Genomic DNA, 56,213 nt, shown 5'->3' on the forward strand with positions numbered 1-56,213 from the left:
GCATTCAAGCTAGTCAGTGTGCTTCCGCATTGAGATCAGTAATGAAACAACTGGCTAATCCCACGAAGGCAAGGCTACACCTCTCCAAGCATAGCAAGGCAGCTGTACATCCTTGAGAGATGGTTCAGTGATCTGAGCTCTCACTTCATCCATGCCAATACGGACGTAGTAATTTTCACACGGCAGACTTCTTGAATGAAGATTAACTACAAGGAGACATATGAAGTACCTATCACATAGTAGTATTTAATGAATTTGGCTATCTGCTCATCTATTTTCTGTCCATCTCTATTTACTTGATTTACTTTATGTCTGGAAGAGTGGGGGATTATATCCAGGTATGGCATCTTCAGTGCAGATGTGTTGGCTTTGATTGGCATTATAATTCCGGAGAGAGTCTCTGAAGATGTATATTTAAGACATCTGGTCCCCTTGAGACATAAATAGGCTGGATCTTAATCATACTCTGTGTTTGTATTGAAAGTAGAAAGTCCAGTGAATCACATGCGTTATCAGGCTCCAGATGCTTGGTGTAACTTCTATGTAACTGTTAGCATTTCTGCACCTTCCCTAATGCTTGTATCTGAGCTTCTGCACCAAATGAGCCTTATTATGCTTTGGGCTGTCTTCAACAGCAGACTCATCTGACTTTAGAAGCTCCAAGAGCCACTAGAAAACACTGGGATTCCCGCAACAGCACCTGTGTCTCTCTGGAAACAAAACTCTTCACAGAACTGATTTTAGTTAAACATCACCTTTCCTTAGCCACGTGGGTATTTTTCAAAAAGGCTAAAGGGCTTGGGGACATTTTGAAGGTGTTTGCCTAATCAATACCTTGGTTACTGATTAATCACATGGAATGGGAACTGAGGGACTTCTGACCATTTTAAACATCCGGTAGACATTTTGATCTCCAGCTGGAGATACCTATGGCTTCCAAAGTAGCCCACTCTCTTCTTTTCCATAGATGCTAAGTGGTGACCTCTGGATGAGATGTTTATAGTTGCTTTCTTTGGTTTGTCTCTGATGGCATGGCACTCCGGGGTAACTGCACAAGAGAAGGTGAACCAGTAAGTGGGCTTTGGGTCCTCACAAAACTGGGGTCCTCTGCTGGGGATCTAAGGCAAGGTGAAGTTGGCAGTGGGCTGTGCTGGTATGGAAGATAATAACCTCTTTTCATATTGTTACTAATCCAGTGGAGGAGTGGAACAGAGGAAAAGCCAGTTAATAATAATCTGATCAGGCAGCTACGAATTACCATTTAGCAGTGGGTAATCCAGACTACTTTCTTTAATCTCCCTGATTCTCAGTTTTACTGTCTGTGGACTGAGACTCATAATTCCTCTTCTACAACAGTTGATGCAGATGTAATAAAATCCTGGATTTAAAATTTCCTTTGCATATAGCAGGCACTTGATAAGTAACATTTTTCTCAAGCAATGTGAAACAGTTAGCCTCTACTCTGTTACCTATAAGAGAAAATGGTAAAAAAAAAATCCCACCTTACACTGTTTGGGGGGATTTATTTAGATAATATATGCAAACATTTTTGTGGGTGAAAGCAAGACACTGTAGAGAGACGTGGCCGTGTCATTCTAAATCTTTGCTTTGTGGAGACATCAGAGGTAACCTTTTCCTGTGTCTTGCATTTTGCCTATTCTATTTTTCTGAGATTTCCAACCTGGGTTCATATATTTATATCTCACTATTGAATATTTTATTCTACTTAAGCAGAACCTTAATCCAACCTTTGGGACAGCTTTTAAGCGCTCTCTACCTTTCAAACATTGGAGGTTTAAAATAGAGTTATTTTATTCAAATTCTTATTAGTTGATTTAATTTTGAATCATTATTGCTTAAATCAGTGGTTCTTAACCTGTGAGTCCTGACCTTTTTGCAGGGGTTAAATGACCCTTTCACAGGGGATACATATTAGATATCCTGCATGTCAGAGATTAACAGTATGATTTATAACTGTAGCAAAGTTACAGTTATGAAGGAGAAACAGAAATAATTTTTTTTCAGTGGGGGTCACCACAACATGAGAAATTGTATTAAAGGGGTACAGTGTTAGGAAAGTTGAAAACCACTCGATTAAATGCTGCAGTAAGAGAGATTCCCTTTAAGTAACAGTTCAGAAGGGGAAACATGTTTTACAAGCAGATAATCTGCAGCTTGTATTTAAAACAAATACAGTTTTTAAACATCATAAAATTCCTCGCAGATAGTAATTAGAAGGCCCAGGCAAGAGGTCGGTGGTGAAGAAAATCTCAGCTGAGATACTCTCAATTATAAAAGCTCATCATCGTAATCCGTTCTGAAAACGAACAGTCTTGATGTTTGATGAACTTATGAAACAAGACAGTTCAGTGAAGAGGCAAATTTCATGTTAAGGCAGAAGAGATCCAACTCAGTGCTTTACAAAGTGCCGAGGGAGAAATCATGGTGCCGTTGTGCTCACTGCCAGCGCGTCTGACGTTAGTTTTCAAAATAGAAAGTTACAGGACAAAATCATCCTCCTGGGTTCAAATCCCCGTGCTGGCACTTACTATTAATAGCTATTTGATCTTGAGCAAATTACATAACTGTTCAGGGCTTCATCTCACTCACTTGTGAGATGGGAGGAAAATCAGAGCAGGAATTAGATGCCTGCAAGTTCCTAGAACAATGGAACAATGCCCCCCACTTGGTGATCATCCACCAAGAGCTGCTTGGGGATGGTGCTGGGGCCGTTGTTACTGTTGTTGTTGGTTTTTCCATTTGTTTGGATGGTTGACAGCAATCAGAAAGAAGAGATTTATAATGTGCCAATTGGCAGAGGTTTTCTAGATTTATCCAGATCAACTGGAGGCTTCAACTTTTTGTTGCATTTTTAGCAACAGCACTTGTTTTTTTTCCCCAAATAAAATTCCACAAGAGCCTTAATATGGAAAATGAGTGTGTGTATGCGTGTGTGTGTGTGTGTGTGTGTGTGTGTGTGTGTGTGTGGTGTACCCACACATGTGCATGCAAGTGTTTAACGGTACACATTTACCTTGTAAGCTTACAATTAGCATTTGCTTTTTATATATCTTGATAGAAATAGGGCTGTATAAATATAAAATCTTAAAGCCATGGAAGGCTGTTATAATTAGTGGCAAAATCAATGATTTTCTAGTGCATGTTTTATACAAGTAATTTTTTTGGTGTGTGTTATTTATAAAGCTTATTTAAAATTTGAAATTTCTTCAATTTATTGAGATTTCTTTTGTGGCTAAGAACAGAGCATTAGTGGGTCTTCCATATTGTTCTGTACACATCTAAATCAATCAAGTCCAGTTGGGCAGCCCGTGGCTTAAATGTTCAGCTCCTTCTTCTATCACTAAGAGAGGGGGACTGTATTCAACTGTTCTTGGGGGTTTGCTTATCTCCATTTCAATTCCATCAGTATGTGTCTTTTGAAGCTATCGGTAAACACATGTGCACACTCGGGCACACATACACCACACATGCACATTCACACTCGTTCACACCACACATGCATATACACACTCATTCACACCACACATGCATATACACACTCATTCACCCCACACATGCATATACACACTCATTTACACCACACGTGCACATACACACGCATTCACACATGCACACATGCACTCCTGGGTGGGGATGCGTTTCAGGACATCACAGCAAAGGCTGTCTGATGACGGGGAATAGAATGGTTCACTGCATGGCAGGAGGATGCTGAGATGGGAATGTCTGCTCTTGTCTGCGTCTTTGTTTTATACCTTTAATTCTGCCGGGGCCCTCAGCCCCTGGGATGGTTTCACACACATTCTCGATTGGCCTTTTCTCCTCACTTGTGTTTCCCTGGAAAGATTTTCACAGACATACCCAGAGAGTGAGCTTCAGCAAGCTCTTCAGTGATCCTAAATCCAGTACCACAGACGACTAAGATGGGCCACCTCACGGGACTCTTTCGTTGATAAGCATCCCTTTCAGCATCGAGAAATGCTTTCATTATCTTAGATGATTATTTTTAATTTGTAGTTTATTTTGTTTAATGGTAATGTAGTCATTCTTGTTTGCTTATGGCTTGTGTTTCAATGCAAATGACTATCTAATAATTTATTTTAATTTATATGACCATGGTTTTAAAATGTATCATCATGTAGACAAAGATGACTTTGCTTTATTTATTTAGTCTAATTACGATGTCTGTCTTTCCATCGTCATCATCATCGTCATCATCATCATCATCATCATCATCATCATCAACACTCTATTTTATTTTTATTTTGGTAGTTCTGTCTTGAACTTGGGGTATTATGCATATAGAGGGGCACTGTTTTAAATGAGCTACCACTCCAGTCCCAGTCTGTCTTTTAGTCACAATAATTAGTCTACTTACATTGAATGTAATTGTTGGCGGAGAGTGGCTTTGAGTTCATTATCTTCCTATTTCTTATTTGTCCTACATCTTGCTTCTGAGATCATCTTTTAAATTTAGCAGCTTATAATTTTACATGGATAGAGTAACTAGTCTACTTTCTTTTTGTTGTTTCTCAGTAAGATTTATCATGTATAAGGTGTAACACAAACTTACCACAGCCTATGTTCAAATGATAGCATATCAATTCTAATATTATTTCATCTATAAAACTCTCTTTGACATTTATCATAATGCATTTTTGTCAATACATTTTTTCTTTTGTTTTTTTATTTTCTTTTGTTATTTTTTTTCCGGAGCTGAGGACTGAACCCAGGGACTTGCGCTTGCTAGGCAAGCACTCTACCACTGAGTAAATCCCCAACCCTGTCAATACATTTTTTAATTCTTGTTCTGAAATTGGTGGAATTACCCAAGACTTAACATTTAGTTTAATCAACTCATATTACAGAGAAAAACTGAGTGCCAGGGAGAGAGGAGAGGCTTTTGGCAAAAAGATTTCTCACCAGGCATTTCATGAACTTTGGTGAATTTAATTGTCACTACATTCTTCTAAACTTGCTTCTTTATGATTCTTTGAATTGAAGATCAGGGAAGAACAGAGCAATTTGGCTCATTCCACAGAGATGTATGGTAACACAGGCAGCCTTCTAGCCTCTGTACCAACATTATCTCCAGAACGATCACCAGTCCCTCACATCGAGAAAATAAATTACCTCTTCAAAAATAAGCCCTTGCTTTGATAAGCAAGTCAGAGGTTGAACTTGGAGTTAAGATAACTCAGAGTTCCATCCTACCATTTATACTGGTAAAAACCAGAACTTGTCAGGAGAACTGGAGAAATGTAAATGATCTCAACCCAGAGGGAACGCAAACCTCCCCTAAGCTTCCAGTGGTATCATCACTTCTTTAATAGACCCCTCATGTCGTAGATGCCAAGGAAGTGTCAATCACGCTTCTTCTTTTTATTTTATTGCTGTTATGGGTATCAAAATGTGTTTGCCCAAGTGTCTGGGCCAGAGCCATGTGAATGTTCTCAGCAGTCATCAAGATGACTGGGATTAATATGGTCTTCCAATTAGCATACACAATTGGGTGGCTGGGACTCAAAAGTGAGTCACAGTAATATAGGGATTGATATTCAGAGTAACTAACTCTAAGCGAGGCATCCAACAGCACTGGCATGAATTATGCAGAAAAGCCTGGTACATGCTTGGAACTAAAAGTGAGTGTAGAATTCCGTGACTTGCAGATACTTGTTTGTATCATTCATTTGTTCTTTATTTAGTAAGTAAATATCCTAGATATAGTAGTTGCTAGGTAGTAAAATAACCAAACGATATTCTGATCCTCTTGTAATTTACAGGCTGTGGTGGTTTGAATGAAAATGGTTCTCCTAGGCTCATGTATTTGAATACTTGATCTCCCATTGGTAGACTGCCTAGGAAATATTAGAAGGCATGGCCCTGTCAGAGGAACTGTGTCACTGAGCCCACACCATTCCCATTTGCTTTCTCTGCAACATGTCTGTGGATCATGATGTTAAGCACTGACCTACTGCCCCAGCACTATGCCTGCCTGCCTCCTGCTATGCTCCAGGCCTTTGCCATTATGGTCACGGCTCACCCATTGAAACGGTGAGCCCAATAAACTCTTCTATGAGTTATGTGGATCATGGTGTCTTATCATAGCAATAGAAAAGCAAGTCATGGACTCAGCAAATATGTAAACACAAAGTTTCCTTTAAAATTGTGAAGAATTCTATGAAAGAATCAACAGAATGCACTAGTAGAGAGAAAGAAATCTAAAGATAAATTGGTTGGGTGACAGTCTTTTTAGAGGAAGGATCTACACTGAGATGGGAAGGTTGGGAGAAGTTGGGTGAAGAGAGTGATGTGGAAAGATCAGCAGGTGCCATGTTCCTGTCATGGGAAGTAGTTTGTGATGAACATGAACTGAGGGAGGTAGGCCAGAATGGAGAGAATTGTGCCATGAATAAATGTCAAATGGTGGGAAGAGGCTCTGTCGCAGACAGCCATAGACAAGATGGTGAGGGGCATTAGATACTAGTTTGTGTCTAGTAAAATAAATCTTATAAATGAGAAATATTGCATGGTTTCCCATTTAAAAAAAACTCTTGTGTTTGTTATACAGAAGTTAGAAAAAAATGAAGCCATGAAAGGATCTGTGACATTATGGGGATCTTACATTCACGTGGTGGGTACTGAGGTGGATGGAAGAGGGGAAATGTGAGATATATTTTAATGGCAAAATTGACAGAAATTTCCAAAAGATGGGCTGAGAGAAGGAATGGAATTAAAGGCCCCTGCCAGGAATCTAGTCTGAGAACTTGGATATGTTGGTGGCTCCACTAATTACGGGGTTAAATTGAGAAAGAAGTTGACTAAAAGTCAAAACGAAGAGATAAATAGAGCCACTATGTTCTATGTATTGGGTTAAGGAGTGGGATGTGAAGTCAGGGAGCCTGGTAACAGGGGGTGGAGGGCAGAGGTCAGTCTAGCGTAGAGCTCTAAACTTAGAAAGCACTCTCATGAATGGCATCTGAAGGGGGTGGTGTGAATCTCGGCTCCCCAAGGATAAGAAAAGCAAGGGCAGAAAAGAAAGCCGAGGCTTTGTTCTGAAGAATTCCCATTCTTAGAGACACCGAAAAGACTGGTCATTGAGTGGGAGAACAATTAGAGGTTGCATTGAGAAGGTCAGGAGAAGGAAGCTTCCAGAGGCTAACACAGAGAGTTAGATGAAGTTGGAAAACTGTCTAGCGGGCTTAGCAACGAAGAGCACACTGGTGATGGAGGTGTTTCAAAGCCACATTTAAAACATCTTCATCTCACAATATAATTCCCATGTAATTGAATGGATTAGCTCAAGATTTTGTCATTAGTGACTTTGACTTTAAGCTTTGACTCTAAGCTGTGCATTAGGAAGGCCCCCCTATAATGATCAGATTGGCTTTCTGACCTACTGGCCTATGATAAGTAAGTAGCTAGTTAATTAGTTTGTTTTTTAAGTTGCTGAGGTGTCTACATTCTGGGGTCAAGCATTTGACTTTCCAGTTGTATATTCAACTGAATTTTTAAACCTTTTGTTTAACATACCGACCTGATTTCAGAAGTATGTGAGAGCTGCGGATATGGCTAGTCAGAGAAGTGCCTGCCACACAGCGGGAGGATCTGAATTTGGATCCCCAGGACTGCAGGTGAAAAAAGAGCACAGCAGATATGGCTGCAATCCCTGGGCCCGAAGTGAGAAATCGGTGGATCCCTAGGGCTCGCTGGGCACCCAGTCTAGGTTATCAATGAGTGCCAGCTTCAGTGAGAGATCTTGAACTTGGGTGCAGAGCAATTCAGAAAGACATCTAATATCAACTCTGACTTGTGCGTGTACACACCCACATTCACCACACACACACCCCGCACACACATGCACACACTTACATATACATGTACATACATACACACATGTGTGCATATACACATAGATACACATGTACACACATACACATGTATATACACACAGATACACACGAACCCACACCCACCCACATACAAGCACACTTATATATACTTGCACATACATATACACGCAGACACATACCCCCCCACATATACCCAGACACACAGGCACACACTTATGTACATGTATACATACATACATACATACATACATACATACATACATACATACATACACACATACACATATGCATGTACACACACACACACACACACACACACACACACACACACTCACAGTATCTCAGTGGTCCACAGCCCCGTATAGGGCAAACCTGATGATGGAGAGGTTTATAAATGGCTGGGTTGAGAGGATAGAAGACACTGGCATGTGTCCCAGGCTGCTGCACAGGGTTCCATGCATGCTCTCAGTCCACATTTAGAAGTCCACTGAGTTGCTTTTTCTGTTGTCGGTTGGAGTGGCAGAACCTGAGATCAGATGTATGGATGATGGACTCTACACTTATCTCAGTGTTTCTTTAGTTGTGTTCAATCATCTTAACAGATGTGTGAGAAAATGGTCAGAATTCAAAATAATCGGGGGGGGGGGGACAAGAGAATGAGCAAAGTAAGATGCAGAACCCCAAACACGGTCAGGCATTTTAAATGTGCATGGAGGGCACATGGTAGGCAGTTTATTCAAAAGAATTAGAATAATTTCTTTTCCCTTCACCCCACTCCAATACATAGTTTAAAAACTGGTACACTAGAGAATTAACTTTGGAGAGATGGGCAGCAATGCTCTTTGCCTTGTACCATTTCAATAGATGAGGGAAACTAAGTCCATCAGAGTAACTGGCTAATAAGAGCAGGCAAGTTACAAACACACCCTGACTACACTCACGTGCTCTGGAGTTCTGGGACTCCACATTAAGTTGCCTACTGGTTGAGTAGGTTCTTGCTAGCTGGGAGATATGTTGAAACTATTTGCCAAGATTTTATCGGCCACAGAGTTCTTGGAACCTCCCTAACTGTCACCGATTCAGTTTGTACTGCTGTAGCCAAAGATGTGTGTCTGGGCACTTAATGAAGAGGGTTTCACTTGCAGTTCTGCAGGTTTGAGAGCATACTGCTGGTGTTTCTTGGCTCTGGTGATGGCCTCTGGCTCAGCCACAACAGGGCAGATGGCATCATGGTAGAAACATATTGTGGAAGAGAACACATGTTAAAGCAGAAGACAGGATGTTGGAGAATGAATGGCTAGGCCATTCCTTGCGTAACAACCCACTTTCACAGGACCAGCCACTGACAGACCAACAGTAATTGCTTCATAAGGGTGGTGTTCCATGACCTAACACTGTCCAGTAGGTTCCATCTCATAGAGTCCATCATCTCAATGGTACATTGCTGGAGACTCATTCTCCTCCATAGGAAAACTTTGAGGCATGAACCACACCCAACTATAAGCATTACATCATTTGAAAATGGATGCAACTCCCCGAGAAAGGTATTTGGCAGTATGTGTCCCAAGCTTTAAAGACTCCACTCTGTTCTACTGGACATACCACCAGTAACTAACCTGCAATTCAGAAAAACATGGGGCTCAAGTATCTATTGTTGTGGGGTATTAAAGCAATATACAGTCATAAATACTTTATATCTCTTCCATATTAAGTGCAAAAAAATCAAGATATACAACATGGTATTCAGTATGCCCTCAACTACATTATGAAAATAGAATGGAAAGAAATATAATAAAAAATTAATAGTGGTAAGATTTGAAATAATATTTTTATAATTGTCATTATACTTTCTTTAATGTGACTGCATTGCTTGTATAATCATCAAAGATGAACTGCACTTAAAAATTCATTAAATGATGAAAGAGTCTTGTTCATGTTGGCTGGAGGTGATTTAATGGCGGTCCTGGTGTTCCTGCCGTGTCTGGCCTCTGTGATAGCATTACCGTGTGCCTCTGTCTAGACATCATGTCATGAGCACTGGAAGCAGCAGCAGTGTGCCATTGCTCTCTGGGCTCCTGCTTTCAAGGCTGCCTGCCTTTACTGATTCCATCTATTGTGACATCACAGCTCAGGCTGGGGACTTACAGTGACATTATCTTGACAGTTCTACAGCAAGGCGCATGGCTAATGCAAGCCCCCTTCAACTTCCAAATCTTTGGCCTGTAAATTCTCTCCATGTTTCTCCAAAATGTTCTTTTATTTTAGGAGAGTATATCAGGAAAAAAAAGGGTTCATAGCTCAAACTTTGAGCTGTCACATTTCTAGATGTCAAGATTATTTAATTTAGTTCTAACTAGGAATCAGGTTCAAACAAATCTCTTAAAAATGTCACTGTCCATTACCCAGAAATTGACTTTATTTTTTTCCCCTTCCCTCTCTGCCCTTCCCCCTCCTCCCTCCCTCTCTGCCTCCTCCCTCTATCCCTCTACCCACCTTATCTTCCTTCTTCTCTTTCTTCTTTTTCCCCACTTCAGTACTTTCAGAATATCAACCATGGGTCTACCCATGATTGAAGGTAGCAATAGAGACTGGACCTGAATTCCAAGGGTTTAGACTCATAGAGACAAAAATTCCACCAATATTGCAAATATGCTAATTAAACATTGAGAAGATATATTTAAAAAATCAGCAAAATTCTATGGTCATCAGAAAACTTCCAGAACCGGTAGTTGTGATGATACTGAAAGGTAGCTATGAACTGAGTACAGGGACCACAACCAGGTTCTCTGGGGAGGCACCATGCAGTAAACATTACCTTGGGGAGAGTTCTGAGTTACCTCCGTGGAATAAAGTCTGCATGCAAAGCAAAGTGATGATTGGGAGCTTCTTGTTGAATGGGCAGAAGATTTGGTGTTAAGATGATGAGTCCCCAGCTCGAAAAAAAACCGGATGATGGGAATCATTGAGCTGAAGCTATGGCAGGGGGCATGGGCAGGGGCAGGGGCATGGGCATGGGCAGGGGCAGGGGCAGGGGCAGGGGCATGGGCAGGGGCAGGGCAGGGGGGCAGGGGGCAGGGGGCAGGGGCAGGGGCATGGGCAGGGGCAGGGGGCATGGGCATGGGCAGGGGCAGGGGGCAGGGGCAGGGGGCATGGGTGGGGCAGGGGCAGGGGCAGGGGCAGGGGCATGGGCAGGGGCAGGGGGCATGGGCAGGGGCAGGGGCAGGGGCAGGGGCAGGGGCAGGGCAGGGGCAGGGCAGGGGCAGGGGGCATGGGCATGGGCAGGGGCAGGGGGGCAGGGGCAGGGGCAGGGGCAGGGGCAGGGGCAGGGGGCAGTGGGTTCAGCATAGATGATATGAGCAGATTCTATGAGAAATGGGAAGGGTCACAAAGAACTCACAGTACCAGCATGATGGTCGATCGGTGGATGAGCCATCACCGTGAGTTGGAAATCAAAGATGCCACTCTTTTTAGTTGGTACAAGAATCTCTCCCAAGTTCCCAGATCTGGCGGCTTTTTCTGAGTGCTAGAGGTTGAACATGAGAGGCAAACATTCTACCACTAAACCGTATCCTCAGCCAGGTCCCATGACTTTAAGGCCAAATGTTTTTGTTTTCATGGTTTAGGAGGCTGAGACGTTCAATTTAAGATAGAACTGTAGATCCCGCCTCTAGTGAAATAGAATAGAGAGCTGGTATTTACCCCCTAGAATGATTATAGAGAAGCGATGGAATGGTCTAGGTAATAACGTAGTACACAGTTCTTTAGGTGAGCATTTTATAAATATTTTTATGTACTTTCAGTAACTATGTTGGATAATGCTATTTTTAATGTAGTTTTACCAATAAGACAACAGCTTAGAGATGCTAGTAAGTACCTTAAGTCTTTGAAGCCCGACCCTGGCCTCACTTTGTGTCTAACCACTGAAGTTTCTGCTTCTTTGGCTCATGAAATACAGTTTTTTTCAGTCATCCTGAAGACTCATTCTCTAAAATGATAATCATTTGAGCTATCTGACATCAAGAAGGATGTAAAGGAATCGTGTCGATGGTGCTTGTTGCGTGGACTGGCTGTATCTCAGGCTCTTGGCATCTTGTTCAAAGAACAGAAGTGCACACAAGCTAGCAATGCAGTGAGGGATTTTACTCCTAAGCATGGGGCAGGGTTCCCTGCATGGGAGCAGTAGCCTGGGCATGATTGCTCGAGCCCCACGTTACTTCCCATGGCTTCCTTTTACAAGTTTAAGAAGGTAGTTTGCTGGAGGCAGGATTTGGTGGTTTCTACTCTCATAACTGTTGATTGACAGGTAAAGATTTGGACCTTGTGTGTAGCCATGGGTCTTGCATCCCATAATTTTAACCATGCACATGCATAATCCCCCAAAAGTTCATTCTGAGAATACAGTTTGCTCAACTGTGTCTACAACTAAAACCAAGTTGGCTCATTTCTAGTTCCAGGATGTATTGCTAAAGCAGTTGGTCAACTGCTTTGCTGAGAAAGGGGTGTGTTCAGCTCCAGCCATGCTGGGCTAGCCTATCCTTGTAAACTGCCTACCTAGGTAGTTTATTTAAACCCTCCAGGACCATATCAACCTTTAATTCGAGTATGATACATATTCATTATTCATTTCTGACAAAGCATACTTTAACCAGCAGGAAAGTGTGCACAAGTTTCTCATTTGCTTTTGTTTTGAATCTTAAAATTGATGCAGAGTCTTATATTTCCTTCAAGGCGGGCCACCCGAGCTGTGACCCCAGGAGCAGTTGCCTGTCAGTTGAGTGACTGGTCAGAATGGACAGATTGTTTTCCATGTCAGAACGAAAAGGTAAGCCACCTGGGAACATCTCAGGGTATCACGCATCTGATTCGTGTGTTACGTATCAATGGGAAATAAGCAGTGGGGGTTATAAACCTAGAGCTCCAGGTAGAAATTACATCTGAATATAGGTGTTTGGAAGCCTCAGGTACCTGGGTGGCAGTGAGGCTTGTGTGTCTTGTTCTTGTCCATAAGACATCATGAGACACAGCTAGTGAAAGTGTCCACATTGTGACATGGGAAAATTGCCATTACGATACAGATACTCTGAAGCCCCATGGAATTTTCTGGGTCCTGGCAACATTTGTCCTCTGAGGAGAGTCATCTGGAAGAACTGCTAGATGGCTTAGTAATAAAGAGCCAAGATGTCTCTCTCTTTTCTTTTAATCTTTATTAACTTGAGTATTTCTTATTTACATTTCAATTATTATTCCCCTTTCCGGTTTCCGGGCCAACAATCCCCTAGCCCCTCCCCCTCCCCTTCTATATGGGCTTCACCTTCCCATCCTCCCCCATTACCACCCTCCCCCAATGATCCCATTCACTGGGGTTCAGTCTTAGCAGGACCAAGGGCTTCCCCTTCCACTGGTGCTCTTACTAGGCTATTCATTGCTACCTGAAGAGGTTGGAGCCTGGAGTCAATCCATGTATGGTCTTTGGGTAGTGGCTTAGTCCCTAGAAGCTCTGGTTGGTTGGCATTGTTGTTCATATGAGGTCTTGAGCCCCTTCAAGCTCTTCGAGACCTTTCTGATTCCTTCAGTGGGGGTCCCAATCTCAGTTCAGTGGATTGCTGCTGGCATTCGCCTATGTATTTGCTGTATTCTGGGTGTGTCTATCAGGAGAGATCTATATCCGGTTCCTGTCAGCCTGCACTTCTTTGCTTCATCCATCTTATCTAATTGGGTGGCTGTATATGTATGGGCCACATGTGGGGCAGGCTCTGAAAGGGTGTTCCTTCTGCCTTTGTTCTAAACTTTGCCTCCCTATTTCCTGCCAAGGGTTTTCTTGTTCCCCTTTTAAAGAAGGAGTGAAGCATTCGCATTTGGTCATCCTTCTTGAGTTTCATGTGTTCTGTGCTTCTAGGGTAATTCAAGCATTTGGGCTAATAGCCACTTATCAATGAGTCCATACCATGTGTGTTTTTCTGTGATTGGGTTACCTCACACAGGATGATATTTTCCAGTTTCCTCCATTTGCCTATGAATTTCATAAAGTCATTGTTTTTTTTAGCTGAATAATATTCCATTGTGTAGATGTACCACATTTTCTGTATCCATTCCTCTGTTGAAGGGCATCTGGGTTCTTTCCAGCTTCTGGCTATTATAAATAAGGCTGCTATGAATATAGTGGAGCATGTGTCTTTGTTATATGTTGGGGCATCTTTTGGGTATATGCCCAAGAGAGGTATAGTTGGGTCCTCAGGTAGTCCAATGTCCAATTTTCTGAGGAACCTCCAGACTGATTTCCAGAATGGTTACCAGTTTGCAGTCCCACCAGCAATGGAGGAGTGTTCCTCTTTCTCTATATCCTCGCCAGCATTTGCTGTCACCTGAGTTTTTGAACTTAGCCATTCTCACTGGTGGGAGGTGAAATCTCAGGGTTGTTTTTATTTGCATTTCCCTTATGACTAAAGGTGTTGAACATTTCTTTAGGTGTTTCTCAGCCATATGGCATTCCTCAGCTGTGAATTCTTTGTTTAGCTCTGAACCCAATTTTTTAATAGGTTTCTTTGTCTCCCTGCAGTCTAACTTCTTGAGTTCTTAGTATATTTTGGATATAAGCCCTCTATCTGTTGTAGGATTGGTAAAGATCTTTTCCCAATCTGTTGGTTGTCATTTTGTCCTAACAACAGTGTCCTTTGCCTTACAGAAGCTTTGCAGTTTTATGAGATCACATTTGTCGATTCTTGATCTTAGAGCATAGGCCATTGGTGTTTTGTTCAGGAAATTTTCTCCAGTGCCCATGTGTTCGAGATGCTTCTCCAGTTTTTCTTCTATTAGTTTGAGTGTATCTGGTTTGATGTGGAGGTCCTTGATCCACTTGGACTTAAGCTTTGTACAGGGTGATAAGCATGGATCGATCTGCATTCTTCTACATGTTAACCTCTAGTTGAACCAGTACCATTTGCTGAAAATGCTATCATTTTTCCATTGGATGATTTTGGCTCCTTTGTCAAAAATCAAGTGCCCATAGGTGTGTGGGTTCATTTCTGGGTCTTCGATTCTGTTCCATTGGTCTATCTGTCTGTCTCTGTACCAATACCATGCAATTTTTATCACTATTGCTCTGTAATACTGCTTGAGTTCAGGGATAGTGATTTCTCTTGGAAGTCCTTTTATTGTTGAGGATAGTTTTAGCTATCCTGGGTTTTTTGTTATTCCAGATGAATTTGCAAATTGCTCTGTCTTACTCTCTGAAGAATTGGATTGGTATTTTGATGGGGATTGCATTGAATCTGAAGATATCTCTTGATACAACAATAATACACTTCTACAAACTTGGAAGCTTTGCACAACAGACATTTGTCCTCTGGGTCCTGGAGGCCAGAGGAAAGCAACAGAGGTGTAAGCAGTGTCAGCCTCCTTTTGGAGACTCCGAGGGAGAATGCGTGCTTTGCCTCAGTGGCTAATAGTTCTTGGTCTGTGGCCGCATCTCCCCCTCTGCCTCTCTAGGCACTTTGTTTCCTTCTTTGTATCTTCTTCCCGTGTCTGCCTATGATCTCCCTGCACATATTTCTTTGTTAAAGAGTATGCTAACATTTCGGGCTACTGAAAATACCCAAATCAATCACAAAACCTTTAATATTTTCAGCAAAATGTTTTAAAACTAAGGAGAAATTAAAATCTTTTACAGATTTCGAGTTATATCCTTCAGTGGCTGTTAATCTACTAAGCCTTAGCTTTTCTCATTTGTTTTTGTTTAGGTAGCAGATTGCACAGGGGACCCTCTTACAGTTTATATAAAAATTGAATTACTTCCTTAAATGCTTAGAAAGATACATGTGTCTATGCAGTAATCCTTAAGAAATTACAGCCTGTTAATTATTTAACTAAAAACTATCTTTGTTTCATTTATTAATATGCCTCACCCTCTCAAAAGTCATCCAAACAAAGATGTGAATTTCTGGAAAGAAACATCATCTACTACATAGAACAGGAGGTTATGCCTTCATGACACAGCCACAGGCAACAGCACAGAGAAGTCCCCCAGGGAGTCCTGACACTCACCTTCCTACAACCCACAGCTTCCATTATCCGATGGCAACTTAGTAAACAGGGGACAGACGGAAATGAACCTGGAAGTGTATGCCATTGTTCCAAGTGCAGACACTACAGGAAGGATGGTGATGGCATTAATAGTCACCATTTATCAAGTGCTTTCCATGTCCCAGGCACTGCAGTAATGGCTGCATTACTACAGCAATGCTGTGCATAAACACATTGTCTAGTTTGTCTCTCACAGACAAGTAGAGGGTGGGCGCCATTGTCCACTGTCAGGAGGTTGAACACTGAGAAAGGCAGAGCTGAGACATATATCTGGGGAAACTCAGAGATTCAAGAAGCAAGTCATAGATGCTCAAATCTGCTTTCTGACTTACTAACATTCTTGGAGGAAGGACTTTTGCTGAACCAAGGTCAAGATGATACAGGACTTAGCATTTCACTCCCAATCAGTCCTTGGATGCTTTCCATGCACTGTGCTTTGTACAATTATCTATTTTATCTCAACCGGACTCTAAACTTCTAGAAGGAAGCAATGAGACCTCACATTTCTCTCAATGTCTCAGTGTTTGGCCTTCTGCTTCTACATCACTATCTGACCTCTGTACATTTTCCACAAAGACTTTATTGAGAAACTCTAGACCCCCAAATCGGTATGTATTTAAATCCTTCCTGACCTTCTATCAACAAGTATCTACTCATCTGTAGTCAAGGCTGGAGTCGGGGATTGAAACACAATGTCTCCTCTTTAATCTCCATAATTCCCTACATAGTAGGTATGTAGTTACTTGATGCCCATAATTTTTAGAAATGTCACTTTCCCCAAAGCAGAATCAATAGAGATAACTATTATTGGCTCGGGTTGTCAAGAACAGCCCCTGAAGCAGTTATTGCAAACAGGCAGCTCTATCCATTTTCCTCTGTGAGGAAGGGGGAGGAAGAAGACTACCCCTATCTGGATCATATAGATGTATGCCAAGTAAAGAGGAGATCCCATGGCCAGAAAAATCTCCGCAAAGGCAGAACAGCAATGGCCTCTGAACATGTAAGCCACCTAAGGCTGTCCCTCCTTCATTTCTTATCACTGCTTCATCTCAGTCTGTGAATTCCTCACAGAGATGGTAGGCAAGGTAGGCAAACAGGCAGGTGCTAAGTCATCATCTTATTTGACAAGTGCTAAGGAAGAAGGAGCTAAAGAGTACACGGTCAAGTCATGGAAGACTATCCAGAGGAGGGAAGCCATGGACATGGAATGAGAAACACTTGGGACTCCTAGTTGAATACGGGAAGACATGCGAGGACCTTTAGAATGTGCTTGTCCCAGCCTTTCATTCATTTGCATCCCTATTCAGAATTCCAGCTGATGACGGTGCCACCTTTGTCTGAACACCACGGTGCATGCTCATGTGTCCCCTTGTAAGACAGCCCTGAAGGCAGCTTTCAATCATCAAACAGTTATTCCTTATGTTGAGCTGAGACCTGCCTACACTGCTCTGGCTTGATTGATTGACAAGACTCTGTCTGCTTCACAATCTGATTTTAGTACCGATACCGGAGCCTCTTGCAGCCAAGCAAGTTTGGAGGAACCATCTGCAGTGGTGATATATGGGATAAGGCCAACTGTGACAGCCCCACACCTTGTCTAAGGCAAGCACAGTGTGGACAGGATTTCCAGTGTAGAGAGACAGGTGAGTAGCATGCCAATACAACAACAGCTGCGCTAGTCAAGCACTCAATGCGAAGTAAGTACTTGGGGGTTGGTTACAATTGTCAACTCCTAACTGCTGGAGGTTCAGGAAAGAGCCCAGCAATTTGCATTTCATGTCAAGCTAGCAACCCATGTAATTTAAAAGTAATTGCTTTTTAAAGTTATGTGTATGTGTGTATAGGAGGGTGGTACGTGTATGTGTTAGTGCAGGTTCCCATATAGGCCAGAAAAGGGCATCAGATCCCCTGGAGTTGGAGTTACGGTCTCTCTGATATAGGCCACCACCCAATATGGGTGCTCAAAACTGAATTTAGGTCCTATGCAAGAGCAACACACACATTCTTTTTTTTCCCCCTTTTTTAAAAAAAATCTTTATTACCTTGAGTATTTCTTATTTACATTTTGATTGTTATTCCCCTTCCCGGTTTCCTGGCCAACATCCCCCTAACCTTCCCCTCCCCTTGTATATGGGCTTCCCCTCCCCATCCTCTCCCCATTACCACCCTCCCCCCAACAATCCCGTTCACTGGGGGTTCAGTCTTGGCAGGACCAAGGGCTTCCCCTTCCACTGGTGCTCTTACTAGGCTATTCATTGCTACCTATGAGGTTGGAGCCCAGGGTCAGTCCATGTATAGTCTTTGGGTAGCAATACATACATTCTTAACTGCTGAGCTAGCCCTTATAGTTTTGATTTATACATATATATAAATCAAATATATGTATAAATATATATATATTTGTATAAATATATATATAAATATATATATTTGGTTAATTTAGGAAAAGTGCAACTCATAGCAATTAATAGATTACATTTATCAAACAAACAGTTACTAGGTACATATTATGCTCCAGGCAGTAGACCATCTGCTGTTAACATGCAAATTAAAAACATTGTACATGACCTTGAGGTAGTCCAAATCTGTCTGGAAGAGAGACCTGCAAGAGGTCAATTTTAGTATCATGGAATATCCATTGGGTTGTGTGTAGTTCTCTAGCAGGGATTACCCAAATATGCTTTGGGGACCCAGGATAGTCCTTAAAATGGCATTTAAGTTGAGATTTGGAAAATCCATGTGCAAAAATGAGAATTCACTGACTTATAATCCTCCCAGAATCTTTGTAACCTGAGGCTTCAGAAACAGACAGGTTGGGTGATGAGCCCCCAAGATAACCTGGAACAAGGAGGCTACAGGATTCAGATTGTGACATTTGGAAGAACGGGAACCTTTGGCAGATACAGAGCAAAAGCGTGACGTGGGCAGATTGACATTTCAGATGACTGGTGGATTTAATGTGGAGGCTGGATTTGAGAAGGAGAGATGGGTGGGCCTGAGCTAAGGGATACAGCTCCCATCTAGAGAGCTAGGGAGGGTGGAAGAAGCAGTGTAAGCAAAGAGAACAGGGCATGTAGGAGAACAAAAGTAGGCCTGACCATGACTAACAAAAGGTGTTGAGGAATACAGTCTAGGAAGGCCCCTCAGTCTTGTGTCATGCAGGTCGCTGCCTGAAACGCCACCTGGTATGCAATGGAGATCAGGACTGCCTTGATGGCTCTGATGAGGATAACTGTGATGATGCCAGGGTCATTGAAGATGATTGCCGTCAGTATGAACCAATCCCAGGATCAGAAAGGGCAGCCTTGGGGTAAGTGGCCATCTTGTGGCTGTTCAAGAGTGGCAAATGATTCCTCTCTCATTATGGACATGAAGTAGACTATTTCTGTTCTGGAAAGTCCCTCTGAAGGGTTTCTGCAAGTAACTCTTGTCTCCTGGGGGCGTTTACATCGTCCAGGTAATGTGACATCACTCACACTGTCTTTTGATAGCTGAGGTTCCTCCTTCCCTGTCTTCTGTCCCTCCCCCTCTCAGTCCAATTTCTTTCATTTTCAAGGCTATTGTCTTCTATGAAGTCATCCAAGATGTCCCCAAGGGCAGCTTTCCCCAGATGCATCTGGCTTTTCCAACAGCCTTGCTCATGATGCACTCTACACAAGCTAACAGTAAAGAAAATGGTCTTTTGGGTGTGACAGAACCTTGACCCTCCACCTTATTGTTTGATTCACTTCTCAGAGCATAGTTCTTCTGTTGAATGGAAATTAGCCTCCGTTCTAATTTATCTTCACTGTATACTTTACATCCAGGCTCCATTGCTCAAATGCCTCACACTTTGTCTTCCCTAATGTGGTTGACCTCTTGTCTAGTGCTGTGGACTGAATTGTGGTCCTCTCCAATTATGTCAGAACCCTAAGCACCTAAACTGATTACATTCACAGACAGGGATTTGAACGAGTAATTCAGTTGAGTTATCCATAAAGACTGGCATCCACAGAAATGGAAAAAGGGACACTGCATTCTATTTTCACAACTGTACAGACAAACGTCTACATGAGGACATGAAAAGAGCATCTGTCTGCATGTCCAAAAACTCCTACTGGAAACCAACCTCAAATAAACAAAACCAACCAACCAACCAACCAACCAAACAAACAAACAAACAAACAAACAAAAAACCTTCTTGATTTTGTCTCTAGAACTAAAAGAAAAATGATTTCTGATATTTAAGGTACCAATCTGATATTTTTAAAGCACCTCAAATATATCATTAATAGGTTGGCAGGGCATGATTTCTGGGAAATCTAGGTAGTGTCTCTTACCTGCTTTTGGCTAGGCCTGGACAACCATAGTCCCTTCTATAGTTCACAGAAGTCCTCTATTGCTATCCCAACATACAACTGTCATTGTTAGGATGACCAGAGCAATTGTTAGAAAGGAAAAGATTTACTTGGGCTGGCTTATAGTTTCAGAGGTTTAGTTCATTATCATCCTGACAGGAAGAAGGGCAGCTTGGAAGCAGACACAGTGCTGGAGAGATAGCTGAGACCTGCAGGCAGCAGAGAGAGACAGTGGCTTGAACTTCTGAAACCTCAAAGCCCACTCACAGTGACACACTTCCTCCAACAAGGCCACACCTACCCCAACAAGACGACACCTATAATAATGCCACTTCCTATGCTCTATGGGGGCCATTTTCATATAGACTACCACAGCAACCATCAGGGACTGACTGAGACTGAGTGTCCTCAACTGAATTACTTCTTTAAGGGATCTGTCTTCAGTTGAAGTCACAGGTTGTGATTCTGAGACTTAGAATACCAGCCTATGAGCATTTAAAGACAAATTTAGGCCTCAACACAATCAAAAAGGATTCCTGTTGATTTAGAAAGTGACTGTGGTGAACAGAGTAGAAGCAGGGAATGCTGAAGTAAAACATAATCTCCTCCAAGAGACAAAAAACATTGCAGACTGCAATGCTGCTCTCTTGTGACTGGTCAGAAGCAGTTCTGACAGAATTCCTGAATAGTGTGCTTCCCTCACACTGAAGACAAAGACCAGTGAAATGGCTCTATCTTCAATAAACAGTTGACATTTTGACATAATTTTGTACTTTTCAATTTCCTAGGGATTTTTGATATTCTAATTTAAGAATTTCCTAGTTTAATATTTTTATTTATTGTTAAATATGCAATATATATGTATGTGTGTATGTATGTATGTATGTATGTATGTATGTATGTATGTGTGTATGTATGTATGTGTGTTTGTATGTACATTTGAGGCAAAAACTGTCTTCACACCCAGTGGGTCCTTGTTCCTTCCCTCCCTAGAGCTGACCTTGGTAAGATACAGTGCAGGCATTTCCAGATTACCTTTAAAAATGAATTAACACCATATACTCTCTAGGAAACAAACCTCTATGATTGTGCCTCATAGAGGTAGGTAGTAGTCATGTAAATTTGATTGTGACATGCATACTGTTAAAACCTGTTTATTTTTAATTAAATATTTTTCATATGACATATTTTGTTCATCTTTCTATGTCCTCTGCCATCTCCTCCAAGATTTCCCAACTTCCTACCCATCCTACTTTATGTTCTGTCTTTTTCAAAAACAAGAAAAATAATGGATTTTTACTAAACACTTTTAACACTACATGACATTTGAAGGTTTCCTCTTCAAGCACATATTATGCATCTCATTTTTAAAAATAAATGGAGCACCGCAACAAGGGTTAGCAATAGTGTGAAGGCAAAAAATCCTGTTGTCTTTATAAATTAAGTTTTATTAGAACACAGCTTTCACCTTAAAATGGCAGCAAAGGCCCATATCCTGCAAAGCCCAATGTGTTTACTACCTTTCTAAAAATATATTTGCTGGCTTTTGTAACATAATCATAGAATATTTAATTTAACTTTCTTTCACTGAAAGATGGCCAGATCTTTTCCCAGTGTTAGCTACCTTTTCTCATAGCTGCAACGAAATTATTTTCCAGAAGCATCTTGGAGGAGGGGCCACTAATTTTGGCTCATGGTTCGTGGTACACCATCATGGCAGGGTGGAGCCATGTGTTGGTAACAGATGTGTTGGTAACACTATGAGGCTGCTGCTCAACTCTTGATGGATTAGGAAACAAGAAGAGGGACAGAATACCTCCAAGTCTGCATCCACAGCTCACTTCCCCAGCCATGCCCCCACATACAAAGTTTCAAAACCTCTCAAAAAGATTCCTTTAACTAAGGACTAAGCATTCAAACACGAGTGTGGAGAACATTTCCCATTCAAAGCACAACTGCCGCTTTCCCTCTTACAAACAGTGCTGCAGTGGATAAATACCCTTGTCCGTGTGTTCTTTGCGTGCATGCATAGATTTCTAACAGGGTAGAATTCTTACTATACTTTCTTATTTCCACTGGAGCTTTTCCACATGGAGTAGGCTTAATGTTTACATACAATTTTAAGGCCCACAGTTGCTCTGAGTTCTTCTTTGGTATGTATCAGAGGCTGAATTTTTAAACTACAGACAGAAACATGCTCAGTGGGCAGGCAGATCAAAACTGCAGGACGGAGATAAAGGCACAGAACCTAGAGTTTAGTGTCAAAAACAACTTGGGGGAGAAATCCATTGTGACTATAGATAGGCAAATTTCTCTCTCTCTTTCTCTCTCTCTCTCCTTTTGCTTCAATTTCTGCATTTGCCAAGTTGTCACACTAATGTGTGCTAAATGTTGTTTAATATGCATTTAATTTATCATAGATATTATTACATCATTTTTATTAATAAGAAAGAGACGTAGAAAGGAAATGGAGACGAACATTCACATACACTGAATTGATAAGGTATGTCAGGCACTATGTAATTATCTGCTTATTCTTCAAGGTAGACTGTAGCCACAGTTACTCTTTTGTTCTTCTTTGGCCTTTGTGCCTGTCACACAGTGCATGAGCAGTCGTATGAGTGTCATGCTGAAGGTAAGTGTCAACTGCCAGGAACACAGGGCCTGGGGGAAGCACTACCTTTCTAGAGCAACTCAAAAGACAACCTTTGAGTTAAGTCTCAAAGGCTACTTAAGAACTTGGGAGGCAGAAAGAAGCAATACTTTTATTATTTTATTACACAAGAGGCTTTTACGTTCAGTCTTAGAACTCTTAATCATTCCTGATGTCTATACTCTGGTGACAAAGTTACAGTTAGTTAGAGTAAGTGTCAGAGCTGGAAATTACCCGGGGATCTCCCTGATAGTCACACTGTGCACATTTGTCATTCCAGGCTGCCTCAAAGACAGTGAATTTTCTGAGGATTAGAGCCTTATGCACATATGGCTATTCAAATTCACTTTTTAATAGCAGAACCTTTTCCTGAAATAATACTAAAATTAGCAGCAGAAGGTATCTATCAGAGTTAATTTTCTATGGCTCCGATTAAAATAGCATGGCCGAGGCAGTTATAAAACAAAGTGTTTCATTTGGGGCTCATGCTTCCAGAGGGTTAGAGCCATGACCACTCATGGCAGTAAGTGTAGCAACAGGCAGGCAGGCATAGTGCTGAAGTGATGGCTGCGAACTTACACTTGATCCACAAGGAGAGAGAACTTGATTGGAATGGTGTGAGCTTTGGAAACCTCAAATCCCATCCCCAGTGCCACAGCTCCTCCAACAAAGCCCCGCCTCCTGATATTTCCTCAAACAGTTCAACAAACTGGGAACCAAGCACTCATGCATATGAGCCAGTTCTCACTCAAATCATGATAGTCTCTATTCAGTCTAATATATGCTAAGCCTGTCTATATTACTTTTACATGGATTCCGTATAGCTAGTTCTAGGAGGGAAGTACTGCTACTGTGTTTAACAAATGACTAAAGTGGGGCAGAAAGGTGAGATGATTTGCCTGTGCTCACACAGCAGTCTGTGGCACTAATTTAACCGGCTTCTGTGTGTGGATTCTTAATAATCCATGAACATTTCCCCTAACTTAACAGTTAATCAGAACTACCTCCTAAGCACACTGGCCCAGATGTTCAAGCTCATGACTACCTGGGAGCCCTGGCCCAGTCCACCTAGTCTTTCAGTCCTGCCTACTTGAAGAACCCCAGGGCTCCACCAAACACACTTGGTAACAACTACCTCTCAACCTACTAGCTACAGTATATTCTAGAGCAGTGTGGTTCTCAACCTGTAGGTCATGACCCTTGCAATTCAGATATTTTTATGATGATTTTTGCTATTAGCAAAAATACAGTTATGAAGTAGCAAAGGATTAATGTCATGGTTGGGGGTCACCACAACATGAGGAACTCTATTAAAGGGTTGCAGCATTAGGTAGGTTGGAAACCAATGGATCTACAGGATGGCATGTTGCATTTTCTTTGCCTTTGCAAAGAGTTTTTTCTAAGAGACTGCTTTTTTGACTTAGGTACAATATCCTGACTCAAGAAGAAGGCCAGAGTGTGTATGATGCTAAGTATTATGGAGGCCAGTGTGAAACTGTGTACAATGGAGACTGGAGAAGGCTGCAGTACGACCCCACCTGTGAGCTCCTCTACTACGGGGAGGATGAGAAATACTTCCGGAAACCCTACAACTTCCTTAAGTACCACTTTGAAGTAAGTCTGAGGGAGGTGGTATAGGGTGGGATGGCAGAAGTAACTTGTCAGTGGAGATAGCTTGCTCTGAAGGCTTTTACTTTCCACAGGACTTGAGGTGACTGAAGACCTTTTCATGCCTGCTGCATGTTGAGGGAAGTGAGATGTGAGTGTAGGAGAGCCATAGCTCAAACACATCAACCCACCTGCTCATCCTTGGCTCCATTTCCAAACCAGTGAAACAGAACATTCCATGATGTGGCTGTGCTAATTTTTTTAAAGATTTATTTATATGAGTACACTGTAGCTGTCTTCAGACACACCAGAGGAGTGCATTGGATCCCATTACAAATGGTTGTGAGCCACCATGTGGTTGCTGGGAATAGAACTCAGGACCCCTGGAAGAGCAGTCAGTGCCCTTAACTGCTGAGCCATCTCTCCAGCCCCCAATTCTAACTCCAAAAGTTTGTGAACAAGTAATCTGCCGTTCCTCCCTGGGCTACGCTCTTAATCTGTGAGGTGGGGCGTAAGACACAGATGGGTGAAGTTCTGACACGTATCCTGTCTGCATGCTTCACGGAGAATGGTTTATATCTATCATTTTCAATTTTTTTAAAATATGATTTTGCTTTTTACAGAGTGTTCTTGCAGCTGGGCTGGGGTGGGGCACACTTTTAATCCTAGTGCTTGGGAGGCAGAAGCAGCCGGATCTTTGAGAGTTCGAAGTAGTTCAAGATTAGCCAGGGCTGTACAAAGAAACCCTATTTCCCCCTACCCCATCCCCAAATCAAAACTGCTTTGAAACTGCTGATGGTCCCACTCTCTATTTCTAAACCTCTGTGGTTTCCCAGTCACTCCAAACATTGAGTGGCTCAAGGTAAGTTTCAGAGCCAGTTCAAGGCCACACATTTTCTTACCTTCAACCTGTTTATACTGCACTCTCACCAAAAGTTTGCTCTGTGTGGCCAGATCTTCTATGAATGTTCTACCACTTAATCATCACTGCAGTAACGGGAGAGTCACACATCAGTGTCCCCTTCAGATATTAGGAAGAAAACAAAGGAATATAGTCTCAGTCCTAAAGCTGTCCGTCACCAGTTGGCAGAGACAAGATTCTCACCAGATCTGCCCAAACTAAGACCAAGTTATCTATCACTCAGGAGAGTGGAAACATACATTGCATGTATGGAGTTGTATACATGGATCTGCACACATCTACAGGGGCAAACGGAATAAGCAATTATCTAGACATATCCTCCCCATTCCAAGATGCTTAAGAGAAAAGTATAGACGGGAGGCACTGACACGGGGTACTGACATTTGCTTCTCTAGTTTTGTGGTCCACCTCTGTTGGGTATCAGGATTCTGAAGAGCTAAGCTGAAAGATATTGATAATGCCATTTTCCTACTTTCAAGACAGATCTGGGGTTCGTGTGCTAGGCAAGATGGAATTGTTTAGCTGTAGTCAGGGCTCTGAAGTCTTTATGGCTAATGCGTCTGTCCATCTGTCTGAGCATCACAGACCCTCAGGGACCTACTCTGATGGGGGCTCCACTGCAGCAATGCTGTCAGGGTCACAAGCTCTGAAGTTTATTTCTATTGCTCAAATAAGATACTGGCCTGGCTTAAGTCAGCTGGGAAGTGCAACCTTGTTGAGTTCCAGGAAAGAAATAACAGGACAATTGTGGGCAGCACCAAACCCTACTTACTGGGGTTTTCCACCTGGCCTTTTTGACCCCTTTCCACCCAGGTCAATGCCTAGTCCTCTAGATTTCAGCATTTCTTTGTAGTACAAGCAAGCACTTCCCCCTCTCCCCCCACAAAAGGTGAGCAACCCTTCACTCCTAGGAAAATCTATGCTTTGAACATAATTAATGTTTTAACATAACTGTCTACATGCAGGAACAAGAGGTATGTATGTAGAATGTGAATAGATATTTCAGAAGTTCCCCTTAACCCAAAGTAACATTGCTGGATTTTATCTATTTTTATCTGATGCGTGGATTAGCCTTTGAAAGGAATCGTCAAGTATCTTACAAAGCAAGAAATCCTGATGCCACATATGAGTTAAGAATCATACACAAAGCTAACATCTAGTTTTCTCTTTTCAGGCCCTGGCGGATACTTTAATCTCTTCAGAGTTTTATGATGATGCAAATGACCTTTTTTCTAAGATACAGAGGGACAAATCCAAGTCAAATAGTGTAACCTTTGGCATAAGCCCAGCAAAAAGTCCTATCACACTAGACGCGTCCGTATCCTGGTCCGATGAATCTTCCTTCATGAAGGAGTTAAGCAAGTATAATGAGAAGGTATTAAAACATAAAGTCTGTGTCTCGCAGTATCCCATAATCTACACTGAACACGTATTACCTTAATTGCATTAAAAAGTACAGTAGTAATTGAACCTTAATTTGCTTGTGTAATTGGAAATGTCTGATCAGTGGTGATCGTGTTTGTTTTTTATTATGCCTTTGCACAGAGACTCATCATCCCAAATGGAAGAGAGCTGCACTGTGAGACTAGAATGCCTATCATTCTGCTCCTCCCCCAGTCTTTGTATGCTTACCTAGACCATATAGGAACACACACAGAATGGCTAAAGAAAACCAGCCAGGCCCCCTTAATTTGACTTACAAAGTTTCTAAACGAGACACCCATCCCCCATTATCCACTAAAATGGATAAGAAGATTTGCATGTTCATTTCTCTACCAGACATTTGCCACTCAGTACCTAACCCACGTGCAATTACTATGAACAAGACCTGGGTGGGGCAGAGAACAGAGGGGGACGTATGGTAGAAGTCTTTCATACATTGGTATCTCAGATGTGCTTGTCAAATCTAACACTATATTATTACACGTCTTGATAAGCTTGTGTTTCCTTCAACTGCAAATACCTGCTAACCTTTGGCATTCCTTTTTTTTTTTTTTTGCCTCATTTGGATGCTGTTGAAGAAATATAGCTTCATGAGAGTGTCCACGAAGGTACAGACTGCACATTTTAAGATGAGGAGGCACAATATTGTGCTGGATGAAGGGATGATGGAGTCACTGATGGAGCTCCCAGAGCAGTTTAACTACGGCATGTACTCCAAGTTCATCAATGACTATGGCACCCACTACATCACCTCTGGAACCATGGGTGGCATTTACGAATATGTTCTGGTGCTTGACAAAGACAAAATGAGAATTCATGGTAAGTAAATCCAAAGCTACATACGCAGTGGGCAGCACACAGAAGGTCATGTGTCTTAGTTTCATTTGTTGTTGCTGGAATACAATTCCCCACCGAAAGCAACTTAGGTGACAGAAGATTTATCTCATAGTTTCGGGTTCTAGTCTACTGTGGAGAATAGTGGCTGAACCTTGAGACAACGGGTCAAATTGCATCTATAGTCAAAAGGTTGAGAGAAATGAATGCTATCGATCCTTATGCTTATATATACCCAGATAGAACTCCAGATCCTGCCAAGGGAATAGTTTACCCACAGTGGGCAGGTGTTCCATTTTCAATTAAAATGATCAAGAAAATTCTTCATAGACATACCCGCAGGCTAACTTGATCTAGATAAGCTCTTATTTGGACTTCACTAGTAATTCTGGACTGTGTCATGTTGACAGTTAAAATGAACCACCACTACATGCTTTTACAGTGTCTACTGATTCTGACTCTGACGTAGTGTGTTATCATTGCCAGGGAGGCAAGGTTCATTAGAATGACTTACTAAGTAGTACCACTGAGGGCTTGAACTCAGACTGGCTTGGTTCCCTAAACTGTGTTCTTCCTATACCCTCACCCTATACTTCATACATAAAGATTTTGGAGAGTTTCGTTATTTAAAATGTGAAAACTTGTTTTGACTATAGAGTTTTTGGTAAAGAAGTTTCTTTGCAGTTAGTCAGTGAAAACCTAAATTCATCCCACTTTGTCCCTCTCAGTCTCTCTCTTCAACTCTCTCCCTCCGTCTCCACCCTTCTGTGATGGGCTGAATGTTCCTTTTTCACGGATGACTCCAACTTCTAGATTGGTTCTTCCAAATGCTCTTAGCAGGTGCCACCAACAGGTAAATACTTCACAGATCAAATGATTTAGTTCTCCCTTATTTAACATCCTGAAAGATGAAGAATAATGTCTGAAACCCTTTGCATGCCATCAACAGCTCTCATGACTCTCCTTTAACCCATATGACAGTGGTTCTCAGTGTGAGCTCAAAGCCAGCTGCACCACACCTCCTAATAACTCATCGGAAACATGGCTTCCCAAGCTTTCCAACACTGCAGGAAACTCTACTGGAGTGTGCTCAGCGTCTGTAATCACCCTACCTAATAACTCATTAGAAACGTAGATTCTCAAGCCTTTCCCCCAAATAAAGGAAACTTTACTGGGATGTACTCTCAGTAATCTGTGCTTTCACATGACCACCCCCATGTGATTCTGGTACTCACTACAAAGAACCACCAACCTAACCCATAAGTGATCACGGGTTGCTTACAAACCATCCCTATTGCAAAATCAAGTTCAAATGCCCAGTTTTAAGATGTCAGACTGACTACTCCTCTTCTTCAACCTGCTCAATAAAGGACAGACACTTTAGTATTGAAATAGTTTTTTTTTATCTATTAGAATTTCTTCCCCCTTTAGATAGCAGCATCAGTGAAATCAAGTACTTTGTGCCCCATGCTCTTCTGTCTCTTTAATGCTCACACAAACCCAAGACAAAGCCAAGGTACAAAGCAAGACAGGAAGTATATTAACCCAGACACTTGGCTAGCCTAGATCTTTTTGTTCATCTATGTATGTACTCTTTTGGGTAATAATGCAAGGTGTGCTTCTGAATGCTTCTTATACTTGTGCCCAGGATATAATGATCCCTACTGTCCCTTAGTTTGCAAATGTGGCTTGCAATACAGTAACATGTCTCAAAATCAGTGCACAGATTACAAGGATATTTTTGAATCACATCAATAACTAAAGAGAGAAAATAAAATAGAATAGTAGATGTTAGGAACCAAAGAAAAGTCATTGATTTGGAAACCTTTTCCAGTTAAATAAAGATGTATATATGTGCACTGTCATACAAAATAAGCCACTTAAGACTGATGTAAAAATGGCCTCAACATCTATGTGAGTCCTTTTTTTAAAACAGTAATTCAAAAAAGCAAGGGGAAGGATAAAGAATCAACATTATTGAGCATGTATTAAATTCCCCTACATAACTGCATATCTTCTCACTTAATTTTGTAACAACACATAGAGGATGGTGTTGTACAAATGTTAGCCACAAGAGTATTGAGGCTCTTCTGGGAGGTGAATTACTTTGCCCAAGGCTATAGGGATCTGACCTCGGGGCATTGGACCTTCAGTGTTTCTCTTGTGGTTTGGGCTCCTATCTTTAGTGTTGGATTACTAATGAGTTGCCTGGGGTATCTGGTGCCCCCTCTTCTTTAAAATAATGTTGGGCAGAAATGGGCTTCCAAAGTGGTTAATATTCAAAAGGAGCCCACCGACAAATTGTCCCGGGATAATTACCTCAGCTCTGTTTATAGAAAACCATATGTCAATAATAGCACAATTTGCTATTTGTGAAGGGCTGATTTTCTATAAATCCAAAAAGTTAGTGTTGCTTTTCTATAAATATGGAAATGTGCTAATCATCACCTCATCTGCTGGAGACCGCTAATAAATCAGAATGTCATTTACATATTAACCTACAAAGAACAAAACCATCTCTACCTTCTTTCCTTTTGACTAACAGCAGCATAAACGCCCTTTCCCTATCTGATGTCTAGCTGTTTTCCTCTGCCTTCCCTTCCACCCTGCCCCCACCCCCACATTCCCTTTTTCTCTAAGTATATATTTTTCTTTCTTTCCACTTCTTTGTCCCTGCCCTTTTCACCTTCTTGATCTCTACGACTTTAATTTATATTCTAGTAAGTGCAGTTTCTATTAGACATCCTAGGTGGTGCGCACTCATGGCTGACCTTGGTTTGGGAAGATTTCAGTAAACATTCTGCTCCGCAATGGGGACTCCTTTGTCCTTGGTCTTGCCTCAGATCCTTTCTGGGTTTGTCCCAGAGGATGCACAAGGCTGTTTTCTTCTAATATGTCCTTTAGATCAAATGCTTTTCCCCTAAAGACAGCATGGCACCATGCTTCAAAAAAAAAATCGAGAGAAAACTGCATTTGGGGGAGGCAACATGAAATTCCATTGTGATCCTAAACTTTCCTTAAGGGCTTCCAGTGACAGCTTTCTACCCACTGCAGGAATCATTATGGCTGTGGCCTGAATTTATGACTCTGGATATGTTTTTCTTTCCTTCCTTGACACTCACACTGTTTGTCATTGACTGGGTTTTGATAGGGAGTGAGGCGCTTGCTTCCATTCTGCCTTGTCTGGAATGTGGTCATGCTGCAGACAGTTCCCCTGACATAGGTCACACACTTCAGTGACCCTGTTGCGATGATTTTTTGCTTCCTCTGCATTCATGTTCTCATATTGTGTCAGTCTGACCCCTCTGGGACTTCCTTCCTGGGCAGACATCAGCTCCCTTTTGTGGCCCTTGTGTAGGTGCCTCCTACCCAGCTTGCCTCTGCCTTTTCCTCACAGATTTTGTGTGTTCATATATTTACTGCATCTGTATTATATGGCAGGTAATCTTTATTACTGTAAATCCTAAATCTCTTTCCTTCTTAGTGAGACCTCTTGGCTTTCTTCCAAAGTACATGTGGACGTATGACCTTCCGACTCTGTTGCCACCTCCTGATACCTCTGATCTGACTCCTGCAGGATTTAATGGGCTTCCCACACCCCACTTTTATTTGTTCTCCTGCCTTCTGGTTATCATCACTGTTCTGTAGAATTCTATGTAGTGGGCTCATTTTAACTCAGGGTCTTCTTATTGGTTGTCCCCTTTGTCTCGCTGGCCCTCCATCTGAGGTTTTTGTGGTAGTGTTTCTACTATTCAGGCCTCAATGTCAAAGCCAACACTTCTGAGAGGCCTATCTTGATCAGGAAGGCAAGGCCCTCTTTGTTATGTGGCCCTGTCTTAAATTTAGGAAATCACTATTCACTCCTTAGTTGACTTGTGCTAGCCAGCTTTTGTGTTGCTGTAATAAATAGCATGACCAAAAATAGTATGGCAAGAAAGAACTTACCTGACTAACAGTTTCACATCACAGTCCATCACTGATGAAAGTCAAGGCAGGAACTGACTCATACACAACAAGGAACACTGCTTATGGGCTTGCTCTTCTTGACTTTCTCAACTATCCTTATACAGCCCAGACTCACCTACTCAGGAATGACACTGCCCACAGTGGGCAATTAGCAATTCAAAAATGTCTCACAGACATGCTAACATTATATAGGCAAGTCCTCATTTGAGGTTCCCTCTTCCCAGGTGACTCTAGTTTGTGTTTAGTTACCAAAACACACTACCATATGGGTATAGTTATTTATTTATGGTCTCCCTCTCTCTGAAATGTGAGAATAGGTAGGTACTCCTGTTTTGTCATTTTCTGAAGATTTATTTCTCAGCACAGTGCAGACCATAGCAGGGTGCCGAACCCATCATCTATCTGTCAACCCATCCACCTTCTACCTGTCATGTATGTATGTATGTATGTATGTATGTGTATCATCTATTTGTCTGACTATCTATCTATCTATCTATCTATCTATCTATCTATCTATCTATCTATCTATCTATCTATCTACCTGAACTTCCCCAGTACGAACTGGTATATTTTCCATATGGACGTCATCCATTTGAGGTATGAATGTGCTCTACCCTGAATGTCTAGCAAAAGGAGCACTGAATGGAGCATAAGTTCAATTGATAAAGCTCAAAAATAAGACACTGACAAAACTGCAAATTATGTTAAGGACCATTTGTAAGATAACCATCACAGAGTGTAGAAACAGAGAATGATGGCAGGACTTGGGACATTTGTTTCAGCTTTGGAGACATTGGTCCCTCAAATACAGCTTGAAGTAGACTTTTTTTAAAAAAACAATTAAACAGCTGATGGAGATCTATAAGAAAAATTCTGTTTATAGTAGAAAATTAAACTAGCATACCAATGACTTCCCAAACTGATAGTTCTGTGGGTTTGGGGTACACTGAGAAGGTTTTGCAAGGATCTTACAGAAAATGATTGCTATTGATGCTTTGCTGAAAATGAAGGCAAAAGCCTCCTGTGACCCATCACAACCAGCACAACATGTGGTAACACAGAATTCTCATCCTAGGGCACCATTGGCTCTTGCCTAGAGTCTGCTGCTTAGACACAGCAAAGCCACTTCTCTGAACTGTTTGCCAAGATACTATATTAATGTGGTCATAATTTTAAAAGGTTATTAGGCAGTTTTGTGTGGTGGTGCAGACACTCAGAGAAGACTAATGCAAAAGATATGCCAGGTTTGGGTCTACATGGACAGAATCTATCCCAAGAATAAGGGAGAGAGAGTAGATAGTGTGAGAATTAACCAATACGACAGTTACTAAAACACTATAAGGAAACCACCATCCACACAGTAGTTACTGTTGTGGACTGCGATTTCAAGTGGGCTCAGTCAGGTACTAAAGACATCTGAATTAAGAAATGGGACTATGGTGGTAACAAAGAATCTAAACATTTAAGTCAAAAACTCAGGCAGGGAGTCTCCATTCTAGGTGACTTTGACCAAACTACTACCAGATTTTCTTGGACTTTCTCAGTATCAAAGCCTAAATGGGGATGATAATAAAGAAGGATTTCATGTAGCATGAAACATAAACATGGTAAACATTAGGTGGATGTGCCCCCCTTTACTGCAAGATACTGATATGACTATTTAATTGAGCAGTTAAACTCATGGGACCAGTTACTCATTAATTGTGCCATTCTGGGTAGATTATGTAATCATTTGAAATCCAATTTCACTTGCAAGCTGGATATATCATCCCTCCCCTCATGGTTAAGATGGGCGACCTAACTTATTTGCAGACAACACTTAGTGTAATGCTCAGATTCCAGTAAGCACTCAGAAGACTTTGTTGAAGTCAGATCTGGAAGGCAGCTATGCTAACTGCTAGAGCACTAACTCCTCCGATGCAGTCAGCTCTGAATCAGACTGCCGGGCTGTGTGTGTCTTCACCACTTATCAGCCCTGTGTCCCACAGACAAATTCATTAGTGTTTCTGTACCCAGTTTCCTTTTCTTCCAAATGACAGGTGCACTTCATAGATTTGTTTTAATAATTTATTTTATTTTATGTGCATTGCTGTTTTCCTTCCATGTACGTCTGTGTGAGAGTGTTGGGTTCCCTGGAACTGAAGTTACAGACAGTGGTGAACCACCATGTAGGTATTGGGAGTGGAACATGGGTCCTCTGGAAGAGCAGGCAGAGCTCGTAACCATTGAGCTATCTCTCCAGCACCACAGATTTGTTTTAAAAATGAAACAAAATAATCTCTGTGAGCACCAGCACAGAGCCTGACATAGGGAAATTGAGATGTTACCTATTCTTGTATTATGAAATGGTTGCTTGTCTTGGTTCGTTACTAACACTGGAGATCAATTTAGAACTCATGGTTCTAAAGGTCTGGTAGTTTAAATACCTGGCATAGATAAGACTTCACATTGCACCATCACTTGGCAGAGCAACCAAAAAGCAAGTGGCAATGCAGAAAAGACAGAACCCAGTTTTAGAGAGAATGAATCCACCCACCGTCATTTATGAAAGCACTCCCGCCCCAGCTCATCCCAACACTACAACACAAAGCACGGGATTTCACCATGAGTTCATCTTCAAGTGATGAACTACATACAGTCAGCACGGCAGTGGCACTGTGACCATGTTACCATGTGCTTTCCAACTTCCCAGCCTTCCAGCTTCTGAGTGTAATCTTCACATGTAAAGTGGGGATAATAAGAAGACCTATATCACAGGGCCAGTACTGAAACATTGCTCAAACAGAAGCCACAGTGGCTGATGTTTCTTCTGTAGACCTGAAGCCTCAGCCATCATGCCTCCTCCCCCACCTGCCCAGTTTTTCAATCAAGGTCATTCATTTCTGTCTCCAGAGCTTCATCCAGTTTGGGAGGGTCTGTTTTTCCCATTTGTCAAGGTCACTTTGGATTCTCATCACTATCTTTCAAAGTGTTAACAACTCTGTCCGAATCAGTGTGTGTTCTCCATCATCCCTGCCCCTGATGGATGCCAGATAACAGTGACCCTGGAAAGGCCCTTCCAGCAAGAATGTAGTTCATCTGACCCTTCATTGATCATCCTCTTCCATCAGGGTCCTTGGGCCAGCTGACCACCACTAACACACAACTTAGAACAAGCCACAAGGGTAGAATTAATTATTGCTTCTCTCACTCTTCCTCCCGCCCTCCTGTCTTCCTTATTCATTCATTCCTTTAGCTCTCTATTAAATAAACATTTGTTAAACACACTTAACATGGGAGGCACTGTCCAGATACCGACATGATTAATAAGTGTTCCCGCTCATCAGGGGGCCCGTAGAAGGCAGTGGGTTTCTCTTTGTTATAATCACCTGATTATAGTCATGGATGATTTACTTTGTGGGCAGCCAAATGAGTTGCCACCCAAAGTGACTAATGATTTAAATTTTCATTCCCTGTACCTAGAATCAACCAAAGTATTTGATTTTAATAAAATATATTTACATGTAGTAACACCTAATATTTGTAAAGCAAATATACAATCACATCTGGTATTCAAATTAATCTCTGTAATAGTTTCATGAGGAATTGTGTTATTATTTCCTCTAATTTTTTTTAGAGAGAAAGCCGAGGCCCAAAGAGCTTAAGTAAACACTGTAACGTGACTCAGTGCTGATCCAAGGTCTTCTGAATTAGAGTTTGTGTATCTTCCAAATATGTATCCCTTCTCCCATACAGCCATACATTCTTCCATCCATTCTGATGTTATACACCACCATAGACATAGTGGTAAGACCAACCAACAGTTATTGGGCATCTGCTGAGAGGTTGACATTGGGCTAATAACTTAAAATTCATTTCCCTTAATGAGAAGGCATCTGTGAAAAGTAAAATAAAATATATAGTTTACAAAACACTGATGTTCAGAAATGTCAAATAATTTCCCCAGTATTTTACATCTATCTCAAAGGCTGAATCAATGTATCACTGGAATCAGGTATCATTCTTGGAAACTGTAATCTTAACTAGTAATTCTACAGTGTCTCAAGGATATTGTATCCTCAGGTTTTTCAAACTTTAGAATATAACCTATTATTGGATTGTCAAGGAAATTTAGTAGCTCATGACCAGCATTAAATTATGATCAATGCATTAAAATATGGTAAGATGCAGAATATATGTTTATCACTCAAAATATAATTAAGTACTGAAACTTTATTTAGCTGAATGTGTGGAGGCTGGATTCCAATATAAAATGGATTTCTTACTTTTAGGGACAGTCAAAAGCCTATTAAAAATTCTGCCTTAATATGTTGAGCTTCATTGATTATGACCATATACCAAGCCACACTAATAGGGGAAAATCACCAATAGCCACAAGAGAGGCTTCTAGGAAGTATATTTTGGAGCTCTCCAAAGAAACAGAATCAGTAGTATATATTTATATAGAACTTTGTACAAAACATATATTATTAATGAGATCTACTATGAGGAATAAACTCAAAACTAAGCCATCCCCAGACATTTTGTTAGAAATCTGGAGGCCCAGGACAGTCACATAGATTGTAAATCTGCACTGAGTACCCATGATGTCTGGTCCATAGAGGTGAAGGATACAGATCCCTGCCCTAGAGCAATGTGCAGTTACCTGGAGGGCCCTGAAACACTATTCTGGAGTAGAAACAGACACAATCAAAGCACAAAGAGGAGACCAACCTGTGTTTTTCTACTTTTTCCCTTTTCAGCTTCTGAAGACAGTCAGACCTTCTGGGAGTCCCATGTGAGTGGCTGAAGCAACAAGTAGGGTAGAGTGAATGTTAGCAGGCCAGTGCCCAGGCTCGTTTCAATGCTAGATTCAGTGGAGGAGGCCTTGTTCCTGTGTCTGGGTTATGTTAGGAAGATTTATGACAACAGTGGCCAGGAATGAAGTCATTGTTGGCCTCAAAAGTCAGAGAAGATAGACGGCTGCAAGAGGCATAAAAAGATAAACACTAACATGGAGGGTCCCTAATACTTGGAAAGGTGGCCAGCATCCATATAACTGAGCCCTGGCCTTGTCCATACTCCATTCAATCTCCATCTAGGCTGCAGTGCTATACTGAGACACGCATTCATCCCTGAACATTCTCACATTCTCTTCGGGATTCTATACTACCTTTCACTCCTGCTTTGCCTATCTGATGATGCATCCTCAATCTTGGGTCTCTACCTAGCATATATAGGACTTCAGAGTAATCATCTTGTCTCTCAATTTCTGGGCTGGATGTCCGTCTTTAATCCCTTCAGTGGCCTTTAGACCTAGATCTATGTATCACTCTATAGCATGTATCTCTTTCCAAATGGACTCCGTTATTTGGTAACTTTGCAGAGTCCTGCCCAAAGATGGAGGCTAAAGTCCACTAGAAGGTAGGTCAGAATCCTGTACTTGACACACATTCTTTGGAGCTTCCCTGTACTCTGCAGAGTTGAGTGTTTTCCTAAGAAGTGGTCTCAGCTCCTTTGGACAGTGAGGATGGTGAGGCAGACAGAAACTTGATTGTGAAGAGTTCCTATATTCACGACTAAGCAGTCTGGAATGGCCCAGCAGGTCTTTCACTATGTCCGCTAACCAAGCAGTCACCCTGAACAGACAGTAGCTGGATTCTAACAAGCTCCAGGCTTTATCCCCAGTTACCATGACAACCAGGCTTCACGGTGATGGATGGTATTGATTGACTGACAGACTCCTGGTGTCTTGGCTCCATCCCCATTCCCCTTAAGTCATTTGCATACACATGGAATTGAGAGTCACTCAGTGCCATCCTTCTGACTTTGTCCTGATTTTTGAATTTCCACTTCTAATATCTCTGAAAATAGCTTCATACTTAAAGGGGAAAACATGATATACGGTATCATAATTCTCCCCACCTAGCTTTGCAGGCAGTATAACACGAGGGCATAGGCTTTGGGTACCTTGGTTTATCTTCTCTGGATATTTACTTAGCTGTAGTCTGGGTGTTGCTGGTACTGCCTTCACTCACCCATGTCCTAGAAGATTATACCACTCGAGTGTTGGTGTAGAGAACCTGTCATCCATCCCAAATTCACCTGCTTCCTCCAGTCTAAGATCTTCCATCTTGAGACTCAGGAACCCAGAGACTCAGTGTAACCAGCAGCAGTTCCCAAACCAGCACTAAGTGGTAGTATTTGACCTTTAATAACATTTCTGTGAGCTATTAACATCTCACCATAGCTCCATGAAGGGACTATACTCTAGTCACCTTCTAGGTAGACAAACTGAAACGCAGTGAGGTCAAACAATTGTCCAGACAAAATCTGGACAGATACAGGAATCCAGGTAATGGAGTCTCCATTTCAGAGCCTGGCCTCCCACACATTGTTCTTTCTCATGGCTAGTATCTTCATGCAAAATCAGAGAGCCTAAAGATCAGCTCTCATCAGCTAGGCAGAAGGGATATTGCCCTTGTGAGTACACTGCATGGCTGCCCCTCTCTCGAGTTTCCTTGTGTAATGAGGACATCACTGAAGGGCAGCCTTTGCAAGGTTCTTTGGGGACCACCATTGATCCTAACCACATGTATGAGTGCTTCTCTGCCCAGCACCACTGGCATGATGTCGTAGGCACATGTAGACTTCGTAAGCACGTCTAGCTTTCAAAGGCCTGATTCTTGAGTTGTTGGTCATGAAACCTGGAGTGAATGAGGCAACAATAAGTAGCCAAGGCACATCGGCTACTTCATCATGCTGGGCACTCTTTTCAGAGACTCGCTAATAGAAACTATTATTCCCATCTTCAAGACAGGAGAAGTGTGGCACAAAGAGATTAAGTGAATTAGAGTCACACTACCAACTAATGGCTTCAGACCTTCAGACTTTACACTCTCAGCCACTAGACTCTCCCTCCTCTAGTAAGCTCATAACATGGTCAAATCCTCCCTGTGCCGAAGATAGTCAGAATGAGATGATGATAAAAAGTAAATGAAAACACTTCATAAAATACCGAGATTTAACCATGATGTTTCCAAGCTCTGGTTTGTATCTTCATTTAAGAGGTACACACAACTCCCCCCAAATACACACAACTCCCAAGAATACATATGGCTCCTCAAATGCTTCAGTGGCATTGTCTAGAAGTGGTAGAGCTAGCTGGTACCTGAGCACTCCTGAGGGTGTGGAACAAGCCACACTCTGTGTTGGATCCTGCCTAACCAAACAGTAACTTCCAGTCTGATAGAAAAAATGGCCTAAGAAATAAAACAAATGTCAAGGGTGTGCTAAATACAGTGCTGGAGGGAAGCGCAGAGGTTCCGTGGAGATCCCTAGGGAGTGTGGAAAAGCTAGAGAAGAACCAGAAGAGGCTCAGTGACGGGGAGGGTTATCTGCCATAAGGAGTAAAACAGGAAAAGGCACACAGTACTCATATCCACCAGTAGTTGGCCACAATCATAAATTTAAACAGACAAATGAAATCGTGATGAGGGCAGGCAAGTTAGGCGTCTCCGCCGGTCCAGCCACAAACTAAGTAATCGTCTTCCCCACTGCAATGGCAAGAACAGACACTAAGACTCTCTTTTCCCTTTGGAGAGACTGTTTGTGCAGGCAACCAGTGTAGCAGAGCGACGTAGCAGACAGATCATAGTCGCCCAAGTGGTGTTCGTTTGTCAGGAAGAGATAAATAATGCATCACACCTGTTTTCCACTTGCTACCTTTAATCTGAGGAACGACAGAGCCTCTCTGTGTTCTCGCACCTCAGAAGTCAAGCTGCCTTCTTCTACTTCAGAGCCCTGTGGAATCTGGAGTACCCACGCTGAGGCCTGAGGACAGCTCATACCTGCACCGCTGCCAGGCCAAACAGGAAAGCACATGGTAGGCTTGGCGGCCAGAGACAGATTCTTTGAGATCCTGGACTGCCAAGCGGACCTTCCTTAAAGCAGTCCTTCTTGACACCAGGCTAGAGTGTTGATGCAGCCCTGGGGGGGAAGTCCCTCTTTTTCACTCTAGAGTCTGTCAGCCTTTCTGAGTACTGTCCTGTCACTGGGAACAGGAGCCCTCCACATAGTATCATTCGGCTTTCTACAGGCTACATTTTTTCCTGAGTGCTTCTTCATCTGCTTGCATCCAGAATCCTCTTTTTGACCCCTGAGGAAGGCTGCTCAGGTCTGCCACACCTTGTCAGAGGCCTCCTTCGTGTCTGTATACCTGTTTTCCCACACTAACTGTGGTTGATCCTCTTTATTCCAAAGATGCCTGCGTGCACTGAGACAGTGTTATGTGCTTATCAAAGTTGTCTCAAAGGCTCTTTTTAAGCATTATGTTGTGATCATAACATTTCAGAATCTCAGCACGAGAAGACCTCAGGACTTCCACTCTCCTGGCCTCCTTGCTGATCCCAGATAGGCAGGCAGCCAGCCCCTCATTGGTCCTTCCCACACGGGGGGAGTTCTCTGTCCTCTGAGGCAACTCATCTCTGTTGGCTTCTGATCATCGTGATGTATCTCTCTTGGGCAGCCTAAAGCCAGCTTTCTGAACTCTCGATTCCTCTGATGCAAGTTCTTAGTCCTGTAGCCACACATTCAAGCCTTTTAAAATCCCCCAGGGTCCCTCCCACTCAGCATGTACCCCCAGAGAGTTGTCTGGTAGTGTCATTACTTAACTGAGGAGAGCTCTCTATGCTTTCAGATAAACATTCCCTGTTATGAAGGTGGTGGTTTGGAATGTGGCTCAGATGGTGGTAATGTTTGCTACAGAAGCAAGAGAATTGGAACTCAGATCTCCCCTCCCCCAACTCAAGTAAATGCCATGAGCATGATGGCCTGCCTGATTCCAACCTGGGAAGGCGGGGATGAAGGCTTTGTCATATATAGTAGTTAGTTTCCTATAGCCGTGATAATGACCATAATCAAAATCAACCTGATATATGCTTCTCCATCACAGACCATAGGGAAGGAACTCAGGGTGAGAATCTGAGGCAGGAACTGAAGCAGAGCCTGTAGAGAGATAGCACTCACTGGCTTTCTTACCATTGCTGACTGGGTTGAATTCTTACATAACCCAGGAACACCTTCCCTGTGGTGACACCACTCAAAGTGGGCTGAGCCCTCCCACACCAGTCACTTCTCAAGGAAACACCCTGCAGACATGGCTGTAGGCAATCTGATGGCCATATCAGCTCAACTGAGGTTCCTTTTCCTAGACCAGGCATGGTGGCCATGCCTTTGATCCCAGCACTCCAAAGCAGAGTCTGGTGTATATCTGTAAGTGTAGGGACCACTTGGTCTTCACAGGGACGTTCAGGACAGCTAGGGCTGCAGTTGGGCATGGTGAGGTGACATGAGCTCACAAGCTCAGAATTCAAATGCTCCAAGGAAATCCTAGTTTGATCTGCCCCGAGTCAAGGCCTCCTGTGGAACATGAACTGGTGGGATGGATGTAGAACATTAGCAGAGGGTTCTGTAGATCAGCCCGCCTGCCTAGACCACACTGGTTCTCAACAGCAGCTCCACACTTTACTCTGTTCTCTCCACCATATCTCTCTACCCCTTTACACCCATCCTTCTGAATCTGTGTCCTTTCTTCCCATATTAGTTTCAGCTCTTGCATTTGGATGCAGGTTTGAGCTCCTCTATACCATTGAGCTCAACGCCCTTGATGTCTCAGTGGGCTCTGTGTGGCTACCTCTTGTTTGTAGCATTCCCCACAGCTTCTGTTGAGAGCCTTCTCATCAGTTCTGCTGCATTCCAACAAGCAACTCTCTGATATAGATTTGCTTCAGCTGCTACATGCACTACACATACTAGCCTTATAAGGACTAGTTAATCAGATTCACATCTGACACACAAGAGTTTTAACTCAAGATAGCTACATTACCAGGACATGATGTGCCAGGATGGTACACAGCAGGTGCCTACTAAATCTTTCTCTCAGAGGACAGGGCGCTTTAGTCTGATACAATAACTGGGACTGGCAAAGATGCTGCAGGCTTCTGAGCCAGACTGTCATTCACCTGAGTCTCAGCTTCTCTGAGTTCAGCTGCATGGCCTTAGGTGAGGAATTAACCTTTATGAACCATACACATCTTGACTATCAATTAGAAGTGGGTGCAGGGTGTCTGAAGAGTCTTCAGCTCTCAGATTCTGTGATTCTGAGTCCTGGACCTGCCCTTACTGGCTGGGTCCTCAGAGAGCAAAGCCACTGCAGACAAAGCTATGGCTCAAAGCAAGCTTTTCTGCAAACAAGCACTTTCTGGCACTGGGTCTGCAGATCATTCAGGAGCCCAGTTGCTTCACAGTTCTCTTCAGCCCAGATCCATCAGGCAGTGCTCTGGAATGATTTGGTAGCACTCAAATCACTGGAGAATTCCCTCTGGGTTCTGTCTGTGAATTCTTTTCATGCACTTTTGTTTATCACTGTTGAAGGACTTTTTTTTTAAAAAATCAAAACTATTAAATATGCTCAATCTTCCTCAATTAGTTATGCACTAAACATTGAAAGTTCTTCCGTGGAAATAGCAGAAGTTCTTTACACGATGCTAAGTGGGCTCCTCAGACCTTCCCTTCCTTTGGGCACTCCCTTTCAGCCCCTGAGGTGTACAGCAACTGATTTCTAGCGTCTCAGAGGGCTTCCACAGATATATGCCGGAGAACAACCCCCTCTTTTCCACCAATGAGAAACTGAGGCCAGTGCAATCATGACCGTTTGCAGAGTTCCCAGGTATCAATGGCTGAGATCGGAAGTTGTAAGGGTACTTCCCCTCCCTTCCCACAGGACCACAGCATTCATTCACTGAATGTCTTTCATTTATCAGTCATTTCCTCTGGGGAAAAATGACGACTTCTGATTTAAAAGAACAGTGACAAAGATGACCAGTACCCACAACTAAAGAAATCTGGGAGTGTTCTGTTCCAAAACCATGTCACAAAGTAAATGCTATTTGAACAGGAGCTCGGATACACTTCAGAAAGGGTAAAGGGAGGGATGGTGACATTTACACTGAAGGATGTCCTACGCAAAATAGGGGGAAGCCCAGGGCTGAATGGAGACGGATAAATTAGAACAATTGCTTCAAGGAGACTCAGGGGAGAATGGCAAAGGAAAAACAAGGAGAATCTAGAGCTGCTTGTGCCCACCCTACCTCACCCCCATTTCCACAGGTGTTTGGATGGCCGTTCACAGGAGAGAAGAGTGATGATTTCAAGCGAGCCCTCTCTGCTTCTAAAGTCCAAGTAAGCTTTTCCTAGTCTGAGCTGGCAAACCATGGCAGCTGTCCTTTCTAATCCCAGTACTTTGTTTCTGTCTTCCTGCTACAGGCATTACTGTGGAAGACGTCAAAAAATGCATCGGAGGTGGCGTTGGCCTGCAGTTTGGAGAGAAAATAATTGGCGAAGGAGATTTATCAGGAGAGTCTTGTGTCGCGACTGGAGATGGCAACCAGGGCAAGTGCTTCTCAGTGGGTCTTCCCGAGAGTGAAGCCAGACTTTCCTTGGGACACATCCAAACAATGATCCTTTTCCTCCAGCTGATTCCATTTCAAGTCCCCAAAGCCATGACTTGTGTATAATGTCTGTTTTGGCTCCACCTGCCTTCACGGAAGTCATCTTCAAAACATTCAGCAGTCTAAGGTTGCTTCCTAGATTCCAACGGCTAGACAAATACCCCAGCAAAACATGGGGTGAAATGGGAAGTGTGGATAGCATCTCTTGTCATCTCATCAGAAAATGGTGCAGAGGGAGTAGGCAAGTCTCTCGGGAGAAGAAATTATGACTCCCAAGTCCAAAATCAAGGAATAATTGCCAGTGAGAGAATGTACATGGGTAGTCAACATGTCTTGAACACATTAGTGTGGGTGTTCATTCATTCATTCATTCATTCATTCATTCATTCATTCATTCAATTACTCATGCACCTGTCAAAATTTTATTTTTTCAGGTAAGGGACAGAGAAAGGATTATGAAAGCAGCTTATAATGTAGTAAGCGAAGTGCATATTGAATTGGCCTAAGTTATACACATGGATTAGGTTATTTAGGTCTTGAGTATTAAGTCACGTTACCCATTTCTGATGACCTCTCAGCCTCTCTCCTTGACCTGGCAAATGCTTACTTTGTCAACAACTAATTTTTTTCTTCCTAACTAGCCCATCAAACTGCTTTCTTCTCAGTATCCACGCTGAGAACTATGGTGACATCTGTCAGAGCATCTGCAATATTTGGCAGGGATAGAGCAAGAGCAAGAGAGAAAAAGACAGAGGGAGTGTGAGAGAGAGGTGGAGAGGTGGAGGGAGAGAATACAAGAGCAAGCATGCACTGGGTAAATTCTGAGCCATGAATGAATGAGTGGATGAACAACCATTGACCTTCCCAGCCATTTATCATCCCTGCCATTTATCGGCCCTGTTGGGTTGGCCTGGCCTCTCCATGTCTGCTCTACTCACAGGATGTGAAGTTTCTGTCCATTCCAAGCTGCTGGTTATCAGTCACAGTAGAAGAATGAGCTAGTTCTAAGGAGAACAGATGAACACTACTATATATCTCTTCAGTAGAACTTACCATCCTGCCCTATGGTTTCGGGGGAAGAAAGCTAACACTGTTGCTCTTTTGATAGACAAAAGGAAGAAGGACTTGGCAGTGGAGGACATCATTTCTCGGGTGCAAGGCGGAAGTTCTCGCTGGAGCACTGGCTTGGCACACAACCGCAGTGCTGTTACATACCGGTCCTGGGGGAGATCATTAAAGTATAACCCTGTTGTTATCGATTTTGAGGTAAGTCTTTTCGCAGCTGAAGAAACCCTATGTCCATAAGAAATGAAAGTGAAGCCGAGCAGATCATTTCGTATTTCTTATTATGAGCCCATCAAAGAACAAGATTAAATGTAACGGCACACTGAACTGGTGCCCTTGCCCAGAGAGAACCTGCCTAGAGAGAAGATGTGACTTTAATCTGGACTCACAGGACAGCTGGGGTCAGAAACTTTTGTCTGTTCAGGGTCTGGTTGACCACAGCTAGCCCAGAGCCTTTGCAGGGTTAGACACGAAACAGCAGCTTACATTTTTGCATGAACTAATTGAAAGATCCCATCTGGTAAATTAGGAGGTTATAACTTCTTTAAAAAACTGTAGTTTATGAATAGCAATACAATTCACATGTTAAATAACACTGTAACAGAATGATTTGATATAATTTTAAACAGAAGAAAAGAGGGAAAAAATCCAAATTGTAGCACCCCTCCACCAGAATAAGTGTGAAAAAAAATCACTTTTTCTAAGTGTGTCAATGTGACAAATGTACCCAGTGGCTAGTCATGTTTAATTCTTATGGTGATCGTGGTCAGTAAAATGCAAAAGAACACTGGACTCCTACAATTACTCCCCCAAAGCAAAAGCACATGGTGGATTCTATTACAATACAAGAGTGTTTCTTGCTCCTCAATCCATGGAAGTTGAGTCCACACATCCACCGTGAAAACTAGATAAAAGTTAGATTTGGATCCTTTGTTAGTACCCTTTCTTACACCTAGTATTACTCTCTTTAGATCCCCTTTAAAGGAATTTGTACTTTACCCACATTCACAGATATTTACATATATATTTACATATCTACATATATATGTATGTATCTATATTAATGTCTAAGATCTGCATGGGAGGGAGCACATGCTTTCTGGATCAGGTTACCTCTCTTAATATTACAATTTCCACATTCATCTATCTCTCTGCAAGCTTATTTTTTAACAGCTGAGTAATATTCCATTGTGCAGAGCACCATGATTTCATTAAAGGGGCAGGCAATAAAATACTGAACAAGTTAAGCCCAGAGACACTAAATGAATTGCTTAGGGCTAGATAGTGTGCAGGTGACAGTGACTAGATTTCAGGTCCATGGATCATGTGTTCGGGTCTTATTTGCCTCTGCCCTAGCCCCTTCCTTAAAAATCTGATTCTTAGCCACAGAGTAGGGTATTTTTGTGGCCCACGGAAACAGGACAATGTACCAGGGCAGTGGAATTCAGAGGAATAAGTCAGAGATCCACTGAGTAATCCACATATCTCATACTTCCCCATGCCCCTTGCCAGGTAAGATTCCTCTGACCCTACCTGTCAACAAAGTTGGAAAAATCTGGCTTTGTTCCTAACCTCACAAACAGGATTATTCTGTCAAACTATGTTTGTTAATATACAAGACAGTCCTTTAAAACAGCTGTTTTTGAAACTTTTAAGAAAAATATTATCGATGCCTTAGTATCACCATATCCGTGCCCATTTTTACATGTATGTAAGCATAGAGATATTATAGATTTAAGCCAAGAGATATTTCTAAAACATCTAAACCCAAAACTGGATTTTAACACTCTGCTTTCTGTGAAGAAAAAAAGGTCAGATGGATTAACCTTGATTTTATTTCTTCTCCAATAAGTAAGGGACCACTTTCACGCACCTGTAATTCACATAGGGTCTGAAAATTGCTATCATTCAAGCTATTAGTGATTTGGGCAAAAACTGTAAAATTGGTATTAGGAGAATACACACACACACACACACACACACACACACACACACACACACACGCTTTCATAGTCAAGATGTGAACTTTGTGACTGCTTTGAGCAAAAATACCAAAGGGAAGACTGAAACTCTTTAAAACAAAAAGCTTGGGGTTTGGGAAGAAGAGAAGAGGAGGAGTTTGGATCACGGTTTATTCACCCTTTCTGGGTGAAATCTGGGTCCATTCCTTCCCTTTCAGCTCACCGTGCATAACATAACAAAGGATGATAGGTTATAAAGTTAGGGATACCCAGGAAGTCTTAGATGAGAAAACAGACCCACAGTACTAAGGGAGCAGCATAGAAGCCTGTAGAAAGCAAAAGACAGCCATGTCCCATTAACTCTTTAACATCCACAATCGCGTCACAACCTTTACCACCCTCTCAGAAGTTTATCCTCTGAGGAATCAATACACTGAATCATGAAGCTAGTTTCGTGCTTTAAAAAAAGAATGTGGAGGGAGGGAGGGAGGGAGGGAGAGAGAGAGAGAGAGAGAGAGAGAGAGAGAGAGAGAGAGGAGCAGATAAACAAGCCAGTTCGGCATTATTAAAGATTCAAAGTAGAAATGATTTCGGCAGTGTTTATTCATAGCAGTTACTTAGATTGAGTGAATCCACGAGTCATATTGTCTTAGTTTGTGTTATAGACCTTGTGTTCAGTATGTATTAGTTATGCATGCATATGCAAGCTGCTTCATTCCTTGCCTGACTCTGTTGACTTATCTATAAAATGGCATAAGATCATTGCCAGTAAATTTTAAGCTCTAAAATTCTAAGATCCTATTTTCTCTATCCTTCTTTTCTCTAAAATCAACCAGCCCTCCCCAGGAGTGTTTCCTGAGGGTCATGAGGGCAGGGGAGGGACTTGAGTTGCAACCTGCTTTAAGGTTAAGGGGAAGCTGCCCTATGGGGCTGGCCTCACCTGGAACTGAGAGTCTTCTTTAACCAGGACCTTGGCAGTCCAATTCCATGCTCATGTCCTAACAATGGGCCCAATTTCCTGACTTTCCAGTAAGTGATGCTTTTTGGCCTAGGCTTTAGCCAATCCTAGCTTCCCATGTCTGAAGGCCTCTAAAATGGCCTCTGACCACTCACCATGGTCTGTTTGCTATGAGTCTTTCTGTACACATTTCCAGGAACCAGTCAAAATTCTGTGAAGTGCCTGCCCTTGACTTCTGACTGACCCTGGTGGCTCTATCGGACATAGGCAAATTGCTTCTCCTTTGGCCAGTTCCTCCCTCCTCTCCTGGAAAATGAGAGTCCTGCTGAAAACTTTCATTGTATGATTTTCTCCAAATGCAGGTTGCCAAAGATAAACAGAAGTAAAGTGACTGGGAAAACACTCTCTCTCTCTCTCTCTCTCTCTCTCTCTCTCTCTCTCTCTCTCTCTCTCTCTCTCTCTCTCTCTCTCTCCTCATCCCTGAAGATGTGTTTGGAGGTCAAGGTCAATGCCAAGTGTTTTCTCTTATTTTTTTGAGGTAGGGTCTATCACAGAACTTAGATCTTTGTGATGACTGGCCAGCAAGTCCCCAGGATAGCCTTGTCCCTGCTGAGGTTACAGGAGCTGGCTGCTGTGCCTGGCTTTTTGTGTGGGTGCTAGGGATTTAAACCTGGGTTTTCATGCTTACTCAGCAAACACTTCACCCACTCCGCCATCTTCCCAGCATTCTTCCCGTTTTTTGCTAATAGCATTTCTAATGAGAATGGTGTGCTGCGTGTTACTCTGTCTCTCTTTTTTTAAAAAGATTTATTTATTTACTATATATAAGTACACTGTAGCTGTCTTCAGACACACCAGAAGAGGGCATCAGATCTCTTTACAGATGGTTATGAGCCACCTGTGGTTGCTGGGAATTGAACTCAGGACCTCAGGAAGAGCAGTTAGTGCTCTTAACCGCTGAGCCATCTCTCCAGCCCGTTACTCTGTCTCTTACACTGTTACCTTACCCTCACTTTGGGTCATGGGGATTTTAGAGTCGGTATCTTTCCCCGGCTTTGAGGGAAAGCTAGGCTCAGCCACACAGCTAGGCAGCAATTCACATTCACTTCACTTTCCTCTAAGCCATGAGGGTTTGCCACGTGTCACCTTCCAGGGCCTTCACAGTAAAACCAGAAGATGAAGAAGGGAGGTACAGAAGGTCCCAGGACAAAGGTCTCACATCTGGAAGCAGGTCCTCCTTCTCCTCTTCCTACTGCTTCTCAGCCAAGGTAGTTTTGCCCCTAGGGCATTTGCTAGCAATGGCGTGGGACAGGTTTGGGTTTCAGCACAAGGTTGTCTCCAGTGTCCAGTGTGCAGAATCCAGTGCTGTGGCTACCTAGCCCATCACACACTGCTCCGTGCTCCTGTTAGCACGCCATTCATTTCAGTCAACAGTATGTCGGCTGGGAAACCCTGGCTACATCACATGGAAATGACCCCCCCCCCAATCACACACACACACACACACACACACACACACCGACATACTTAAGGGAACTGCTTCCAAAGGCAAGGGAACTCCCTTAGTCAGTGCCTGTGTTAAAGGGTGACAGACAAAACCAGAAAACATGCCTGAATGCATAGAACTTGACCCATTACATATGTCTGGCTTCCCCGAGTTCTCTAGGCAACAAGTGAGTTTGCCAGGGGAGCTTCTAGGTGCTTTTTTTACTCTGGAGTTAGGACAGCATCAATTTCAGAGGCATTGGAAACCATGTTCAGAATGGGTCTTGCCTGAACACCCGTGTGGTTCTGACCTAGTCACATGGATACTCTGAGCCCCCAGTTCCTCATCTCTCAGTGGGATGCTTAGAGCCCATTTATAGAATGTCTATGAGATCCTGAAGGACAAGGGAAACCTGGATGTCTGCTCTCGGCAACAGGCCTTTCGGCAGCCTCACAGCTGACTATTGAGCTATGAGGAGGTGAGCAGAGCCAAAGGGGGGAACTGTGCTCCTCTTGTACCTACAGATGCAGCCCATCTATCAGCTACTGCAGCACACAAACCTGGGGCCTCTGGAGACTAAACGTCGGAACCTGCGCAGGGCTTTGGACCAGTATCTGATGGAATTTGATGCCTGCCGCTGTGGGCCCTGCTTCAACAATGGGATACCCATACTCGAGGGCACCAGCTGCTCATGTCAATGTAGCATGGGCCGGCAGGGCCCTGCCTGTGAGAGCATGGTATTGGAAGTGATGGAGGGTAAGACTCATGCAGTCCACTCTGCCTTAGCCTGACATGGATCCAAGGGGCCAGCCACAGAGGGAACCTCTGGGATTTCTCACTTCTATTTCTGGGTGCTCGCACTGACTGCTCTAGAAATCCACAGCCAAGAGTTTTATAGTTCGTGTTGCATGCTTGATTGTTCTTCCATTTTCTCCCTGCTATCATACTCTTCGTCGTCCAGGTCTGCTTATAGGCTGAAATGCACTCCAGGGGCATGGGGAAGATTGTCTCTGGAGCCTCTAGGCAGGATGTGCCCCATACTCTTCTTGGCTTCTAGTGGTTGTCAACAGACCCTGGAGTTGCTTGGTTTGCCTTCCCTCCCCTCCTTCTCTCTGCTTTCCTCTCTTTGAATGAATGCAGGTCATTGGTTTAGGCCCCAGACAAATGCACGTGCCTTTATCTTACTGTGATTTTTCACAGGAAAGATCAAACTTTCGAATACGGTTCTGTTCACAGGAAATGGGAACTGGGCATTGAATGTGTCTTTTGGAGGGGTGCAGTAGATGCCATTAGATAGGGAGTTACTACTAAAAACAAAGTTGGAACAAAGAAGACCCAAGAGTGTATACTTTTGGCATGAACTCATTAACCAGCACTGTGGAAGAAATGTATCATGAGGAGTACTTTCTTCCTTTAGGATCAACTGGGGGACCCTGGATGTGAGTCCCAGGTGTTTCCCGAACCCACTCTGGGGACACTGTTTAAAAACTTCTTTGGGGGGTTCACCTGGTTCCATTTAAATTTCTCTCATACACATTCTCTCCCTTTCTCCCTCCCTCTATCTTTCCCTTCCTCCTTCCTACTTCCTTTCTCCTTAGTGCTTTATGAATCCTGGCCAAGTACTCCATTACAGATTTACACTCCAGCTCTCTTTCTACTTTTTATTTGAGACAGACATTCACTAAGTTGCTAAGGCAGGCTTTGAACCTGGGACTTGACACCCCAGCTTCTCAAAAAAGGCTGAGTTACAGGCCTATGTTGCCAGGCCTGGCAAGCTCCCATTGTGTTAATGCACATCCCAATTCCTAAGCTTTCAGCTTACCAAAGCTACTTTGATATGATACACAGGATGAAGGCAGAGTATAAGGGTTGTAAAGTCAATGTGTAAAGCAGTTTCATTTGGCCATTGTACTGACGAACATGCACATAGAACAAGGGAAGTCTGGGTGCACAAATCAAAAGTACCGTGTCCATCACAACCTCCCTGGGAAGCACAGAGTGGGTGAGCAGGAGCAACTGGCTACACAGCCATAAGTAGAAAATGAACAAAGCATGCAGCCCTCCTCAGTGGGAGTCCAAAGCCTGACACAGTTGTCTCTAAAGGACTAGGTTAACGGAATAAAAGTGCTAGATCATCATTCTTCTGACGTGCCAGGAGCTGTGCTCCTATGTGCTTCATCAGATGTTGCTGAAGCAAAGTTGGGACACTGTAAGAGGAAGAGTGGAAATTGCTGGCATTAAGAACACGTAAGAAGGACAAGATTCCTGGGAACTGTCATGCAGGAAGGGCTGAGCCTTGCTTTGCGTGGACATTGAGTTCAAAGTTTAAGATTAATAGAGCAGAGGATGTTGGCTTAATGAGGAAGGTCTTTTCATTCAGGTCCATTAGGACATGTATGGCGTGAAGCTGATGAACCTACAGGAAGTCACTCACAGTGGGATGGTAAGATCACCTCCAGGAGGTTTCCACAGAAGAGTCTCTGTGCCTTCGATTTGGACTAGGGAAGCACAACATAATGAAGACTTGTTAGTCTAAAACTGAAAATAATCCAGCTTGGCTGGGAGGAACCCCAGACAGCAATTTTTTTAGCATTCAGAGGTGATCTCGTTGATCTGGTTTGGAGATGAGATGATAGCGGGTTATCATTCCCTCACTGAGAGAGTATCTTCAAGCAGGAGGCAGGGCAGCACAGCTCTGAGGTCAAACATGCCTTTGAAATCCCAGTGTCTCTGACTCTCATGTAAGGACTTGCTGTAAAACAAAATTATGGTGGTATACTCCTCACAGGCTGGGTTGAGCATTAAACCATCTAAGGCACATGACAGATCCCATGTCACCTAGCAGAAGGAAGACGCTGTTGCTTGTCTGATGCTCTATGGACAGGGTGTGGTCACTTCTCTGATTGTTTTCCTCTGCTCACAAACAAAGTCCCAGACTGCTGTCTGTTTTTCAGAGGAGAAATTTGGAGAGATGTGGGAAGGTGAGAGAAAACTCAAATTTGAGAAATGCAGGTACAGAGAATAAAAATTACACCACCAACACTCAGGTCCCAGGCTGCTGCTCTGTCTTCCTGGGAGCTAGAGAAACCACTGCCTAACTATTTGGGAATTGGTGAATTAGGGCATGGAGTGGGGAGGGAAAGATACTCTGGGCCAAGATAGCCCAGGTCCAGAGTTCAGGGATCCTCTTGGTTCTCCAGTAGGGTATATGCTAGGTCCCAAAGACCAAAGGCCACTTGGTGGAAATAATGGTTCTTCATTTCAAGCCAGCATCATAGCAGCACATCCTTGTATGTGAGCTTAATTATTCCCACAGAGCCTTATGAAATAAATGCTCATGTTAATATCATTCTACAGATGAGGAGCCTGGGGCAGGAGCAATGCTGGATAATTTGCTAAAACTCATGTGGCTAGAGAATGGAGGATCAGGGAGCTGGGGCAAGGATGATGCCAGGACCCAAGGCCTTGACTTAACTGTCACTACTGAGTCTGTCCCTGTTTTGAATGAACATAGAGACTCTGAGGCAATCTCAGTAGCAATCACTTCCAGGAGTGGGGAGTGGGGATGGGCTAACCACTTCATGATTCCAGTCAGGCCTGACTTCAAAACACAGGTATGATCCTTGGCTCGGCCATTCTAATTATTCCCTTTCTAGGGCCTGGTCCAAAAGAGATAAGAGATAGACACTCCTTTCACAGGGTAAAGGCCAGACTCTGTGAGAGTCATGCTGAGGTATATGCATATACTATGGGCCATGGAGGGGGAGCGAGATGCTAGTGATCTGGGTGAGAGTAGCAGACTAAGAGCTGTATTCAAAGTCTCAATCCTTCTGCATTCATTTCCCGGAACATTCAGCTAACCTCATGGCCACCTTACTGAACATTCAGTCTGACAGAGATTAAGCTGGCAAGGACATCTAAGGCAGAGAAATCTGTCAGCTTCCACTGAAACCCATTAGGATCCCTGGGAGTTTTCCTGGGAAGCCTTTGCCAACAGGGACAGAGTGACAGAGGTGGGAAAAATAGAGACCAAGAATCCTGCTGTGGCTGTCCCATCAGGGAGTATAATTACAGGGCTGGAAGGGACTTGGAGATAATCTAATCCAATGATGTTCACAGTGAGATCTGAGGAGCCCTAGGGTGCGAGGACTTGCCCCCAGGGGAGGAGGGCGAGCCTGGTAGTCACCCTAACTTCAGTGGAATTGCTCTGCTTTCATCTGAATTAGATGTGGGGTTCATGGAAGATTTAATTAGGGAAAAGAAATGGCGGTAGAAAATGATGACCAGTCCCCCTTGGATTAGTTCACGCTTCTCATATAGCTGACCCTTAACTTTCCTGGGGGGAGAAGGACTTGGAGAGGCACAGCCAGGGGAGTGAGCCAGCAGCCCTGGGTAGGGTTCTGTGTGCTCGGTTTCTAGACTCCACACAGTGCAAGTGTCTGGAGGTTCTGAACAATCTGTCATACCTGGGGACCCACTGTCAGGCTCTGAAGAGTTTGGATTAGAAACTTACAAATGGACCCTCAGCAATCTGCTACAGAGGTCTCTAGCTAGACCTCTGCCTTGGATACGCAGGGCGGTCATTCCTTACAGCCTCCGATGACTTGGAGTCATTCTCCCAGAGGCGTGTGCTTCCTGCCTTGCTCCGCTGTCCTCTTCCATTCAACCATGGATTCTGATTTCGTGAGACGGACCCCCAAGTGGCTTATTCTTACTTCGTCCAGAGTTTCAAATTAACTGGGAGGCTGCAAGCACAGAGGTCTTGGTTTGCTCCCCAGGGCATTTCCCCAAGGAAGGAGGGCAGAGCATTTTGGAGCAACAAGGTGGCCTCTGGCCCTGCGTCCCCAACCAGCTACTTCTCCTACACTAACCTCTTTTTTCCCCTGGCATGCTTTCTTGCAGGAGCCAAAGCTGATGGCCGTTGGAGCTGCTGGAGTTCCTGGTCAGAGTGTAGAGGAGGGTCCAGGGAGAGGAGGAGACAGTGCAACAATCCAGCACCCCAGAATGGAGGGGCCCCATGCCCAGGGAAGAGCCTGCAGACCCAGGCCTGCTGAGTAGCTCTGGAGGCAGACTTGGAAGGAAGCTGTAGATGCTGCTGCCTGTCCTGGCTGCTGGTTAGGACTGATTGCTGCTCTGAGTCAATGCAAACCCACGAAGGCTCTTCTCTTCACACACTCATTTTTTTTCTAGTGCCAACCTCATAATTTTTAGCCTCTACCAATAACCTGGCTCTACGGTTGCCTCCTTGTCCCAGAGGGTCGCTACCCTTTACCTCTCAGAACCACCTTCCTATCTTATTCCATTCAGGATACTCAACAATAAACTGGCTGTGGTTTAGACACATCAGAAATAATTCCTCACAATTCCGGAGGCATAAACTGCAAGATGAAGGTTCCAGCAGGTCTAGGGTCTGGAGAGGCTGTGTTCTATTTTATATATGTCCTTTCATTGTGGCAGAGGGGTAGCAAGTCTCTAGGTCCTCTTTAGTAAGGACACCAGTCCTACTCATGAGAAGGTTGCCTTTATGACTTTGTCATCTCTTGAAGTCCAGCCTCCTCTTTTGACACTGGTGTAGGTCTTCCATGTGGAGAACTTAGAGAGACCTCAACATTCAGACCCCAGAATATCTTTTGTTACTTTCTCTCAGTAAGCAATCAGATTTGAAGACATCATATTTGAAGGCAGAAACTGGGCCAGTTTTATTCAGCATAGCATCTTTAGATATGAATGCTGTGCATTGCAGACTGTAGGGGATCTCATCAGCAATGGTTGCTGGACAAGCAGACAGACCAAGAGTCAGTTCATGGGTGAGGTCTGTACTGGTCAGTCTTGCAGAGCTGTGGGTGGACTTGGAAGGGTCAATCAGTAAAGATCAACATCCATTCTCTGATCTTCTCAAGAAGAGCCAGTCACAGCAGCCAGCCTAGTGTTCCTACATACAATAAACCATGTGCATGTTCAGCAGTGACTTAATTAGGGTTTCTACTGCCATGAGAAAACATCATGAGTAAAAGCAACTGAGGCGAAAAGGGTTAACTGCAGCTTGCATGCCTCACTCGCAGTCTATCATGAAAAGAAGTCAGAGCAGGAACTCAAGTCAGGAACCTGGTGGCAGGAACTGAAGCAGAGATCATAGAGGGGTGCTGCTTACTGACTTCCTCCTCATAATTTTCTCTGCCTGTTAGGTATGGCAACACCCAGAGTGAACTGGGCCCTCCCACATTAATCAGTAATTTTTAAAAAACAATTCACTACAGACTTGCTCAGAGGCCAGTCTAGTGGGCTCCCTCTACCCCTACCTGAAGTTCCCTCTTCCAAAATGTATCAAGTTGATGAAAAACTAGATAAATCAACAACCCAGGCTTACCCTTGGCTTCTCTTTGAAGTTGGTAGACTTTGTAGATATGAAGCCTTCAGAAACAGAGGGCAACTGTATAAATGAAAAAGAGGAGGATCTTGGGCTACTGGGAATAAATTATTGACATCAACATATGTAGCATCCAAGTGACTGCTGAGGGAGAACAAGTCAAGAGAGTGCAGTCTTCACACGTTATATATACATCAGGGGCAGTATATATATGCAGGGTCTATCTGATCTGGATGGATTTATAACAGATCAGCAGGGAGGAGACTTTTGAAGAGGAAATCCATCTTGATACAAAGCCAGATGGTGAGACAGAACATGGGGACCAGGAACTCGCAGGTGAATGTGTTGGACATTGGGGACTGGGAAAAACAGTAACGAACAAAGTCAGGGTGTAAGACCCACCTCAGTGCCTGTCACATGGCAAATCATTAGCACCATTGTTGTTATTTCCATTGTGAAAACGTGGTTCAGAATTTTATCTAAATAAACTTGGCTCTTCTAGCTGAAAGAATGAAAAGACTCCACTATTGCTTTCTATCATGTGAATATACTGTTCCCCCTTTCAAATTAGTTTACATTAATAATTTGCTTGCATTCATCATTTGGTAATTATTAACAGCAACTTGCTAGCAAGTGACTGGAGGCCAAGTGGAAGAGGCCAAGCAGGCAATTGACGAGGACTCTCTATCTTGCTCTAAACAGTAAACTAAAACTCTGCGACTGCACATGAGAATAACCTGGGGGAATTTCACAAACCTCCTGTCCAGAAGCTGCATTCCAGACTAATTAAATCTGAATCACTGGGGGCTGGAGTCAGCCCTCAGCAGTCTTCAACACTCCCTTGGCAATTCCAAGCACAGGCAAGGTTGAACACCGAGGAGAGCGAGAGTCATTATATGCCCATGAGGAATGGGACACAGAGGGCCGGGGGCAGAAAGCTTGATCTTTGCTATTTCATGTAGGCTTACCGGGGACCTCTAAAGGTTTGTTTTGTGAGGTCTACTCTACAGTTAAGGAAACTAAGTCTCATGGGTCAGAGCTGTGGACCAGACATTCCATGCACTACTTCAAGCTCTTGCTCCCCACTCCCACTCACTCACCCCCACCCCCTAGCTCTATTCTGTCTGTCTCTGCTGGATTTTGCATGGTAGTTTGTGGTGCTCAAGGCAGGGAA

The 56,213-nt window shown here is 43.1% G+C and overlaps 1 protein-coding gene across 2 annotated transcripts; it reads left to right on the forward strand.

Annotated features, from left to right (window-relative positions):
* The first annotated feature begins 876 nt into the window (after positions 1-876).
* On the forward strand, positions 877-55,550 carry C8a (complement C8 alpha chain). 2 transcript variants are annotated; one of them, XM_032889228.1, is made up of 12 exons: positions 994-1,070; positions 12,600-12,693; positions 17,449-17,593; positions 19,113-19,260; positions 24,365-24,554; positions 26,645-26,845; positions 27,492-27,732; positions 43,018-43,143; positions 44,311-44,468; positions 49,197-49,428; positions 53,575-53,680; positions 55,286-55,540. In XM_032889228.1, the coding sequence occupies exons 1-12, from the start codon at positions 994-996 to the stop codon at positions 55,308-55,310; spliced, it is 1,743 nt and encodes a 580-aa protein (XP_032745119.1). In that variant the 3' UTR covers positions 55,311-55,540. The 2 variants fall into 2 exon arrangements, with proteins under 2 accessions (XP_032745123.1, XP_032745119.1); XM_032889232.1 differs by having other exon boundaries at positions 877-1,070; positions 53,575-55,550.
* The last annotated feature ends 663 nt before the right edge of the window (positions 55,551-56,213 follow it).

Source organism: Rattus rattus, chromosome 1, assembly GCF_011064425.1.
Source record: "Rattus rattus isolate New Zealand chromosome 1, Rrattus_CSIRO_v1, whole genome shotgun sequence".
NCBI classification, from domain to species: domain Eukaryota; kingdom Metazoa; phylum Chordata; class Mammalia; order Rodentia; family Muridae; genus Rattus; species Rattus rattus.

Bases quoted from the DNA above. Each gene is read 5' to 3' on its own strand.
- C8a (XM_032889232.1), top strand. From the start codon at position 994: ATGTTTATAGTTGCTTTCTTTGGTTTGTCTCTGATGGCATGGCACTCC. The intron at 1,071-12,599 runs GTAAGTGGGCTT...ATTTCCTTCAAG, and splicing joins GCACAAGAGAAGGTGAACCA to GCGGGCCACCCGAGCTGTGA. The intron at 17,594-19,112 runs GTGAGTAGCATG...TGTGTCATGCAG, and splicing joins TTTCCAGTGTAGAGAGACAG to GTCGCTGCCTGAAACGCCAC.